This window comes from Carassius auratus, unplaced genomic scaffold (genome assembly GCF_003368295.1).
Source record: "Carassius auratus strain Wakin unplaced genomic scaffold, ASM336829v1 scaf_tig00214501, whole genome shotgun sequence".
NCBI classification, from domain to species: Eukaryota; Metazoa; Chordata; class Actinopteri; order Cypriniformes; family Cyprinidae; genus Carassius; species Carassius auratus.
This window is the reverse complement of record NW_020527681.1, coordinates 296,041-368,129: the sequence shown is the minus strand read 5'-3', so window position 1 is coordinate 368,129 and position 72,089 is coordinate 296,041. Positions and strand designations below refer to the sequence as shown.

The window sequence follows — 72,089 nt, the reverse complement described above, 5'->3', positions numbered from 1 at the left end:
TTTGATATTGTGAAATATATTTAACTGAAAACTGAATGCAAAATAAATCACACAATATTTTCACTTTACAGTTCAGTAACAGTGAGGTTGGAAACAAAGTGGACAACACTATTCATTAAACACTTAATGTATTCAGATGAAAATGTACAATATTAACAAATTATTCACAAGCAGTGTTTTCAGAGCCCCCAGTTACACTGTTTTAATCAGAACACTAACATTACAGTGTAGTAAAACAAGTCAAATCAAATTCAGTACATTTTTATTAAACTAAGCACAATCAAAACCTATCACAAAAGGTCAAAGCATCTCTAGCAGAAGTGACAGTGCAATGTAGCAGATGAACAATTTCTTACCAATGTTTCAAGAACAAGCTGGATCCTTGATGACTCTACAAGGGGAAAGAAGAAAGAGTTTACTGAAAAGTTCTTAAAAAGCAGGATTTCATATTATACCATTTCTTTAAACCATTGATCTCAAACTCAATTCCTGGAGGGCCACAGCTCTGCACAGTTTGCTCCAACCATAATCAAACACACCTGATTCAGCTAATCAAGGTCTTCAGGATTACTAGAAACTTCCAAGCAGGTGTGATTTGGAGCTGGTTGGAGCTAAACTCTGCAGAGCTGTGGCCCTCCAGGAATTGAGTTTGAGACCACTGCTTTAAACCATTGATTCTCAAACTTTTTATAAGTACCACTTCAGAAAATATTTGTTATTAAATATTAAGTTGCACCATAATGACCAACATTACATTTCAGCAGTGTAGTAGGCCAAACTATTCAGCTACAGGTCTATAGTTAAAAAATGAGGCAGTTTTATTCTAATAAGAAAATTAATTGTCAGACACTTTACCATGGTAAATACAGTTTGAACATTAACACTACAACTGTGCTTACATACACAGGTAAATTAAAAAAAAAAGTTTAAATTAAAATTTAATTTTAAATGTAATTATGTAACAAAAGTTACAAAACTGTACTGTACTTTAACTGTAACATACTTAAATGTGCAAAAAAAAAAACTTACTCAAAGATTAAGTTAAAATGTATTAACATTAATTAGTTTAATTTAGTGATTCACCTGCAAAACAACTAGAGGGGGCCTGACACTTTGAGAACCATGGCTTTAAACAATCCTTTTTTATTTCTTTTTTCATTTTCATTAATTCATTAAAATTATATTATTTAAATACCGACATTTGCACTTATATGTTGCAGAAAACACTTTGAAACTATTATAAGAATACAAACATATATAACACACCTAATGCATGGGATTCATATCAGGAAAATATGGGAAAATCTCTAAAAGACAGACATTAACACATAACTCACCAGTAACACATTAGGTGAGCATCTAACTTGATCAGCTGTGATAAAGCAATGCAAAAATAGACACACGGGTATTTATTTATCTGCAGGTTACATGTCCTTTTAACTACCCATTTGTAAACTCTGGTAATACTTTACTATTTTCAAAAGATAATAAAGATAAAGTTAGCGATTTTCTTACCTCATTTTGACAGGATGTTTTCAGGACCTCGCAGAACACCTGACCTTTCTTGTGTTCACAGTTTTTGTTCTCCATTGACAGGTCACGACTCAAATTCGCTCAAAATAAATAAAAAATGTACAGGCAAATATGAAATAATTCGGGACCGACCGAATTATTATAACTGACGGGAGCAGTCAGTTATAACGAGCAGCAGCTCACAGTTAGCCGCCTCAGTCACTCACAGAAAGACGACAACAACGGTCATATTTTTAAATGTAGAAAAGCGCGAACCGATTAATTGTCCAGTTTCCTGAATGACAGCCAGATTAACCAATCATGATAGAAGTAATAAAATAAAACTACCAATGGGAGTTGTTTCAGTGTGATAAAGCAGCGAAATGTATAGTTTTATTGTTGTTAATGATGATAATATTTAACATATACCTTTAGATTTTAGAATAGGTATCATGACTAAAATATTTTTAAATGCTATTAAAATAATAATTAATTTAAATAATTTAATATAAATAATTTAAAAGCTTGTTAACCTTTTTCTACCATTTAGCATTAAACATTTTTAACATTGTTTCATTAAAACAACTGACCTTATTTCAACCATATTTCAATGTTGAAAGTTGGTCATGTGCTGGAAGTTTTTCAACAGTTCATCTTTAAACGTTGAATCAACGTTGTTTCAACGTTGAAACCACAACTGACCTTATTTCAACCATATTTCAACATTGAAAGTTGGTCATGTGCTGGATGTTTTTCAACCGTTCAGCTTTAAACGTTGAATCAACGTTGTTTCAACGTTGAAACCACAACTGACCTTATTTCAACCATATTTCAACGTTGAAGGTCGGTCATGTGCCGGCTGGGGCTGCTCGGCTGTGAACACGAACGTGAACGCGGTGGGTTAAGTTACTTCACCTTCAGTAAAATGCGCGGGCGAGTGCTGATACCTGGAGAGCGCGCGGTCGAAACGCTCCAGCCCAAAATGCCACCGTTTAAATTTGATTGACATAATTCACAATGGATTCGGAGAACAAAGGTTCCCTGAATGTCAAGATTATGGAGCGGAATACACAAGCCTTTCTCATCTCTGACCGGACGGGTGAGAAAAAAACACGTCCTCTATTAAAGAATTTAAGCTGCCTGTATTAATTGGTTTTCTTAATTAGTACAGCATGCGCGGGAATTTATATTCGTGCCTCATAAGATAGCGACGCTCCTCATTCAGCGCTAAATTATTCAGCAGTAGTCCTACTCGGAGCAGAAATGGGACGAAAATGGGACATTTTAGACGATATGCTGACAAAAACAGCAATTAGGGGACGTGTTTTTGTGTGTTTTTTTTTAATGATTAAAAATGCTGCTGTTCTGCTATATTTCTTTAATGATATGTATCGAGACAATAAATAGGATGCTAATAACGTGGAAAATCAAAAACACCTCAGAATGATCGACACAGAAAATGTGCAAATAGCTAAACAGTAATTAACTTTAATTAACTGAATGCAAACACTTTTTGTGTGGTTTAAAATTGTAAACAAAGGAAAATAATTAGAGTTTAAAATTATTTATTATCCTTATCTGTCAGTTTGACAACTTATTCAATTTGACATCATGGGTGTCAACCAGGACTGAATAATTACCTAATTTCTACCTCACTGTCAGTAAGCCATTCATTTACTGTTTGACAGGTTTGGGTCAGAAGAACAAGAGGATAAGACCTACCTGTCAGAAAGAAAAAATTACAAATGACAAAATGAAATGAAGAGCAGTTTTCATCTCAGTGCTGACGTAGCCTACTTCCCCTTGAAACAGGAAGTTGGAGCGGGACATAGGCCAATCAAAAGTCAAGACCACATACTTCACAAAAACTGAACAAATGAATAAAGCGACCAATAAAGACACATCAACAAAGAATTTGATGTCAAGAGAGCATTTTATTGGAGGAAAATTTAGAGTGCAGGATGATGTCATAGATATTTTTGGGCTGTTTTCTCTAAAAAAAAAAAAGATAATAAGAATATCAAGATTTTTATGAAGTGGAGATTTCACTTTTAAAACTTTCTTCTTAATTAACAGTGAAATTTACAAGCAATTTTTAAGAGAATTTCGTGTAGACTAAGAGTGTAGACTAACATACAGCAGTTAAATTATAGTGGACAAGCCACAAAACTTTCTCCAAGACAGCAATTTAGATTAAAATAAATGAAAATGGAGAATTTTCCTCTGAGATGTTTCTTCTGTAGAAAAAGACGCCAGTTTCAGAAGAGATCTCGGTGATGCCTCAAACTGTGCTCAGATTTACCAGCATACCTGCAAAGAAAAGGCAAGGATCTCAATATGAACTTGCTTTCCACACTCATTTTATAATTCTATACATTTACTGCATGACAACAACTGACTATATTTTTGTTGATTTCTTATTACGTTGGTTTCTCCAAAGAAGCAGGTAGTGGTGACATCAGCAATCCTGCATAAATGATGATGTAAAATATCGCCTGTACCGTTGAGAGGGGGACAACAAATCAGGCCGCGGTCCTCCACGGCTGCTGACACATTCTGACACTGATAGATCCATGTGGAGAGCTGCTCTTAATTACCTTTTAGCCCCGCACTGGAGAGAGAGAGAGAGAGAGAGAGAGAGAGGTTTAGAGGAGGCCGCGACAGAAATGAATGCGCAAGACTTCTCCCGATCAATCAGCCACTCCGGCCTCCTCTGGATCATCTGTCACGTCCCGGAGAAAAGGCAGAAAGAGAAAGCTCTTATTCTTCCCCATCTCAAAGAGGAAAGTCACAGAATGAGAATGACAGGTGATAATAAAGAGAAAGACAGTTTGGAGGTGTTTAAGAGGAGATCGTGATGACGACAAAGCTCAAGGTGTGCGCGTGCACACACGCTGATATAGTTAGCAGGCTCTTATTGATCGCTTCTGTTGTGGTTTAATTGCAGTTAAAGGTTTCAAATTGGCCCGTGGATTATTTTCACCAGCGTCAGGATGCATTAAGACATTGATATTACACACACACACACACACACACACACTGGCTTAATGGTTAGAGAGTTTGACTGCTAATAATCCTAAGGTTGTGGGTTTGAGTCTCGGGCCATGACTGAGGTGCCCTTGAGCAATGAATGAATTCATCCAAGTTGAAATCTTGAATATGTGTATGTTTAACTACGTGTTTATATTTACAAACCTTCACTAAGATAATAAGTGGTTGCTAGGACATCTCTATGCAGTTGCTAAGCTGTTCTGAATGTATTTTTAGTGTGTTACTATGTGATTGCTTGCGTTTTCTAACTGGTTACACACTGGCCCAGGTGTAATAGTGTGTTTGGGTTCGTTCAAATCACCTTAAATTTAAAATAAATGCTTACAAACTAGGGTGTATCAATACACCAGGATTATTACAGTTAACCAAAACTTCAATTAAATAAAATAAACGTTAACTGAAATACAATTAAATATGAACATCTTTCTTATTTCAGCTAGTTGCCAAGGCAGCATTTCTTATTTTAGTTTAGTTTAACTTCATGAACCAAAGTAGCAAATCTAAAACTGAAAATAAAAATGAATAACTATGTAGACATATCAAATTAAAACCACTAAAAATGACAAAAACACACTAAATTAAAATGACCAAATTACATAAAAAAATGTACAAATAAAACTGATTCAAAACATTAATAAGAAATATAATATCATCTCAATACTGTAATAATACTGCAAAGTCAGCTATATTAAGATATATGATAAACAAAAATCACTATTCATTAAAATAATAAACGTGGTATTACAGAGTAATGGCAGAATTATGATTATGATGCACATATCCTTGCAGTCTGATGTCCCTGACTATATACATTCAAAAAGTTTTAAATATTGTATATTTTTAAATAATTTGTTTAATTTCCAAATGTGTGACCTTCTTGGTTTACATGATTTGAACTCTAAACTTCTTGTATCCTGATATTTTGTAAAACAGTATGCCATAACAACATATACTGTATATCCATATATTCTGAGGCGGACTATCAAATGTATGTGAATAAAGCAGCATGACGCGTGTTTGACCTCTGTGAATGTGAAGTGTCTCTGAGAGAACATGCGGTGTTTGACATGACGCACGGTGCTCGCGAGCTCTGAAAGCTTTCACCTGCCCGTGACATGACCCTGCATCAAAGCGTGCAGGGGACATCTGCCCGAGGGGCTCACGGCCAGTGTGTGTGATGGACGTTCAGAGCATGTACTCGAACCCCAAGGGATCGGCCACGTTCTTTGCAGCTCGCCAGACTGCGAGGCGCTACCAGCAAAGGAAACAATCTCCTGATGTGGCGTCCAGTTTCCCGTTATCTGATGGAGCGCTGGATGATGTGCTGGGACACAGCAGCCTCTGCTGACACTCTCATGATGACAGGACACAGCGGAAGAGAGACCTGCAGTGAGAGAGAGAGAGAGAGAGAGGAGAGAGAGAGAGAGGGAGGAGAGAGAGAGAGAGAGAGAGAGGGAGAGAGAGGGAGGAGAGAGAGAGAGAGAGAGGGAGAGCGAGAGAGAGTGAAGGAGAGAGAGAGAGTGAGAGTGAGAGAGAGAGAGAGAGAGAGAGAGAGAGGGAGAGAGAGACTTTCTTCTGTGGCCTGGACTGCATTTAACTCAAGTAGAAAGAGAGAATGTCATAAAATCATTATAATGTGTGAGTGTCATTCTACAGTATAGTGTCTCATCAAAACATTTTCATAAATATTTAAATATAAATGTAATATTTAGTAATAAATAATACATTTAGTTATATTAAATTAATTATATATATACTGTATATATAGTTTCATATATATGTGAAAATTATTATTTAATGTATATATGAAACACTATATCACATATAAATATGAAAAATATTAATATAAAAATATATGTAAATAAAATTATATATATATATAAAATTATATATATATATATATATATATATATATATATATATATATATAGTTATACATTATTTAAAATAAATTATGCATTTAATTTTATAAATTAAAATGATTAGAAGAAAAATGTGTTGGCATAATCTTTATATAAACTCTACAAAGAATTTAAAAGTTCAAACACATTTTTACTGCTGGTTTTAGGCTGTTTGCAAAGAGACATTCCATCTGGTATTTACCATTTCTCTCATCTAAAATTCTGGAACATCTACAGCAGATCAAGTCATCTGCTCTCTAACAAGGGACTTTCCCCACTGTTTTAGCTTTTAAAAGTATCAGATGAACCAAAAATATTATGAAATACATTTTCAGATCTCAAATATTCAACCACATCCTGAAAATCTGTGTTTACATAGTGTACATAAAAAGTATCAAAGTACTGGGTCTGTGGACCGTTTAGATCCTTTACTCCTACATTTTGGGGTCATCTTAATGTTTAAAAGTCTGATGTGACCAAGTTCTCACTAAATCTGCACTTTTTTCATTCTCCATACATGGAAAACTCTCCGAAAACATTCTGAAGGCCCCCCTTGAATCTCATCAGCAAGTCATTAACTTTCAAACCTCACAAACACATTCGCGGAGCTCAAATCCTCCCTTCATTAAGTGATGACATCCTATCATGAAAAAACATCTTTAATTAAAACAACCTCCCCGCCTGATCTGCACGTTTGATTCACGCATGATTCTCAGAGGTGCTGTGAGAGCCACAGATGACGGGACTGAAGCCTGTGTGAAGTGCTAGAGCGGGCCACTCTTGGTCTCATCCCTAAAGCCCAAATGTCGAAATCATCGCTGGCTCAATTACGAGTCAGGACGGCTATCTTTCTAATTGACTCTGATAAGAGAATTATCCAAACGCAGCACTTTAATGACTTCTGCTTTAATTAGTGACAGTATAAAAGGCGATTTGGCCTTCCTATTGTGCTCAGATCTTTTGTGCGAGCCATCGCAAGTTTTGGACAGTGGCTGTTTGCATCGTGAAGTGGTGAGAAAGAAGTTTTTACGAGCTCAGGACTGAAGAGTGAGCTGGGAATGAACTAAATGAAGCTAAAACCAAAGTCAAGGCCAATGTCAAAGAGTTAGACGTTCATGCAAGAGACAATGAAAGATTCTCATGTGTTTAGTTAGTCTGGTAAGTGCCCTGCTATTCGTGATCTTTAAATTAAATATTTTTTTATGATGTTCAAACTCAAAATTTATATTGGTAGAGAAGGCCTGAATCAGGTTTTATTTGTTGACATGTCATCCTTCTTTTCTCCGTTATTAAGCTGAAATGGTGTTTTTTATTCTTAAACTATAAATCATCATCGCTAACGACCTGGTTCTGGTCTGTTGACTCAATCTGAGTCCAGACATTGATAAAACCTCTCATAACATCCACTTAGTACTCAGTTTTTACAACCTGAACATTTTCGATCAAAGCCATCTCAAGTTACCACTTGTGTTCCCCAAGGTTCCGTTTTGGGCCCTCTTCTGTTCATTATTTACTTACTGCTTTTAAGAAATATGGAATTCACATTGAAATAGTCACATTTATTCACATTTAAATATTATACAATAACATAATATAGCCTATCTATTTGTCTACATAAAAATTTATATATGTATGTATGTTATATAAATTAGTCAAATATATAATATTAAATATTTCATTATTAAATAATATTTTATACACTTTTATTTTAATAATAGATACATTTCATATAATACAATATGCAACTCTGCATAATCTATTAACATTCATCTTGAGAAATCTACAAAAATACAGTCAGAGAAAAATATGTTAAAAAAATATAAGACAAACAACTCAGTCAGACCTAAACACGTTTCCCCCAGATTTAAATGGGACGTGATTTCCTCGAAGGCACCTCAGTGACCAGCATGTGACCTTTGAAAAGAAGTGAGAAGAATAAATGTTTTCAGTCATGGTGAAAGGTCACATCATCTCATTGAGGTCAGCGAATCCTCAAAACACAGTAACACAGTATCACCTATATGATGTTTGCTTCAACAGCGAAAAGGAATAGAAGGTAAAATAAGTCTCCGAGCCACAACGTTGGAAGTTTCCAGAAAATAATATATTTATAAACATTTAATAATTTCCATGTGCAGGTTTCAGTAAGCTGTGCACTGCCTCCCTCTATTGTTCAACAGAAAAACTGCCCTGGAAACCCATTCAAGCAGTTGAAGTTACTCTGACAGCAGGATTCATTCTCTTTACACTAATACTGTAAAGTACAGTAGCTGTGTTGTCACAGTATAGTAATTGTCTTTTTAGCAGTAACAAATGAGGTCTCTTTAGTCACCTGAGTTGTAAGATGTCTGTGCTCTACATTAAATATTACAGTTTAGGAGGATATAAATAATAAATGCCCCATCCTACAGGTGATATATGTGGCTCCTGGAAATGGCAAATATACGTCTTATCATGCTGAGCCCACTGTTTCCTTATCAATATCAGCAGTGAACCTGCAAACACTCCCATACCTTTCACAAAGAAACAGATCCGTCAGCATAAATTGACACTAGTTGTGTATTTATGGGTGATATATATATATATATATATATATATATATATATATATATATATATATATATATATATATATATATATATATATATATATATATATATATAGTGCTGCATCTAAAGCTACATAAAAATGTTAAATAAATTAATTCACAAATGTATGTACATTTAATTAATTTAATTTTAATTAATAATAATAATAATAATAAGTAAAACTTACGTAAATATAGTTAAATAAATTTAATTATCTATATATAATATAATATAATATATAATAATATATTCACAAATAAATTATATAATATCATAATAGATTAACAAATAAAATATGAAAAATGACTAAAACATTTGTTAAACGAAAAAAAAAAATAGTGACGTGTAGAAATCTAACCCTAACTGTACACTAACTTTATATCAGGAGCATAAGAGAGGTGCTGAACTAAACGAACTTCAAGATAATTCAAGTCAAGCATTTTTGTCAAGCTAGATAAACACGCTGATTCTGCAGCTGACACACTGGCCTTGGCAGTGGTGAAATCTGTGGGATTCACACACCTGTGGGCGTCCGCCATGAGAAAAACACCTGTTTTGTGAACTGTGGGGATATATATATATATATATATGGATGAGTGAAGTGTTCAGAGAGCAGAAAGTCCTGACAGACTGCAATCATGCTGAGGATCCTGTTGTTGAGCGTGCTGGCCGCCCTGGGTGAGACCTTTGTCTGCTTCTCTTGAGAGAATCATTTGTTAACAAGTTAACAAATGCATACAATACTCAGAACTTTAAAATCGAGTCTACTTGGACTCAAACTCCAATAATACTGCAATCTTAGCATGTCTAAGTGTGTTTTTGGTGTCCAGCGCTGGCTGAGCCCGGATATCTGGAGGATCAGGTCCCTGAGGAGAGGGTCGTTGGTGGAACGGTGGCAAAACCCAACTCTTGGCCCTGGCAGGTAAAACATTTTAAGAATAAGGTCTTGGTGATTTTCCACCACTAAATGGAGAAGTTTCGAGTAGTCAAGCTATTTTTATTAATATGGTAGAAGCTTAGTTGCTGTCACACTAACTAATCCAGTCAGCTTTTAGGGTTATTTCTTTGCTAGTTCACGAGGCCAATCTTATTGAAATGAGGCCGTTTCTACTGTTTCCCCCTACAAATCTTCTTATTGTAACAAAGTCATTGTCTGTCTCTCAGATCTCTCTCCAGTACCTGTCGGGTGGCAGCTACTATCACACCTGTGGTGGGACTCTGATCAGGACTAGATGGGTGATGACTGCCGCCCACTGCGTCGACACGTAATGAATCCAGGGTTATCTGTAGCTAGATAGTTGAGAAAAACAAGGATTTTCTCAAGTTCAAACAGAATGTAATAAGTCCAGAAGTGTAGTGTACGCTTGTTTCCTGTGCAGCTCGAGAACTTGGCGTGTGGTTCTGGGCGACCACGACATCTACAACCACGAGGGTCGCGAGCAGTACATGAGCGTCAGCGCCGTCTACATCCACCCCAACTGGAACAGCAACAGTGTGGCTTCTGGGTGAGTAAACATCTGTATTTGACCCTCTAACTTTAGCACTCACTATTCTAATTATATTCTTTAAAAAAAATTAACTACCTTTCTAATCTTTTTGTTTTCTATTTTATTTTCATTTATTATGCAATTGTGTGTGTGTGTGTGTGTGTGTGTGTGTGTGTGTGCGTGTGTGTGTGTGTGTGTATATAGACCTCTAACACTAGCTTGTTCTATTCTTTTTCTATTCTATCTGTTTTCTTTTTATTTATTATATTATTTAAAAGCCCATGCTACTTGTACTGTGTTAACCTAACTGAGACTTGTTATAGCACTTATATATCATTGCTCTTTTTGTTGTTTTTGAATGCTTCCACTGTTTTCATTTGTAAGTCACTTTGGATAAAAGCGTCTGCTAAATGAATAAATGTAAGCTGTAGCGACAATTATACACAATATATATGACTTCTGTATATAATCAATTACAAGCAAAACTAACTAGACTGTATTGATACATAACAACAGTACTATATTGACAATAACACAGTACAGTATCTCACTGCCTCAACAAATCGACTTTAACTCAACATACTAAACTGTATTATATCCTGCTGAAAAAAAGAAAATTAAAATGAACCTAAGATGTTTTTTAATAACTGTCAAGCAACTAGTAATCCATAAGGTGACCAGATTTCTGAGGTGAAAACTGAGGACATTTCAGTTCAGTGTTCAAAGCATCATTGAAATCTCACCTGAGATTATATATTTGTTACAATATATATATATATATATTTTTTTTTTTGTTTTAATTGTCGTGGTTTATTAATATCATTATTAATAATAACAATGTTTGAGGATCAAACTTACCCTAGTTTATTAATAGGTGTACAATTCACCAAAAACCACACTATGAAATATAAATAGCAGATCGAAATAGGATTATAATAAAATTACAAATTTACAAACACATTCAAAATAAACAATGACTATGATTACATATGATAAATAAAACTGTATTTAACAAATATTTGTAACATTTTCTGACTATAAAGATCATTTCACAAATGATACAATGTTTTCAAATGATTTATTTTTTATTTTATGTAAGTTTCAGGAATTTGTATTTATTTGTGCAAAACAATTAAAAAACTTTACCATGCCGTGTTATAAAGTGCACACAAACAGTGTTACTTTGTTTAACATGTATAGTTATGTCACTAACTTGAAACCAGTAATGATGTGTCTTTTATTAATTATTTATTTATTTATTTTCGAAACATTGTAAAATGTGTGGCCTATGTATTTTGATTTAAATACATAGGGCAAAATATCTTTTTAAATGCTTTAAAAATATAAAATTCTTTATATTTATAAAATATATTTTCAAAAAAATTTACAAAACAAAATGTACAAAATATAGATTGATAGTAAATATATTTACTATATACAATACTATATATATATATATATATATATATATATATATATATATATATTTGAGCAAAAAATATTTGTGTTCCTCACACATTAAAAAACAGTACTTTCAACATATCATATAACAACAATCATGCAATAGAACTGAATGAAACACTATTTATGACTATATCAATCTAATACGTAATGTCAACATCACTTTCAACTTTTATACTTAATATTAATGCAACATAAATGTACAATTACAACACCAACACAACTTGCATGATCATCTCAAGTTTTTCTGAAGTTATAGCGCCCCCTAACACGGTAAATGTGTGAACTGTGTCCATTCAATGCATTTCAGATATGATATCGCCCTTCTGCGTCTGTCCTCCGACGCCTCTCTGAACTCATACGTGCAGCTGGGCAGTCTGCCTCCCTCGGGACAGGTTCTGCCCAATAACAACCCCTGTTACATCACCGGCTGGGGCCGCACACAGAGTCAGTTTAGCCTCAAGCACAACAAATCAGCCACGGTGTTGCCTGAAATCAGTTCTGACTCATCTTTCTGTCATTTCTCCAGCCGGTGGGTCTCTCTCGGCTCAGCTGAAACAGGCCTCTCTGCCCGTGGTCGACTACAGTACCTGCTCTCGCAGCGACTGGTGGGGAAGCACCGTGAAGAACACTATGGTTTGCGCTGGAGGCGGAAGCGACTCTGGATGCCAGGTGAAAGAGAACGACTCTCGAACAGATCATAAACTATGAGAAGTCGTTTGGTTCTGCGGAAGAAATCTCTCATTTTGACTCCTGCTGTGTTGTTTTTAGGGTGACTCTGGCGGTCCTCTGAACTGTCAGGTCAGTGGTCAGTACGTTGTTCACGGTGTGACCAGCTTTGTGTCTTCATCGGGTTGTAACGCCTACAAGAAGCCCACAGTCTTCACTCGTGTGTCTGCATACATCAGCTGGATGAACGGCGTAAGTGCAATTCATAAAATCACACTGTCATTATAATAAACTTTACATTAGGAGCTAACAGACTGTAAAGATCATGACTATCTTATAATACTCTGTTTTTCTTGTGCCGTTTTATTCACATCAGATCATTGGATGAGGAGGAAAACCTGAGAGGATGAAAGACGAACATCCTTCATTTACCAAGCTTTAACATCTGCGCCGGCCAAAAATACATACAATAAACTTTATATCTAATCTTGGGCTGCTTTTGAATCATTTTTTAAATTATTTGTGCAATCAAAAACTCTCACCATAAACATTTGAACCCTAAAAGTACATTCAGTTTCAAAATTAAACACAAGAAGAGTCCAAACTCAGCTGGAAATCAGTGAAATCAGATATTAGACACTGAATGGTAAGATAACTGAAATGTGGTTGATATGAAATTGATAACCTGAAATTGCGATGTTTGACTCAGTTATTAATGGACTGGACCAAAAAAAATAAAAATCTGATATTTTAAAATAGGTCTGTACAAATTGCACTTGCAGTTTAAGTCTAAAAGACCTGCCACTTGTTCTGTGTTGTGCATTTTTCATTTTATGGTTAACTTTTCACTTCTCAAATACAAATCACACAGTAATAAATAACAGCACAGCTATGTTTTCATATACTATGTATAAAGTTCAAATATCAACAAACTTTATGTAGTAAAGTAAACTCATGGATAACATAAAATGTTAAAATATGAAAACCTAAAATATGAGCTGAATGAATTGCTAGTGGTATCCAAACAGTATGAACTCTATTCTTTATTATAGTTTCTGTCATTGTACTCATGAGGGGGCATAGGATATTATAATGAAAAGAGAAAACTGACCACAGATCAGTGTCCATTTGCCATTGAACTCATGTTTTCCAGACTCAAGAAAAGACTTAGAGACAGAGATTCAAGTTTTACTGTAAGCTTACGTATCATTTTAAACATATAATAATATATTTGAAAATATAAACATATATAGCCTGTTCTTGTATGGTCAGTTTATGTATAATGAACAAAACAAATACGTGTAAAATGAAGTGAAAGTGAAAGTTGTCACATTTGCCAAGTATGGTAACCCATGCTCGGAATTGGTGCTCTGCATTTAACCCACCCAAGTACACACACACACACACACACACACACACAGCAGTGAGAAGTAAACACATACACACTCACACACCCGTAGCAGTGGGCACCATTTGCATCAGAGCCTGGAGAGCAGTTGAAGGTTCAGTGCCTTGCCCTTGGATCTCACCATAGTCGTGGTATTACACGTGGTACATTCACTCCCCTCACCTACAATCCCCGAGACTCGATCCTGCGACCTTCGGGTTAAAAGTCTGACTCTCTAACCATCAGGCCACAATAGGACTTAAATGGTTAGTTTACCCCATAAATTACTCACCCTCAAGTTATCCTAGGTGTATATGACTTTCTTCTTCAGATGAATGCAGTCAGAGTTATATTAAAACTTGTCTTTGATCTTTCAAGCTGTTTAATGGCACTCTGCGGGAGTTGCAGTGCGTCAGTCCAAAAGAAGTTGAATAAAAAGCACTCATCAATAAAAGAAGTGTCTCACACGGCTCCCGGGGCTGAAAAAAGGCCACCTTTAGCGAATCAATGTGGTTTTGTTAGAAATATAACCATATTTAAAATGTAATAATCAATTTAATCTAGCTTGCGCTAACTGTTAATTACGTATAAGGACAGTGTTGCGCATGCGCCGCTCAGAAGTGACGAGCACAGGAGAAGTTTTTATTCAACTTCTTTTGGACTGGAGCACTGCAACACCCGCTGAGTGCCATTAAACAGCTTGAAAGATCAAAGACAATTTTTAATGTAACTCCGACGGATTCGTCTGAAAGAAGAAAGCCATATAGTATATTGTACCTCTATGATGAATTGAGGGTGAGAAATTTATGGACTAATTAAATTTTTTGGGTGAACTAATCCTTTAAATATAACTTTTCACACATGACCTGACTTATAGCCTATATAATAAACGTATATTCTTTTAGACTAGTACCAGCTCTACACAGGTTTTGATCAAAATGTTGTTATGGGACTATTTGTTCATTTAAAATGTTCGTTTGAAATGTAGACATTTTAAATCCAGAATTTCTGCTTTTGACATTAAATGTATGTAAACACATTTAAAAACTAAGTATGTTTGAAAACAATAAGGGCTTTTGTTTTTATGAGCAGTAACAATGGCAAGATGGTTAATACTCATAATTAGACACAAATACAGGCGGTACAGTTGCTCTACACGACTTCACCACTAAACAAGGAACTGCACCTCTGTCATCTAGAAACAGGTTTAGAGTTCGGTTCAAATAAGTGTTTGCTCTTTTAGACTTGTGGAGGGTTATTTGAGCAGTCTGTGAGCTCTTGAACAAAATGCTTCAAACAATATATTTTTCCATTCTGTCTTTATTTTATCTAACTGGTAAGTTCTAAATGTTTTTTTTTTAGCTACAGTTTTATTGAAACAGCCTCAGTTGTGACTGTGAAAGTGTTCCAATGTTTGTTCACAGGTGCGTTTGGTGTTGAGATCGCTCAAACCCAGACCATATCAGTGATGGAGGGAGATTCTGTCACTCTACTCACAGATGTTACTGAACTGCAGAGAGATAATGTGCTATTGTGGACGTTTGGACCTCAAGACACTCACATCGCTAAAATCAACAGAGTCCACAATGAGACGTTTCACAATGGTGCTGACGGGAGATTCAGAGACAGACTCGAGCTGGACTCTCAGACTGGATCTCTGACCATCACAAACGTCAGCACAGAACTCACTGGACTTTATAAAGTAGAAATAGTCACTGAAAATAAGGTCTCGTGCAAGGATTTCATTGTTAAAGTCTATGGTAAGCACAGTATTATTATTATGCATATACCTGTCTCTTTTCATTATTCTTATTTTAAATATAATATTATAAAATTACCATGAATACATATAATAACATAATATTAATTTAGGACATGAGGATATATGGGGGTAAGTTGGGCCACAAGTTAAGCCTATGAAACCAAGGATTTGGCATTAAGACATGATTTTCTGTAAAGCTGTTTTGAATAAGATTAAAATGACTTAATTACAAGATTATCACTTGTTTTCTTAATTATGATGTGATATTTTATTAAAAAATGTGGTGAGTTACTTTGAACATTTCTTCGTCCTTGTGGTCCGTGACAGTGTTTTCACTTGGTTTGTTACTGTGGTATAATCTACATTCCCAAAACCATCTGTGGTTGGTTGCTTTTCATGTTGGTCAGGCTCTTTGCTATATTTTAATTCTCAGCCCAGAATGAACACTTCAAGTTAAAGGCGTTTAGTAGATTTATATCCATCAGGTAAGAGAAATAAAATCCTTTCGATGAGGAAGTTGAGGATGCAAAAGTCATCACTTCTGTTTTCAGACAAATAGGGATTGAAATATAGGAACTACCCAATACTGTATCCTGTTTCTCCAAGAAAAATACTTTTTTGGCACCTTGGCACCTTCTGTATGTTCTATGTTCATTTGCAACTTTATTTCTCAAATTGCCACTTCATACTGTTTCTCAAAAGTAAAACGTATTTGCATTTGCAACTTAACTGATTTTTATTTCTATAAACTGTGGTAATAAACCACTGGCCAACAAAGAAGCTCTTACTGTTTTTCTTGTGTTCTTCAGCTCATCTCCCTATTCCTGTGATCACCAAATACTGTCCACAAAATCCTCCATCATCAGTCTCCAGATGTGAGCTGCTGTGTTCAGCGTTGAATGTGAGTCGTGTGAATCTCTCCTGGTACAAAGAAAACAGTTTATTGTCCAGCATCAGTGTGTCTGATCTCAGCAGCAGCATCTCTTTACATCTGGAGGTGGAATATCAAGATAAAAACAGCTACAACTGTGTGCTCAACAATCCCATCAGCAACCAGACTCAACATCTGGACATCACTCAACTCTGTCAGATACTACATTCAGATGGTGAGATAAGAGATTTAATTCAAGGATTAACTATCCCTTCAAAGGGGTCATATGATGCAATTTCAAATTTGCCTTTCTCTTTGGAGTGTTATGAGCTGTTAGCGAATAGATAAGATCTTTAAAGTTGCAAAGACTAAAGTTTCAAACCCGAAGAGATAATCTTTATGAAAGTTAAAAGTCAACCACGCCCTCCTAAACCGACTAGTTTAAACACATGTCTACGTCACTGTGTGGGAAGATTTGCAGACGACCAGGTAAAATGGTGAAACAGAGACAAGACGACCAGGTAAAATGGGGAAACAAAGACAAAACAACCAGGTAAAATGGGGAAACAGAGACAAGAGAAGTACAACACAAAACAAGGAGTCCAGGAGGGAGGTGGACCGGCGGAGGATCAGGGGGAGGGATGGAGGGCCAGGTCCTTAGAGGGAAACAGAAAGAACGAAACAGACAAGAAACCCAGGAGGGAAGTGGACTAGCGGAGGATCAGGGGGAGGGATGGAGGGCCAGGTCCATAGGAGGAACAGAGACAGAAGAACAAAAAAAAAAAACACAAAAACACAAGTCGGGTTCTCAGAGAGTTCAATTACGTGACGAGACTCTGGAAGTTCCGCAGAGGCGAGGAGAGAATCTGGTAGATCAGCCGAGCCTAGGGGAGACTCTAGTACTTCAGCAGAGACATCGAATGGTTCTGTTAGTTCAACAGATAAATGACGAGACTCTGGTAATCCCATGGTGTTTCTACTGGGTTCCAGAAGATCAATGCTGAATTGACTCTGCTCATGAAGATTATTGGTGACTTGCATTTGTTCATGAAAATCATTGGTGACTTGCATTTGTTCATGAAGATCAATGGTGACTTGCCTTTGTTCATGAAGATCAATGTTGACTTGAGTTTGTTCATGAAGATCACTGGTCACTTGACTCTGTCCTTGAAGATCACCGGTGACTTGACTCTGTCCTTGAAGATCACCGGTGACTTGACTCTGTCCTTGAAGATCACCGGTGACTTGACTCTGTCCTTGAAGATCACCGGTGACTTGACTTGACTCTGGAAGGTCAATGGTGACTAGCCTTGACTCTGGAAGGTCCACGGTGACTAGCCCTGACTCGGGGAGGTCAATGGTGACTAGTCCTTACTCTGGAAGGTCAACGGTGACTAGCCCTGACTCTGGAAGGTCAAAGGTGACTAACCCTGACTCTGGAAGGTCAACGGTGACAAACGTTGACTCTGGAGGGTCCATGAGCACCTGACTCGACTCTGGAAGGTCAACAGGAACTAGCCCTGACTCTGGAAGGTCAACGGTGACTGACCCTGACTCTGGAAGGTCCACGAGCACCTGACTCAACTCTAGAGGGTCAACGGAAACCTGACTCAACTCTGGAGGGTCAACGGGAACCTGACTTAACTCTGGAGGGTCAACAGGAATATGACTCGACTCTGGAGAGTCAACCATAACCTGACTCAACTCTGGAGGGTCAACGAGAACCTGACTCAACTCAGGAAAGCCCACTGTAGATGCCATCCTCTGCAGTGGCTGCGGGCTGGCGGCCACCTTGTGCAGTGGCGCTGGGTTGGTGGCCATCTTGTACTGTGGTGCTGGCTCAGCAGATGTGACATGAACAGTCTCTGGATCAGCTGATGTGACGTGAACACTCCTGGGAATCTCCAGGATTTTTGACATCATGGAGAAATAATCCAAAAATGTTTCAGCGGCCATCTTGGGAGTTGGCGCTGAGCTGGCGTCCATCTTGCATCGTGGCACTGGGCTGGTGACCACTTAGTGCTGTGGCGCTGGACCTGCGGCCATTATGGGCGGTGGTGCTGGGCCGGCGGCCATTCTGCCCAGAGGCTCTGGGCTGGTGGCCATCTTGTGCTGTGGCGCTGGGCTGGCGTCCATCTTGCCTCATGGTGCTGGGCTGGCTTCCATCTTGCCTCATGGTGCTGGGTTGGTGGCCATCCTGTGCAATGGCGCTGGGTCGGCGACCATTCTGCGCAGCGGCGCTGGGCTGGCGGCCATTTTGTGCAGCGGCACTGGGCTGGCGGCCATCATGTGCAGCGGCGCAGGCTAGGCAGACTTGCGCCTCCTCTCCCCTCTCCGTTCACAATGGTGAAACGGCGCCTCCCATCCGTTCCACCCGAACCCAGGGATGATGGGGGGCCATAGTGGAGAGTGATGCCGGGCCTCCTCTCGACCACTCACTCCTGAGCGACCTCCCCTGGTCCAACAAAACACGACCAGGTGGGTACCCTCAAAACCATTCCTATCCCCGCTCGGTGGCTGGGGAGGAAACATGAACAGACATACCGCTGGATCTCAGAGATGGAGTCCTTCTGTGATGATCGTGTACCAGAGAGACACAGGGAGAGAGAGAGATCCAATTGCAGATGTCTTTATTAAGGGATAATCCAAATCGTAGTCAACACAAGCCACGGTCAAAACCAAAAAGACAGTCCAAAATAAACAAACCAAGGAAAAGGACAGGAAAGGGAACTTGCAAAACGAGCTGTCTCGGAGGACGAGCAGACCAGGAAGAATCTCGGGAGACGAGAATGCTGGATACACGAAGAGTAAGGACTCCATACAAACAACAGGAAAAGACTGGTATTTATAGGGAGGCTAATGACGATAAAGTGACTGCACCTGGTGCAATTAACAGGAGTGCAATTACTGTGATGACAGGACAAGAATAGAGGAATTCTAGTGCTTACGGTGAAGTGCCTAAGGTGAAGTGAGCCCACTAGTGGACACCCAGGGAAACAGAGACTAGACAGCGTGACAGTTATTTAACGTGACCTGTAAAAAGACAGTACTGGTCATTATAATCCGTAATTATGTCCCCACTGGAATCAACAAATGCCTCGTTTGTAATGGGTTTTATTGGTTTTGTCTCATCACTGGTTACGTAATCATAGTATGTTAAGCAGTGGCGGCTCCAGACAATTTTGATTGGGGGGGCAATGGGGGGTCCTGGTCTTTTCAAGGGGGGTCTCATGAAAACCAACAAAAAATACAGTAGACATGGCTAATAACTGCATATTACTGCTACTAAACAACAAAAACACCTTTGCAATGTAAACAAATGACAGGCTACATTTGTTATTCATATCCTTCACACTGCACTTTCATGTCATTTTTACTGACATTAATATTTTTACATTTATTTCCAGATAGATATTTTTGAGTTTACAGGCTAAAGTGATCTTGCTGTTGTAAACACTGTTCCTATTGTAGAAAAATATTTGCATCACATTTAAAATATAATTATATTTTAATTCATTCCTGAATTGTTTTTATTTTTATAATGATAATTCAGAGAATGAGAAAATCTGAATAAGCCTTACCAGTGTTGTGATAATTATTTTTACGTGTTAAAAATAAATAAGTTCTGTAATATAATAAAAGTTTATTCAAATAATCATCGTTCTTGTAAAATAATAATAAGTAAATAAACATCAAAATCACCTCGCTGAGAATGAAAAACCACTTACCAGCTGCCACGATGTTGAAAATATCCTCTAGCAATTAAAAAATGCGCGTGCAGCATGAGGAATCTTCCCGGTTGGATGAGGTCGTAGTCAGGTCATCATGTTGGTCATTTTATTTACGGCTAAATTATTATTAATAAATTGTACTAATATTATGATTGGGCGTGGGCAGGCATTCACAAATGTTTATGTTATTACAAAAAAAATTTGAGGAAATTTTGCTTTGACAAAAGGGCACTAAAGGGGCAAAGGAGCAGGTGCTCAAGTGAACCGGTTCTTTCGGACAATTCGATCAAATAAACCAACTGAAAAAAAAAAAATGGTTCACCGGTTCTTTTGCGCTCGATGTAATGCCGTCATTGGCGATGATTGCCCTTCATTCAAGCCTTTGGTTTACCCGCGCTTAATAACATTAGCACAGAATCAGTTCAGAATCAATCACCAAAAGAATCAGTTCGGTTCAGATGCGCTCTGTGTCAGTCTGCTTCACGCTGAATCACGCATGCGCAGTTATCATCAGCTCATCGGTTCTCGAATCAGAAACGGTTCTCGGTTCAGTGTATGAATAAATATCGAAATAATCATTTATTATTGTTCTGCGTAGTTTGAAGAGAAACATTTTTGGATCTTTATCCCGAATATATATATTTTTAATCAGGAAGAGGCTGGGGGGTCAAATGGGGGGTCAAGGCATTTTTTGGCAGGGTCTTGAGACCCCCCAAGACCCCCCCTGGCGCCGCCGGTGATGTTAAGGGGTGTAACATTTCCGTCACAAGCTTGAGGCAAATAGCCAATCATAATGCACTGGATAGCTGGCTAATCAGAGCACACCTCGCTTTTCAGAACGATGAGCTTTGTAAAAATCGACACGTTTCATACAGGTGGGGCAGAGAGGAGAAACAATAATGTACATTATGTGTAACCTTAAACTGAATAAACACATTTCATTAGATTAAATACACAAAATAATGTTATTTTTATCAACATCATATGACCCGTTTAAATGCGATTGTTATTCCTTTTTTGAGCACTTTAATCCTGTTCTGTACATGCATTCTTGAGTGACAACCAAATTCAACCACCAAATTAACTCCCAAAATAGTGGCAACTGCCCTGGTATTTACAGAACCCAACTGAATAAAAAATGGTAATACCTACCAGCTGCCTCAGCCATCATAAAGCAGGTGGTTATGATACAAAAAAGTATATAAAAAGTTACCAAGCTTAGTGTCAAATGTTTTGGTTTTGACAGATCATAGATTTCCGCAGTTATGTTCTAAACTACAATTTATGGGATTCACTCATTTTGGCGCCTTCTTTGCAGCTAACATCCAAACACAAAAAGTGTGGGAACGGGAAGAAACGCTCAAAAGAGAACTAATAGCCATACGATTACCATGTTAAAACTGAGTTTAGTACTGATTAAATATCAAAAAATAAACGATTCGATTTTTCTCTCAATCCATAGACTACGTCCACCATTATGGTTTTATAGAAGCTGTGATCCGATTGGCTCTCTCTGCTCTGGTGGGCGTGGCTGCTGTTGCTGTACTGCTTTATGATGTCAGATCCAGATGAGTTTGACGGGAGGACAGAAAGACAAGCAAAACAACTGGAAACGTCACTTGCACTTTTTTATTATATTGTTTTGTTTTATTTTGTTTTGTCATTGGCAGAATTTCCTGTTTCTATGTTGTGACCAAACCTAATCTTGAAAGACATTTCTAATCATGTAAATAATCATCAGATCAAAAGAGCTGTGCCATTGGCCATGTATTGATTTCATTATGCAGACATTTAGCTGTTTAGGAAGGAAACCGCATAGCTTTGAATATAGAAAAAAGTGAGGAGCTTGCAGCTTATGGGTTCATTTAAAATGACTGAATCTGCATAAAGAAATGAATCTTTTATAGCTAATGGATCTGATCACAAAGTAGTGAGATTAAGTTACTATTGATCAGATGATGATGGGTGTATCTGAAAGTCTTGAAATAGTTTTTCGTGAACTCTCAGAATGAAACTTACTGTCTCACTGCTCACAGGAACAGATCTTGTAGCTGTGACTGAGTGTGATTCAGATTCATTAGCTGTATAAGAGAAGCGAAAGCTTAAAAAGGAGACGATCGGTCAGTTTTTATATGAGTCAGAAGGGCAAACCCTTCATTAGGTATATAGTTTTCTCTTATAAAGATGTTCTGATTGATTATTATGATGCAATTTCATAAAAGGAGTTAGTCTTCTAAAAAAATCATCAAAAAAATTATCTAAAAAAAAGTAAAAAAAAAAATAAATAAATAAGTAAAGATTTAATATAGAATGACCTTTTATGTATTTTATGTAAAATAAAAGCTACAAAGATTTGTGATTTATTTGTCTTATTTTTATGCTATGATATTTATTCAACTCAACTATGCAAGTGTTTGTTTGTTTGTTTCATGCAGTGAGAAGAATGAAGGTTAATCTTTTAAATGTGCTGTGAGTCAACATGAAACCTGTTGTGGTCGGGGTTACTGTAGATGTGGAAACAAATATGGTTTATTCTTATTTATAGACAAACAGTTGGTGCTTCTGAGCGTGTCTGTTACTGAATGTATGTGCTAATTATGTTAATTGTTAAAGGGCTTGTTTTCCATTCGCTGCTCATGTGAAACTCAAACCTAAATTTGGAGATACAGAAGCAACTGTGTTCAATTTCTTGTGTAGAGAATATTTCAGCTAAAAGGTGCATTTGTTTTTGACTTTGAAATATAAACACAACGATTTTATTTTGTTTTTTATTTATTTTTTATATATATTTTTTTTAATCAAGAAAAAAGGATAATAGGTGACCATGTCTTTTTTTTATGGTGTTTGCATTAGGCAAATTTGCAGTGTTACAGCACAAACATTGTTTAATGACGCCTTTAATATGAAAGCATGTACCCGTGTGTGTGTGTGTGTGTGTTTGTGTGTGTGTGTGTGTGTGTGTGTGTGGAGGGGGGAGTAGGGTATTCCTGCACAATCAGAGTCTAAGGTTTACCTGGAACTTACTGTAGTAGTACGAAAACTTGCAAGCTTAATCATTGTTTTACCTTATTAGTTAAGTATAAAATACCTTTCATAATTCAACTGCCTGGTTGTACTACAAATTAGCCTGTCATTTTGCCATTGTTCTCATGAATGAGTCGTTTGGCAGTTTTAAAAGTCTGTAACAATTTAGCCTAATCTGCAGGCCTACGACACACACAGTCCATGGTTATCACGTGTTAGTTTCTGTAATGTTCTGCATGGCCAATATGAATTTATGGAATTGGTTCGGATCATTGTAGGACATATGATGAAAAAAAAATGCACTAGGCATATTTTAATTGAGATGATCTCAAAATATTCTATATATAATAGGCTCTCTCTTTTTCAAGATGCATATACTGTAACAATCCAATGTTCAGTAGTGGTATTATAGTATATTTACATTAATGTTTTTCATAGGCCATCATAAATGCCCTGGCTGTCCTCCAGAATGTCTCCTCACAGCAGGCTGAGCAGGTCTTCCTTTCTGGTCCAGTTTATCATTGCAGGTCAGAGACGCCTTCAACAGAAGAGAGAGTCACCATCAAACAAAGACTAATCAGAATCTCAGGAAGGTAGAGATGTTTCTGGACCACTGGTGACATTATATCATAGTCATATATCATTAGCTATATTCTCTTGTGTTCTGTCGTATAATTGTATGATAAGTTGCGGGCTCAAACTCTCTCTTCTCACCTGTATTCTATCTGAAAATAATAATAATAATTTTGGAAGATTTATGTCTGCTCATAGAGTGTTTTGGGTTACATGATGCAGCTGACAACACAGTGTTAAACAGTACTAGTAAGATGTTGACCACTGGAGTGAAAAAGCATTAGGCGTGAAAATGCAAAGTTAAGAAAAAGCTGTCCATAGTCACACGTGTGAACCGTAGACATGTCATTTCTTCAGTTTATACTCCACTCTGCTCTGAGTTTGATCCTTCTCTCTCATCACACTTGTTTCGGCACATCATGGTAATCAGAATCCCATGTGATCTGATCATCCATCATAAGACGATTCGGTCAAATCCTCTGTCAATATTATTAAGTGGTTTGTGTGTTTGTTCAGGAAATGATCAGGTGTCTTTATTTAGCTTGATTTCTCCACATGAACTCTACGGATTTCTAATGAATTCTTTAATGTTTCTAATGTATTTCTTTGCGATGTTAATGGGGCTTGAAATACGCTTTCTTTTTCGTGAAACCGAATCATAAATATTTTATTAGATTTTACCAGTAACTGATTCTTGGATGCCGTTGGTGTGATGTTGTTCAGAAACTCGTGAATCTCCAAATGCAGAGCACACTGCTGTAGCGCCACCTTGTGCCTGAATGAGCAAACACAAGCTGCTTTTAATCATCACTTTCATTGTGATGTGTTGGCTATGTGGAAATATTGATAATTGCTCTGCTTCTTTGAATGTTATAGTAAATTCATTAATCAGACAAAGACGGTGGTAAAAGCAGGACGCAGGAAACAAAGTAATGGTAAAATGAGTTTATTGAATAATCTTAATTACTCAATGCTTAGTCTAACTTCATCTGAGCAGCACAAATCCAACAAGTGTTATTACACAAAAACAAACACACACACGTTACCATTTCAAAGATGACCTCTAGATAATTAATACCACCACATCCCATACTGTATAGTTGTACATTTGATTACAAAACGTTGATTAAAATGCAAGCAAGCCTTCATTATCACAAACACGTGTTTCAAACAGTACTGATGGATTTGATAATACAGCTTGCCAAACTGTGAAGTTTTGTAATACTAGCACTATAGGTGATTTGAAAATGTCACAACACGTTCTGATGCTCTAAACACAACAATGTTACACATAGGCTTCAGTGTTAAGTAGTTGAGTAAATGTTATTAGTTACTGTACTTGTTACACTGAGTATTAAAGATATTAGCAACATTTACTATCTACTTGACTACATTTTTGAATAAATATGCGCAATGTACTCTTTACACCAAAACATTTGTGATCTGTAAAGCAATTGTTACATGCTTTTTATGCAGTTTAATTCTGCTACAAAATAATCGATATTGCCATCTACAGGCCATTGAAGGTACTGTATCTTCAAGCGTGTATCGCCACTGAATATTAATAAATAAATAAATAAATAAATAAATAAATAAATAAATAAATAAATAAAGCATAATTGAGACTTTTTATCTCAAAGTTTGACTTTTTTTCTTGCAATTGTGAGTTTACATTCCAGAATCAGAATTGCAAGATATAAACTTGCAATTGTCAGAAATAAAGTCAGAATTGTGATCAATTCCCTCCCAAGTGTGTTTATAGCAAACATTTTTGACTCTTCTCACAATTGTGACTTATAAAGCCAAATTCTGCGAGGAAAAAAAAACATTTTTTATATCTAAAAATTGTGAGTTTATATCACACAATTCTGAGAAAAAAAGTCAGAATTGCAAGAAATAAAGTGAATATTGAAGTGAAATAAAGTGAAATGGACTTCCATATGAACGTGAGTGCATTAGCGGATGCTTGTGAATCACATGTGTTTCATATACAGTATAAGATGAGGATGTGTCTGCAGACGATGATGAAGCCGAAACCAGCACCCAATGCGAGTAGGCTTCAATGATTTCATTTTATTTAACAATATTTTGTTAATCTATTCTATTTAAGATAACTTTTTATTAAATATTGGTTTACTTATGTCCATTTTGAGCACATGAGCTTGTTTTTCCACTGGCTCTAATGTGTTGATGTTTAAGCCTACATTAATTATGAATAAAATACTGTTTTTTTTTTGTTGTTGTTGTTGTTTTTTGTGAAGTCTCGCTCTATTACATTTTGTCATTTTCACTTTAACTATATATCATTTCTTGATGCACGTTCATGGTTAATCAAGGCATAACTAAGCATTTCTTAAGGTCTGATCCGATCTTGCTTCGTTTTTGACAGCAGCAGTGCAAGCACAGACAGACGGGCCACCTGTAAATGTGACAACGAAGCTTAAAAATATACATAAAAAAATACTTCATTTCAAAACAGACATCGCTGGTTTTTTTTTTCTTTCTATTTTTCCTATATTAGTGTTATTTCATCTTTACTGTGTAATTCATCATGTATGTTTGCACTATGTGTGTACTTTATTCTACTCTGGAAGCTAATGTTGCCAAGTCAAATTCCTTGTGTGTGTGTTAACATGTTTGGTAATAAAGCTCCTTCTGATTCTGATTCTTAAAGGATCAGTAAGGGAGTCATTAATGGCTTATTTTAATTCCCCCTCTCAAAAACATTTTTTTTTCTTTGAAAAAACAGGTTTCCCAGAATCTTGAGAAACACAGATATATCAAATAAAAGCAGAGATATGTTTTTGTGTTTTAATGTCAGTGAATGACTCTAGTGGGCTTGTCTTATCTCATCAAACTGAACTCATTCCCTCCTGCTCATCCTCTCTACACACGCTCTTCACTCATCAAAGGCGTTGATTCGTTCACAGACTTTTTAGTGGATTCTGAAACAAAAAGCAGAGACAATTAGAAAAATTTTAAAAAGAGAAAAAAACAATGATGCTACATATAAACTATATATGTATATGCATATGTGGGTGTTTCTGCAACTATGGGCACTTTTGAACCAGTAGAGTCTGTAATACATATAAAAAGAAAACAAAATTGCATGGATTCATTAAAATTTTAATCTGGAACGTGATTATTTATTATGTTTTATAACTTAACAAAGTGTACTTACCGCAATGTTACAACAATGTTCATTATATACATTTTCCTTTTTTCATTTGTATGCATAATAACATTTTAACATATTTCAATAAATTTTTCACATTTTGTGCAGTTTTGTAAATATTGATTTAAAAAATAATAATATGCAAAATAGAGGATTTCACGGTTTTCTCTATGACGTAAAATTTTGCAATTGAAAAATTAACTTTATGAAAGCAAAGTTACTTTTTTATTGGAAATGTTTAGTTTGAAGTCACCATTATGGTGAACAGTGTTTGCTTTAGTTGACCACTTTCAACAAATGCAACAGTGTTTCATAAAGAAAATAATATATATATATATATATATATATATATATATATATATATATATATATATATATATATATATATATATATATATATATTTGCATTGACAAAGTAGATCAGCTGAAATTGTCTGCACTGACAACATTCAAAAGCTACAGTTTAAATCATGTAATACTGCAATGGTGAGGTTGAGGCAAATCATTTTTAACTAATCAAAATAAGCTGTGATAGAAATATCACTAATGCATTAAAGCTGTGGTAGGGAAGTTTTGACGCTCTAGCGGTTAATAAACAGAACTGCTTGCGTCTTGCGGAAGAACATCGTAGCCGGAACTACTTCTCTCTGTTTATGTCTATGAAGAATCACAAAGGTACTGGGTTACTCCGCCGCGGTATCCCCGAAGCAATCTAAAATAGTCCGAATATAAACACTTATTATAGGTGCACTCTAGTGATTCAGGACAAGCTAAAAACACGGTTTGGAAAATGGATTCATGGTGTACTCGCTTATTATGTTCATTTTTCTACATTTTGAACACAAACAAAGTTACAGACCGCAGCTCTGATTGGTTGTTTTTTACCGGGAGCGCATGCCTTTCTGAAAATGGCAATAGGACCACTGGGAGGAGCCAGAGGAGCTTGATTTTATTCAAAGATTATCTGTCTCATATTCTACTGTCAGGACATAATGACAGGTTTAATAAATATGTAAAAAATATTTTTTTTACAAAAGTTCCCTACAGCACCTTTAATGCTGACACGAACATAATATCTGAAACAACATGTTTTGTGCAACAATTTCAAATGGAAATATACTATTAAACTATGAAAATATGCTGCTACTATAATCAATGTTGTTCTACTCACCGGTGACAGACACATTAATTCTCTTGATTATGGTCTGTTCGCTGTTGATGATCTGTAGTTTATACTGCCCAGAGTCTTTGGTGTCCATGTTTATGATGGTCACAGATCCAGTCTCATCCTCATCATCTCTTTCCAGTCTGTCTCTGAATTTCTCACCAATATAACATGCTCCTGAATCAAATTTAACAATGAGACGCTTTTCAGCTCCAAATGTCCAAAGTATAAGATTGCCCTCTGTTTTAGCATCAGTCTCGAGAGGGAAAGATTCTCCTTTCTCCACTGACTCTGACTTCACTTCATGTCGCAGCAGCACATAGAAACAGAGAAATTCAGAAGATAAAAATGAATGAATTTAGTTTGCAATGTCAATAAGAGATATATTTACAATTTTTTTAAACTAGTTTGACATGTACCCAGAACTTTTCAATTATGTGTCATTTTGTTAGCTGATGCAAAGCAGAACCCATTGTATGTGACTTGAATGAAATATCTGTTATTGAATATTATGCTGTTATAAACAAATTTCAAATATTTAAGTTCAAACTGTTTGACAGTTACACATTGTTTAATTTAAAATGAACTTTGAACACCTTTATAAAATATCCTTTTTACAGTAAAAGATGAAAACTAAAAAAAGTAGAGCAGAGGACTATTAGCTGAACTCACACATTATAAGGTATAATGTGCTGTATTATTTACATGTTTAAACCATGGTACAATACATTTATAGCAAAAAGAGTTCTGAATTTCAAACCACAAACTATGATTCTTGATCATGCTTTTTCTCATAATATTCAACACACACACAATAATACTGCAACTCAATAATACTATGACTTTATTCTCATAACATTATAACTTTATTCATGAAATTGATTTTTTAATTATAGCATGGTACTAATTAAAGTCATTCATATATGTAAGTAATTAAATGGGGGGGGGGGGGTGAAATGCTCGTTTTCACTCAATATCCTGTTAATCTTGAGTACCTATAGAGTAGTACTGCATCCTTCATAACTCCAAAAAATCTTTAGTTTTATTATATTCATAAGAGAAAGATAGTCTGTACCAATTTTTCCCGGAAAAACATGACCGACTGGAGGCGTGACGTGTGGGCGGAGCTAAAGAATCACGAGCGCCAGTAGGCTTTTGCGTTGAGAACGTTTGGAAGCTGTGACATTACCGTGAGGAAAAAAAACATCATCCAAAACAAACCATGGCTAACAGTCAGATTCAGCCGTTTATTTATGATCCAGAATCAGATCCCTAGGCTGAAACTGAACGAGAGCAGCAGCAGCAACGACTCGCTCCGAGCGGGGCTCGAACCCGGGTCTCCGATGGGAGGCGGACGCACTAACAAGGAGGCAGAGATATTTTAAGCAGTTTTACTCACCGCCTGTGGTTCCAAGACACAATCGTGACCCTTTTTCGTTGGGATTGCATCATCCTTAAGAAATAAACGATGTGCAAATCCGGCATCAAACTGGGCCTTGTTTGTAAAACAAGCGTCTTTGAAATGCAGGGAACAAACAAAAACACTTGCACAACTCCGTTGATGCTCTGTAAAAAATAAACTCCATCCACTTAATGCTGTTTTTTTTTTTTTTGGTAATCTGTGCAGGGTTGTCTTGCCCTGGCAACCAAAAACACACTCCTTTAGTGACATTTCGCAACGCTCTCGCTCTGATCAGTGAAGTCTGTTGTGCTCTCAGTGCTCTGCTATATGGGAGCACGTGCTCTTCCGGGAGAAGTGCCCTCAGGACCCATATAAGGAAATTCCGCTCCATCTAACGTCACACAGAGCCATACTCGAAAAAAACTTTCCAAAACTTGTGACAAACCGGAAGGAGTATTTTTGGAACAGAAATACTCCTTCAAACGTACAACTTAATTTTTGAAACTTTGTCCATGTTTAGCATGGGAATCCAACTCTTTAACAGTGTAAAAAACTCAGTATGCATGAAATAGGATTTCACCCCCCCTTTAAGTAAAATTACCTACCAGTCACAGGAACCAAAATGGTCTTGCTTTTTGTTCTTTTACGGCTGCTGATCTTGAGTTTATAGTGTCCAGAGTGAATGGTCTTGATGTCACTGATGGTGAGATTTCCAGTATCATCCAGACTCAGTTTGCTTCTGAATCGCCCATCAGCACCATTGTAAACATGTTTCTCAGTCTTCACTGTATCGAATTTAGCAATGAGATCCTCTTCATTTACATAACACCACTGTATCACATCATCTTTATGTAGTTGAGTACTAGTGTGTAGAGTGACATCCATTCCCTCTAGCACGGGATTTTTCTTCTCTTCACCCATCAAAGCATCACATAGAAACAGAACAGAAATGTGTTCATGAGATCAAGTGACTGTGCAGGTGGACATCTCAGTCATATACATATACATATACTCAGCTGCATAAGATGCTGCATAAAGATGCCTTGAAAATTAATCAGTTCAATCAGAATCAGGATGGCTCTATATAAAGTAATGCTAACACAACATTTGCAGTCCATTTCAGAATTCCGGTGAAGGTTCAGAACTTCAGTTTATCATCAAATAGCAATTTCAGTTTATATATATATATAATTCCGTTTACAGTATGGTTACTGAAAGAGTTTTTTTTTTTTTTTTTTTTAAATTCCAAAACTATTTGAAGAGTAATTTGGTGTAAAGTTCTGATTTTATATATTTTTTCATACTGAAGTTTATATTGCAGAAAAACTAAATATTATGTTTACTATAGCACATTTGGACGATACTAGTAAAGTTCTCTATTTTTTTTTTTTCGCAGTACTCTTAATTTATAATTCATTTTATGTCATAAATCTATGCAGTTTCAGTGTGAATGATTGGTGGCAGAATTGGCGGTGATGCCTTACTAGGGAACCAAATATGTCAGTGTTGGCCCTGCTGTAATACGTACCTATTTGCAGTTTATCAAACTGTCGGCGATGGTAAATCACCACGGCAGCTAAAATTGCAGCCACCAGCAGAACAGCGCCAACTATTGCTGCTATTTCACCAAAAGACAGAGTCAAATCTGAAACAGCTAAAGAGAGACAGCCAGACAGTTAGTGTGAACACATGTGTACAGTTTTTATCTGAAGCTGATTTGAAGCTGATTATTTTTATTTTTATAAATCATATTATTTGAGAAGACTTCATTTTCCACTAATAATAATGATTTTCTGAAATATAGTTCATTGTTTACGTTATCTGTAGTGAATTATTTCCTTTAAGTTTAAGAGTTGCGATCTGCATGATGTCACACACCTGGACTCATTTAGTGTTTTTTGCCCGTGACCCAGTTTGTGTCTTCGGTGTTTAGTTTGATTAGTTCCCAGGTGTGTCTATTATCTTCCTCATGTGTTCCATGTCCCTGTTAATTTAGTTATTCCATCCACCTGTGTTTCCCCATTATCCTCTGTACATAAGCCTTTACCTTTCAGTTCTATTTTGTCGGGTCTCCTCACTCCTCACTTGTGACTAAATCACTCACTTACGTGTGTCTATCGCTGTGCTCCATGTATGGTATATATTAAAAGCCTTATTCCGTTTATCCTCGACTCCGTGTTCCTTCAGGCAGCGTAAACCGTGACAGAAGACCCGACCCAAAAAAGAAAGTTTAAAACTGCGTGTTTTTCCCTCCGTTTTGCTTTCGTTTTTTCACAGTCTTTTCTTTTCTTAGTTTCTATGGATCCCCTCTATCGTCCCGAATTCCTCATCCTCCTGCTGAAGCAGGAAGGACGTTCTCTCGAGGACCATACCAGACAGTTTCTTCTATTAGCTAATGCCACCAGCTACCCGGACGACGCGCTCTGCACCTTCTACAACACCAGCCTGAACTCCAAATGCAGAGCGTTGTCGTCCGAAGATGGTCCTCGAGAGGATTTCGCCGCATTCGTGGAGTGGACTCTGGCGAGAAATGGCTCATCTTTCACCATCTGCCCCATAGAGGACCTCGCCAGCCCCACTCCCGACCCAGAGACCAGCCAGCCACCATCACGCCGCACGGAGCCAGAGCCCACCGCAGCCGCAGAGCCCGAGCCATCCACTGACAGGGAACAGGATCTCGAGAGCGCGACTGACCAGGTGTGTGAGCCGGCAACACCGTGCATCGTGGGAGTCCTCGTGGAGATCGAGGGCGTGGAGGAAAGCCCTGCCCACACTCCTGCGACTGAGGGTGAGCTGTATACAGTCTCTGAAGGTCATATGGAGCAAGTTCTGGATCTGATGGACTGGTCTATGGAGGTAATCCCTAATTTTCCTGTTTCCCCGCTGGTTCCGTCCAGCCCTGATTCCCCTGTATACCCTCTCAGTCTCCCACTCCTACCTCCTCCAGTCTTTTCCTCTGCTCCATTTCCGCTGGTTCCATCCAGCCATGAATTTTCTGTTTCTCCGCTGGTTCCGCCCAGCCCTGAGTTTTCTGTTTCTCCGCTGGTTCCGCCCAGCCCTGAGTTTTCTGTTTCTCCGCTGGTTCCGCCCAGTCCTGAATTTTCTGTTTCTCCGCTGGTTCCGCCCAGCCCTGAGTTTTCTGTTTCTCCGCTGGTTCCGCCCAGCCCTGAGTTTTCTGTTTCTCCGCTGGTTCCGCCCAGCCCTGAATTTTCTGTTTCTCCGCTGGTTCCGCCCAGCCCTGAGTTTCCTGTTTCTCCGCTGGTTCCGCCCAGCCCTGAGTTTTCTGTGTCTCCGCTGGTTCCGCCCAGCACTGAGTTTCCTGTTTCTCCGCTGGTTCCGCCCAGCCCTGAATCTTCTGTCTCTCCGCTGGTTCCGCCCAGCTCTGAATCTTCTGTGTCTCCGCTGGTTCTGCCCAGCCCTGAATCTTCTGTGTCTCCGCTGGTTCCGCCCAGCCCTGAATCTTCTGTGTGTCCGCTGGTTCCGCCCAGCTCTGAATCTTCTGTATCTCCTGTGTTCCCTCCCGGCCTCCCTCTCCCACCTCCTCCAGGACCTGCTGGTCCCTCTGCTCCACTTTCGCTGGTTCCGTCCAGTCCTGATCCTCCTGTCCTTCCTCCCATCCTTCTCCTCTCTCCTCCTCCTAGACCAGCCAGTTCCTCGTCATCCCTGCTGGTGCCAGTCAGTCCTGCAGCTCACCCTCAGTCCGCGCCATAGGGGCGCGATGGTTCGCCGCTGGACTGCCAGTCTCCAGCTCCGCCTTGGCGCGTTAAGGCCCTGTCTCCGCCTCCAGCCTCCGAGCCCTGGACTCCTCCTCGGTCCTTCGACCCAGCGGCTCCGCCTTGGCTCTTAGCTCCCTCGTCTCCACCGTGGCCTGTCATCCCACCTGCTCCACCGGGCTCCCTCGGCCCTCCGGCTCCACCTTGGTCGGTCGTCGACCATCCGCCGCCTCGGGACTCCACTCCTCCGGTTCCACCTCGTCTTTCCATCCCTCCGGCTCTGTCAGGCTCCTCCTTCCCTCCGGTTCCACCTCCATCCTCGGTCGCTCCGGCTCCACAGCGGTCTGCCAGGACCCTGCCTCCGCCTTGGTCGCCTGAGCCTTCTGCTCCACCTTGGCCCTCCGGATCCTCGACGTCCCCCTGGCTCTGCGGCTGTGCTGCTCCATCTTGGGCTCCTCACCCACCGGTGCAGTCTCCGCCTGTCGGCCCCCTGGTGTCGTCGACCCCTCCTTCACCATGGCTCCTCCCACCGTCGACTCCACCTTGGATCTCCGTCCTGGCTGGTCTCTGGTGGACCATCTGGCTCCTCCTGCTCCTGTCTCCTCCCTGGCTCCTTCCTCCGTCGTCTCCTCCCTGGCTCCTTCTGTGGTCCCTGTCTGCTGGCCCCCTCCCGGGAGTCCGTCCTCCACCGGAACCTCCTCCCAAGTTCCCACCCACGCATCCCTCTGTTGTTTCTACGGTGCGAGGACGCACCTACCGGGAGGGGGGGGGGGGTACTGTCACACACCTGGACTCATTTAGTGTTTTTTGCCCGTGACCCAGTTTGTGTCTTCGGTGTTTAGTTTGATTAGTTCCCAGGTGTGTCTATTATCTTCCTCATGTGTTCCATGTCCCTGTTAATTTAGTTATTCCATCCACCTGTGTTTCCCCATTATCCTCTGTACATAAGCCTTTACCTTTCAGTTCTATTTTGTCGGGTCTCCTCACTCCTCACTTGTGACTAAATCACTCACTTACGTGTGTCTATCGCTGTGCTCCATGTATGGTATATATTAAAAGCCTTATTCCGTTTATCCTCGACTCCGTGTTCCTTCAGGCAGCGTAAACCGTGACACATGATGTTTTGTAGTGCAGTATTTACTGTACAGCATGTAGCCTGCGGTCGTAGCATAACTGCTTATTCACTGTTACAGTACTTCAGCATTACAGTCACACCGCGTGCTCTTGCTCAGGTGCTGTGTTTATGTGCAAGAGAAAGTGCATGATAAAGTAAGTTACTTCAATGTATATTGTTAATTACCTATATTACTACAGTGCACCGCAATCATGTTAACTTTGACAGTGATGTTTTGCGAACTTTCTTAGTGTGATTTGATCCTGTTTAACGAGTGGCTTAACCCTCTAGCATCGCAGCATGCATTGTTCATGTTTACAACTTTATTACATAAGTGTAACATTTTCATGGTGATAATACCTTTCAGCAACTATTATTACTGTTACGGATTGCTGGTATGGATGAGAGGTGAATGAAAGTGCACGAGGAGGATGATATACAAAAAGGTACTTTTAATGATCGAGGGAGAATAAGGGAACATCCAACATAATACATTAACTTAACTGAAGATACTACAATAATCAAAAGACAGAGTATTTAAACACGAGGGAGAAATCAGGTGAATGGAGACAGGTGGGGATTAATCAATTAACCCAACAAGAAAAGGAAGATGACCAAATAAACGAACTGAAAGTCCATGTATGTAACAGTTCGCCCCCTCCCGGAACGGTGCGTCCTCGCAACGCAAGAGGAATACCAGCAGAGGGACGGTGGGGGTTCTGGAGGCGGACGTGAGGCAGGCAAGGGGCAGGCAATGGAGAGGACCCATGATGGAGTAGGAGGGAGGAGCCAGTGAGGAGCCCGGAGCAGGAAGAGCCAGATGGTGCTCCAGAGACCAGCCAGGATGAAGACCCACAGGGGAGTCGACGGCGGGAGGAGCCGATGAAACCAGGGGGCCGACAGATGGAGACTGCGCCGGTGGGTGAGGAGCCCATGATGGAGCAGAGCAGCCGCAAAGCCAGGGTGACGCCGAGGGTCTGGAGGTCCAAGGCAGCGCTGAAGGCACCGGCGACTGAGGTGGAGGCGGGGCTCCGGAAGCCTGCTGCATAGTGGGGAAGGAAGAGCCTGACAGAGCCGGAGGGATGGAATGATGAGGAAAAGCCAAAGGAATGGAGTCCTGAGGTTGGTGGATGGTCAACGACTGACCAAGGTGGAGCTTTAGGGACGAAGGAGCCCGGTGGAGCAGATGGGATGACAGGCCCGGGTGAAGACGAGGGAGCAGGGTGCCAATGCGGAGCCGCAGGGTCAAAGGACCGATGAGGAGTCCAGGGCTCAGAGGCTGGAGGCGGAGACAGGGAATCCACATGCCAAGGCAGAGCTGGAGACTGGAAGTCCCACGGCGAACCATCACGGCCAGAGGGCATCGACTAAGGGTGAGCTGCGGGACTGACTGGCACCAGCAGAGATGAGGTCGAGGAACTGGCTGGTCTAGGAGGAGATGAGAGAGGGAGGCCGGGAGGAAACACAGGAGGAACAGGGCTGGCTAGAGCCAGCAGAGAAACAGGAGATTCAGGGCTGGACTGAACCAGCGGAAGTGGAGCAGAGGAACAGACTGGTCTAGGAGGAGGTGGTAGTGGGAGGCTGGGATGGAATACAGGAGGATCAGGGCTGGGCAGAACCAGTGGAGAAACAGAAAATTCAGGGCTGGACGGAACCAGCGGAGAAACAGAAAATGCAGGGCTGGACGAAACCAGCGGAGAAACTGAAAATTCATGGCTGTACGGAACCACTGGAGAAACAGAAAATTCAGGGCTGGATGGAACCAGCGGTGAAACAGAAAATTCAGGGCTTGACGGAACCACTGGAGAAACAGAAAATTCAGGGCTGGACGGAACCAGTGGAGAAAAAGAAAATTCAGGGCTTGACGGAACCAGTGGAGAAACAGAAAATTCAGGGCTGGACGGAACCAGCGGAGAAACAGAAAATGCAGGGCTGGACGGAACCAGCGGAGACACAGAAAATTCAGGGCTGGACGGAACCAGCGGAGACACAGAAAATTCAGGGCTGGATGGAACCAGCGGAGAAACAGAAAATTCAGGCCTGGGCGGAACCAGCGGAAATGGAAGAGAGGAACTGACTGGTCTAGGAGGAGGTGTGAGTGAGAAGCTGGGAGGGAATACAGGAGGATCAGGGCTGGACGAAACCACCGGAGACACAGGAAATTCAGGGCTGGGCAGAACCAGCGGAGAAACAGGAAATTCAGGGCTGGGCGGAACCAGCAGAGAGACAGGAGATTCAGGGTTTACCTCCATAAACCAGTCTATAAGGTCCTCCATATAATTCCCAGAAACCGAATGCAGCTCACCCTCAGTCGCAGAAGTGTGTGCAGGGCTTTCCTCCACGCCCTCGATCTCCACTAATACTCCCACGATGCACGGTGTTGCCGGCTCGCATACCTGGTCAGTCGCGCTCTCGAGTCCTTGCTCTCCGATAATGACAGGCTCAGGCTCTGCAGCTGCAGTGGGCTCTAGCTCCGTGCGGCGGGATGGCGGCTACCGGGTCTCTGGTTCGGGAGTGGGGCTGGAGATATCCTCTTCAGCGGTGCAGATGGTAAACGAAGATCCATTTATCTCCAGCACCCACTCCACAAAGGCGGCGAAATCCTCTCTGGGACCGTTCGCTGGCAGGCGTGCCTTACATCGCCCGCTCAGGCCGGTGTAATAGAAGTTAGAGAGCGAGAGGTCGGGGAAGTGGGTAAGGCACGCCAGATCTAGAAAGTCCCTGGTATGGTCCTCCAGCGAACTGTCCAGTTGGTCCAGGCATAAGAGTCGGACTGCTGGGATAGCCATTCCGGGAGAGGGAGGAAAACAAAACGAAAGAAAAACGCTGCTAAATAAACTGTTTGGTCCGTGATTCTGTTACGGATTTCTGGTATGTGAATGAAGGCGCACGAGGAAGATGATATACAAAAGGTACTTTTAATGATCGACAGAGAATAAGGGCACATCCAACATAATACATTAACTTAACTTAAGATACAACAATAATCACGGACCAGGAGGAACTCAAAAGACAGAGTATTTAAACACAAGGGAGAAATCAGGTGAATGGAGACAGGTGGGGATTAAACAATTAACCAAACAAGAAAATGAAGATGACCAAATAAGGGAACTGAAAGTCCATGTATGTAACAATTACTTACTTCTGTATTAATGATACAGTCTCATTTCTATATACAGTATAGACCAAACGTTTGGACACACCTTCTCATTCAATGACTATGAAAATTGTAGGGTCACACTGAAGGCATCAAGGGCTATTTGACCACGAAGGAGAGTGATGGGGTGCTGCGCTAGATGACCTGGCCTCCACAGTCACCGGACCTGAACCCAATCGAGATGGTTTAGGGGTGAGCTGGACCGCAGACAGAAGCCAAAAGGGCCAACAAGTGCTAAGCATCTCTCGGGGAACTCCTTCAAGACTGTTGGAAGACCATTTCAGGTGACTACCTCTTGAAGCTCATCAAGAGAATGTCAAGAGTGTGCAAAGCAGTAATCAAAGCAAAAGGTGGCTACTTTGAAGAACCTAGAATATTAAATTTTTAGTTGTTTCACACTTTTTTGTTATGTGTATGATTCCATATATAATTACACATGTGTTAATTCATAGTTTTGATGCCTTCAGTGTGAATCTGCAATTTTCATAGTCATGAAAATAAAGAAAACTCTTTGAATGAGAAGGTGTGTCCAAACTTTTGGTCTGTACTGTATATATCTTATATTTCATTGTTTTAGTAATCTTACTAAGCAGATTATTCACACAGATGTATTGCTAATACATTTCTCAGTTTATATTTCTATATATCAGTGCACTTGACAAAGTTGTTTATTATAGAGTATGTAATATGTTGAGTTATTAGTTATATTTGAACAATGAATATTTATATCTGTTGTTTTATTTATTTCAGAAACTACCTCAAATACACTAACATGTGTATAGGGTCAAATCTTGTGCAATAAACGGTTAAACTTAATATGATGACTCTGACTCCCTGACAAGAATTCTGCAGCAGTCAATAACTATTAACCAGCATTAAGTGGGGCAATCCCCAACATTATCTAATATTGATCTAATCACTGATCTAATTATACTATGTGTCATTACATTGAAGGATTATAATAACTCACCACTGACAGAAAGAAGGAACCGCTGTGAGCTCTCACGGCCTCTGATCTCTACTTCATAAAGCCCGGCGTGTTCAGTTCTGGAGTTTGTGATGGTCAGAGATCCAGTCTGATCCAGCAGCAGTCGATCTTTGAATCTTTCATCAGCATCGTTTAATGAAGTCTCTTTAGTCTCTACATCAACTTTAGCCAGGAGGATGCCTTTATCTCCAAACCTCCACAGGAGCAGATCATCTGTGTGTATTTCAGCATCATGTTGTAGAGTGACAGGGTCTCCTTCCATCACTGACACTGACTTCACTCCATCCGTCTCAACAACTGCCTCTGGAAAATATTAGTTATGATTTACCTAAGTCTCTTAAAGACAAGTCATGTCATCTTTGAAATGAGATGGCGATGGCCCGCTCTGCAAACGCTCTTCAGGAGTCTATGGGTGACATCACGGACACTACGTCCATGTTTTTATACAGTCTATGCTCAAAACGCTGATTGTTTCTATAGCAACTGGGACTTCTAACAGCAGCTACAGTGACCCGCTGACTTTAACGATTAACGATTGGCTCTTTCATTCAGAACGCAGGGCTTCCTGCGATTGAGCAGCCTTATTGAGTGTTGCATTTTTTCCCATTCAGAACTCCTGGGTATTTAGTCTTTGATTTTACTTACAGTATAATACATGAACTGTAAGTTGCAATAATTTAAAAGCAATTTTTTTTTTTTTTTCAAAAACATTGTGATATCTCTTATGGTGTCTGAGATGGTTTATTATATAACAATAGAATTATATCATTATTAACACATAGTGCTCATCCTTATCATTGTTACATAGAAAAACTTGATACTCACCAAAGACAGCAACATTAAATATCTTTATCGTAGTATTTTCTCTAGAGATTGTTCGTTTATATTGTCCAGAGTGTCTGATTCTGGTGTTTCTGATGGTGAGAGTTCCAGTCTTTTGGTCCACTTGCAATCTGCCTCTGAATTTAGGCTCATCAGTGACAAAAAATGAGGTAAAATCATTCTTTCTCGTTATTTGAGATAAGACGAATCCTTTAGGTCCCCACGTCCACAGAATGGTATCATCATTCTGTATTTCAGTGAGATCTGTGTGTAGAGTGACGGAATCTCCCTCCATAACTGACATCACCCCGTCTGTTTCTGCGCCAGACGACACACCTACAGCATGCAATCAGTTTTACAGATCAGACTCTACAGCAATGCCGTCCAAATGAGGCAGTGAAAATAAAAAAAAAACAATTTCAAGAAATAATAGGAATTTCTGCAAATACACTGTTAATTGATGTTTACTTTACAGCAAGCGAATGGTCCACATGTGACATACAACCATTCGCCACATTATTTACAAATGTTGGTATAATTATTAGACGCGTCTACAGCCTCATTTTCCATGTATTAACCTAGAACATCGATACTGAAATGAAACCGAAAGAACAGAAATCCATCACTTACCGCCCAGGACCAATAAAAGTAGAAATATAGGTGTCATATTCTGCTCGTTGTTGTGAAACTGTGAGTCTGGATTAATGAAGACGATCTCTGGAGATTTAAATTATTCTGTTCCGCTGAATCTCCGTTATGTTTCTGAACAGCGGCGTGCGCCGCGCGTCCAGACAGACGCCGATCGGTCTGCGCAGACCCCTGTCACACACACACACCGAAAGCTGGTTGTTTGCTCTAAAAACGCATAAGCATTTTCAAAAACTGGGTGCAATAAGTGATTATGTCACTATTGCTCAAGGATTGCACCGTGGTATCTCCAAAAAGGGGAGGTCACATGCCAGTGTAATGTGTAGTGTCAGCTAAACGGTGCAGAGACAGACTCAAGAGCACACGTTTTTCTTAGGTCGTTAGTCCGTTTATATGTAATGTAAAACTTATTCTATGTCAACAGCTTGGCATGACATCTATAATGTCATTCGCTCTCAGAGAGTCGCTGGCGATGTGAAGCTGTTCTTTAGACAGCTTTATTATTGAATGACAAATGAATATGATCAGAACTCTTCTGTTCTGTGTGTGCTTGTGGCGTCTGGTTGGTAAGTTATACGCGTTTGTATTACTTCCTTTCATGTTTTCTGTTTTAATTGGATTTACGGTGGATTTCATAATAAAAAGTTTTCGAAACAGTTTATTATCACTTTTTCTTTTATTTACAAACGTAATTTGTATTACTAGTTTTGGGCTGCAGGTTGATCTTGATTTGATTGGCATGAAAGTGAGTGCTGAAGAAAAATCTCTTCCCACTGAAATCCTGAAGTCATGGCTTACTTGCATTCATATTACAGATTTAGTTTGGCCATTAATAACCAACATAATGTTTTTGTGGAGCATTCAGTCTGTTACAAAAATATGTTTCTGTTTGTCCTGTAGATGTGACGGATGAAGTGAAGTCGATATCAGTGATGGAGGGAGATTCTGTCACTCTACACACCGATGTTACTGAAGTACACAAGTATTTGTTCATACAGTGGATGTTCGGAAACACGCGAATAGCTGAAGTCGGCAGGCTCACACAAACACACTCGACATATGATGGTCCTGATGGGAGATTCAGAGACAGACTGAAGCTGGATCATCAGACTGGATCTCTGACCATCACAAACACCAGAACCACACACTCTGGACTTTATAAAGTAACAGCTATCAGCAGTGAGACCAGCTACATGAGTTTCAATGTCACAGTCTATGGTGAGTTGAGAATGTGTACATTTCCAATTCTAAAAGAAAATAAATTACTGTAATGTTATTATACAGTAACTTTCTGCCATCCAGCTCCCAGTAAATTACTGTAATATTTACAGCAACCCTTTTACAGTGTATTAATGTCATGGTGATACTTTTTTATTTTCTGTTCTTTTCAATGTTCCTTATATTAACATTTATGGTATTAACTGTATTAAAGGAATAGTTTGCCCAAAAATGAACATTTCATCACAATTTACTTACCCACAAGTTGTTCCAAAGCTACATGAGTTTCTTTCTTCGTCTTGGAACAGCTTGAGAGTGTGAAAATGAGGAAATAATTTTCATTTTGGGATGAACGATCCCCTTAACAAACTAACATCTGTCCTTTTCAGAGACTCCACAAAGTTCTATAACAACAGGAAGTTCAACGAGCACAAATTTTGAGACGTCCAATTTAACCATCAACCAGACTGAAGACGTCAATATTACTGAACTCCTTCGGCCAAGTTCAGGTACGCCACTCGTGATCTTAGAACTCTGTTAAATGTGTTCAGTTAATGTGACATCAGTTTTTATAAAACCTTTACAATTTTTTGATTCTGGAATCCAGTGTTAGCTCATAGAGGCTTAATGTCAGATTTGAGGCCACGTTTCTGCAATTGTGACCACAATGCTAATGCAGCACATATTCACAGGTGTTGCTTCATGTTACTGCAGATGGGCGTGAAATAGTCATTCACTTTCGCAACATTTTCATTTACATTTTATGTATGCATTCGCTTTTATCCTTACACTGCATTCAAGGTGTACATTTGGTGAACTTATGCACTCCTTGACAAAGAATGACTTGTTTGTGCTCGGGAGGGTGAAGTGCATTTGCTTTTTTATTTTCTTTTGTTTTCTTTTATTTTCTATTCGCTGGAACAAAGGCAAACCACAGATGAGCGTCACAGGCGTGAAGCGGGTGTCCAAGAGCAGTGTGTGGGTTTGGTGCCCCATATTGCTCAAAAAGATATTAATGCTCAAAGTAAAACAAGATCTTAAAGAAGAAATGAAATAATCACATAGGTTTCTAAAAGAGCTGATATATTTAAGATGTCACCAAAGCACTTATTAGAGTCTAGATTGCTTACAGTAAACAATCCTAGTTAATGTCATTTGGCTAATAAAATCTGGATCAAACACACAGTAAATCTTGTGGATGTACTGCTTTCACAATGAATGCTTGAGGTCCTAATAATAATAACTCTTAAAACCGGCTCATATGAGTCTATTTCAAAGACAGCTAAATGCATTTTTCTAACTCAACGTTTTTCTTGTTTCAGGCCACGTCCACTGCTGTGGTTTTACTGAAACTGTGATACGATTGGTTGTTTCTGCTTTGGTAAGCGTGGCTGCTGTTGGTTTTCTGGTTTACGACATCAGATCTACAAGAAGTCAGCTGAACAGGAAGCAAGGGGCTAGACATTACCATCAAAGCCATCGAGTAAAACCAGACCAACATCAGTTGAGCAAAAGAATGAGTTCCAGATATGTTTGCTGAAGGTTGCTGGTATAATCCCAAAAATATACTGATACATCCAGTTATGTTATCATTAACTGATCTTTAAAATGAAAGAAAATTCCACCAAATGGATCCTCTGGAGTGAAAGGGTGACGTCAGATTGAGAGTACAAACAGCAAGAAACACATCCATCATTAATATGTTTTGACTTATAACTAATGCTAGTCCTATAATTTCATTTTCACCAGTGAAATGTCTTCTCTTCCGAATCAGGAGAGAAATATGCTCAGATCAAGCTCCATTTACAGGTCAAAACAGTCTGAAACAATTCTAAAGAATGGGTGGATTTTGATGTAAGAGGACAACAGGAGATGTTTTTCACTGGAGGAGGCATTTGTGGATTATGCAATTGTGAATTATGGCCAGCAAAACCAGCATAAATGATGGGTTCGTTTCTGAAAATCACAGTTTTTCACATCAAAAGATGTTAATTGATAGACTGGAGTCGTGTTGTTTGGACTATCATTCTGACGGCACCCATACACTGCAGAGGATCCATTGGTGAGCAAGTGATGTGATGCTAAATCCCTCCAAAACTGTTCTGTTGAAGAAACAAACCCCCATCTCAGATTGGTAAATTTTAAGCAAATGTTCATTTTTGAGTGAACTATTGATTTAAATATAGGCTGTAAACATAATTTCCTCAGAGGGCCTCAGAACCATGAAACAACATACAGAACTGCCAAATTTATGATTGCAACATATAATAACTGCTGTTAATAGTGTTCATCGTCTGTTTGATTGCATCTTTAATTGATTTTTCTGTACATTTCTGCCATATGTATATTAACTGACAGTCAACACTGATAAGCTACTAATAAATAGTAAATTAATTGTAAAGTTGCTTTGCAATGATTTGTATTGTGAAAATCGCTATACAAATAAACATGAATGAATGAATAATTACCCTAAACAAAATATTTAGCAACACAAATGGTAGATCTCATAGTCCGTTGTTTCTGTTGTAACCATGTAATGACCCTCACAGAGGAAATCCTGTGCATTTTTGGAAATTTTGTTTTTAAATAAAGATTTGGTGAAGAGTTTGTGTTTAATTCTTAATGTTTAATGGAACTTCAACTTCGACTCCTGGACTTAATTGAGCATATTGAATACTTTATGAGCATATTGTAATTTCTTCTACACCTCTTTAGAGACACTAATGTTAAAAAAAAAGTGTGCTATGGAAATTAAATCCCTTTTACAACAATAATGATTATATACTTCCAAAGTGGGAAGTAGTGTAAATGAGACTAAGCCAAATTCCATATCTATGGGAAACCATACCATACTTCTCCATATGATGGTGGCCCTCCAGGTTTCCATACCAAACTCCTCTATGGATGAGTCTGCCCAGATCATTCTGCTTTCAAGGATGCTCAATTTTAAAGCAAAACTTTGCACAAGTTTGCCCAGGAGACAGGTTTTTATCAATGCATCTGAAAGATGCTTACTTTCATACCTTTTCCTTACTTTCTTACTTTATGTATTTTAGAATTTTTAAATATATATAATAAGGTTGTGATGAGAAGTTGAAACATGAAGAAAAATGGACTTGAAACTGAACCGAAAAAGAAGGTAGTGCAAACAATCCTTGGTGTTTCATTGGGTTTATCAGAAAATTTTCAGTAAGAACTGCCATTTGTTCAATCAGATAAAGACCATAATTTTCTTCTTAAGAGAAAAATATTTGAAAGCTTGAAAACTGTAGTGAAGATGCCTGATTCGTCGTAGCTTAGCAGAGAGCGCTTAGTGTTTTTCTGACAGATATAACGAGAAGGAGATCAAGACAGTGTTACCATGTTGAACTGATGTGCTATATTTAAATGATATAGTTGTATGTTCCTGTTCAAATAGTAGTGTTTGTATTTAATTAGTGGTTCTATTGTCAAAGTGAGCGTATGAGAGCGGACAAGGTTCATTTCTCTCAACTCTTCTTCTGCTGCTCATTCACTAATAAAAGGTGTTTCTTCATTCCCTCCTTTTCCTGTTGATTCTGAAAGCAAACACAGAGGCAATGACAGAAACTGAAAAAAGATCTGGAGATTAAGTCAAGTCGTTCCTAAGATCTAATCATAAGGATTGTCAGTTATTTACCATCAAATTACCATTAGAAATAACATTGTCTTTAGCACTTCTGACTCGTTTTATAAGTTAAATCTTTTTTGAGCACTTGCTCTTTTCTCTCAAAAATAAACATTATATTTGTGAACTCATTCATCTTTCAACACGCAAACTTAAATGTGAAGTTCACATTGATCTTTTGACACATTCAAAGATTTAAAACCTGCCCATGTTTCTCAGGACAAGCACATTTTCATTCACTTACATTCGTTTCTGATTATCTGGCAGTTTGTATTCAGAAGATTTTGTTGGATATATGAACCGATCAAAGTTTAAAATGGTGTTTGAGCAAGACAGTGCTAGGAAAAAAATTCCATTATTTTTAAATGTGTTAAAACGATCAATTTACACACTGGAGGACAAGATCGTGGAGTGGCATTTGTTTAACTGAATGACAAAATACAGAAAATAAAAGTAGACTTTTATCTGATTAATTGAAGAAATAATCAACAGTTTGTATCTAACCAAATGAAAGAACATCAAATCTGTTCCATGATTCATAAAAGCACCATAAACTGTAGCACAGAGTACAGAGACTACAGTCAAACACTGTGCTGTTGCCTCTGAAACCGCACTGGGGGACGTCAACAAACAGCTGAGTGGGTCATACTGTAATCCTTATCCTTATTTTATTTTTTTATTAAAATTTTTATGGATTTTCATTTTCTGGACATCTTTTTTAATGGTTCTATTAAATGTATTAATCAAAAGCATGTATAATTAATAAAAATTATGAAACATACGATTCAGCATCAATTTATTGAAAGTTGAACCAATATTACATGTTTAGGGAACAATTGAATGTTCTGCTTCGTTTCTCAGCTTATGTTTTATTGTTACCAATTTCTGTGTTTTAGCATGTCTAATTACTTTAATGCATAAAAAACTATTTTTACTTATTCTTAATAACAGCTTTATGTTTTTGTATTATATATATATATATATATATATATATATATATATATATATATATATATATTTTTTTTTTTTTTTTTTTTTTTTTTTTTTTTTTTTTTTGGTTATCAAATGAAGGAATAAAACACTAGTTTAATGTATCTCTTAATTAATGAAATTTATTTTTGACAAACAAAGGGCATTCACTATTAAAATTAAAACAAGGATAAATAGTGTGATTATTAACCCTTGTGCATTGTTCAAATTCACTACCCTTTCGAGTTGTTCGGGATCAAAACATCCACTCAATTAAACTGCTGTAAAAATGTATCAGATTCATATTTTTTTTCAATTTTTTTTTTTTTTGCATAAATCTGTCAATCAATCTCAGTCCAGATCAAAACTACCAAATGTACAGAGACATTTTTATCAGTCATAACTAGTGGAGAAACATAGAGCAGATGCTGGATAAAGATGACGCTCTCTAGAGTGCATGTGTCGACCGCCTGCATGCATGCATGCTATCAAATAGAGTATACTTTGAAAGTCTATGCGTTCGACTGTATGCTAGCATATGCATAAAAACTGTATGCTAGCATACGCATTAAAATGCACACACCACTGCTCCGGGTGTGTGTCCACGGTGTGAGTGTGTGTGTTCACTGCTGTGTGTGCACTTCGGATGGGTTAAATGCAGAGCACGAGTTCTGAGTATGGGTCACCATACTTGGCTGAAAGTCACGTCAAAAGCTGAAGCATACTTTAGGGTTAAGAGGATGGTAGGACTTGAAACACAGTTTCCACTCAACGGCATAGAAGATTTAATTTCAGTTTGATCAGATTTATGTGGACAAATAGGCTGTTTTGACCTGGTAGTATCTTTCATAACCTTCATCTCTTATTTCATCGCATTATATCACTTTTGCAGGAGCGCCAAGTGACCCGTGTTACAAACCCGTGTTACATTAAAATATTAAGTTAAAAGACAAATACTTACCATGAACTCCAGTATGTTCAGCAGTAGTGTTACAGACTACGAATTACAGGCTCTTGCCATGCATGTCTAGGGCTCTCCTATCAGCACCACGTGGCTCACCAATCGCCTGACTTATGGCAGTGTCTTTAACAACAATACACCGCTCACTTTCACCTTTCTCCATCTTTTCTTTTGTGGCATCAGCACCTGGAAACACAACATGATGCAACAAAATACTAATTACAGTTAACACACTGTGACGTTCTATATATGTGCGCCTGTTATGTGTATACATTTCAGAGTGCCAGTAAAATCACTTAAAGGACAAACTTCTGTAAGATGCAGAACTGCAACATGAAGCCAGAGAAACTGCAATAAAGATGATAATCAAAACTGTACACTAGCTGTCAAAATGCTCATGTTTACCCTATTGCCCACACCTACATAAAAGTCTTTAAAGAAATTGAATAATCAAATGTGTAACTAAAACAATGTATGAATCAAATATGGTCAAGACCAGTGACAAATGTTCTCTTTGCCTTTTATTTTATTATCATTAATAATACAGCATCAGCAGATTTATTAGAATGCTGTCCATTTAAAGGAAAACACCACCATTTTTTTCATATTCCACTATGTTCTTCCCTCAACTTACCTCTCATGTCTCAGTGTGTGCACTCAATCGCTGTAGCACGCAGCGTCACTATGCTAGCGTTTAGCTTAGCATCATTCATTCCTTAGGATCCAAACAGGGATGAATTTAGAAGCTAACAAACACTTCCATGTTTTCCCTATTTGGTGAGACCAAATAAAATGTGTCGATTTTCTAAGCGGATAAAAGATTATAACTATAATGTATGGCGGAAGAGAACATCGGAGCACTTCGACCTCGGCACAGTAATTTCATCACTCCTAAGCTAAATGCTAGCATAGTGGTGCCGCGCGCTACAGTGATTGAGTGGATGCAATGAGATGAGAGACTCTTTCAGCCAGATGGATTCAATGACCCGGTTAAAAAATAAAAAAGACGCAAATGAGAATTAGCAGAAACAGACTTTCATGAACAATCAAAGAAATATCAATCAAACATTCTATTAAATTAAGGATGATCAAACAGTTAACATAAGTTGAAGTATAAATCAACTTACTTTATTCACACTATATAGGCACACAACCCCACAACTTGAAGAAAGCAAGTGCATTTAATACGAACACTCATCAACGGCACCTGCTGGAATTAGGCGGAGCGTAGCACCTTTATTCTCTCAGAGAATTTACCATGGCTTTTTTAACATAAACCATTGCCATGCACAGGGGGGTGGGCCAGTGGCTGCCCTCATTGGCTGAGGTGCCCCTATTAAACACCCCAACCCACACCCCCCACCGAATCAGCACTGGATCAGAGAGCTATCATTGCGTTGGAAATGTAAAGCCTTTTTGCCATGCCAGTAAAGCTTCTGGAATCTGATTTGGTCAATCGCATATGGTACTTACAACACTTTCCAAATTTTGGAATATTTCCCTGGTTGTGCTTTGGTTGAGTCATTTCTTTCATGTGACTGGTTAAGTTATTATAAGTAGCTTGTATTAGGAACAAAATTTTTCCCTGTGTCCAGATTTGACTGCAATAATGATGTAAAAACTGACACTTCAAATCAACCTTTAAATGTCAACTTTAAAAAAAGGAGTCTTTAATAGTCTAAATATTGTATTTATCCAAATATGTAATCTAATTCAAGTAAGCAGTTATGTTTGAAAACCAGGGAATACACAGCCCTGTTTATATATCTAAATATAGTGATATATAACATTGTAATGGGTACACCATGGTGCATAATTTAGAGTAAATATTCAGTACACATAAACATTTAGTCTCGAAAAATCCCCTTAAAATACCAAACGACAAAAATATTATATACATGACAGCAACTCAATCATGAGAATCCTCGGTGATCCTCTGCAAACTTCATTAGTTAGTTGATATGGGTCATAGGTGTATGATTTTTCTATGTTTCTGCGCGCACTTTGGGTGAATGTCAGCGCATCTTAACTGACTTTAAACTTAGTTTTTTTTTTGATAATTACTAACCGTTGCAAATTTTAACATATTTATACACCTCTTAAATGTCCATGTGAGTTGAGCACTGCATTGAGTTCTTCAGTGCATATTGCTCTATTTAACATCAAGCACATCCCACTGTTTATTTTCTCATTCATGCATGTTTCTCTTTCTTATGTGTATTTAACCCTTAAGTAGTACTTACATATTTCCTGTTCAGAGATTTCCTTTTTATTTGTCAAAGCTGCACATAGAAGCAAAGAAATGGGGAGATGTCAGAAACCCTGAGAAGATACTGTGTGATTCTTCATGTGCTTCTAATAATCACTTCATCATCTACATGACATTCTTAACAAAAGACATCCACAGCACTTATTGGTTAATGTTCATTTATATACATTTTAATATCTTAAGTGATGTGTTACATTTGTATATTAGGGTAAAGTTAACTCTTCTAGCACTTTTTTCTCTGTGTAATACTTACACATTTGCTTCAGTCGTTCAGAGATCTTGCCTTCATGTCACAGCAGCACACAGAAACAGAAATGAGAAGATAAGTGAATGAACAGATTAAGTTCTCTGACCTTTTTATTTGTTTAAACATTATAACAGACCAAGGGTTTTATATACTACTTATAAAACTGTATATAGTTTTGTAAGATTAAATAGAAGAACAACAAAACACACTTATTTAATATATGTATATATATATATATATATATATATATAAACACTGATATGAAAAACTATATTGTACATTTAAACTCTGCTGTAGCACAAAAGAAAATTGTTCTCTTTCTGCATCAGTTTTATTACTTACGCAGTTCTTTTTCACATTCCTCCGCTTCATGTCACAGCAGCAAATAGAAACAGAGAAATGAGGAGATTAGAAGTGAATGAACAGGTTAACATGACAGAAACGCTGAGAACACGTCAAACTTTAATATTCTTCTCAGGTGTTTTTTGGCACTTAAAAGTTTCACGAACCTTGACACAAAACAGTCGTCAACTGTTAGACATTGGAAAAAGCTCATAAATGTGTGTGGAGGAAGGCTCTATAGCGCCACCTTTTGACTGATTACATTTATACATTACGGTTACCAAACTTGGTACACATATTGCTCTCAGGCCAGACAACTTTCTTTCTATTTTACAGTCATTAGCTATGACCAACAGTCTCCCTCTCAAGACTCCTGTCTCATCAATTAAAATGCAGTTAAACTCATTCTAGCATCCACTCAGTCAAAAGAAACAAAGCTGTGGCTGAAGCTGCTGCATTTTGGGAAGTTTTAGCAGTGTTACTGGAACAGGAAAGGGAAGCAGCAGGGCCAAAATGGAAATAGAAATAATTATAATCACTGACTCTACACTGGGCACAGAGTACAGCACTTTAATTTCTGACATACTCCACACACTTGAGTCTGCTGACAACAGGGTTTGTTTGGGTCTCTGTACAGACTTCAGAAAGATCTCAGCGTCAGGAACACGTGGATGGTTTATTTCAATGGCATCCCAGATCGCACTGAAGGATTCTATGCTTGTTCTGAACATTTTGTTTTGTAAATGAGGCAGTATAATAGAGAGCTTGCAAGAAACATTTGTTGAAAGATGAAGCAGCAGCTACATCACAAACCAAGAGTTAACAGTTTCATACATTTTATCAGTAAATGATGGTTTTATATGGAAGTTTTAAAACACTGACTGCTTACTGACACAGTCAAACATAGATATAAATGCAACTGTTCATGTAAATTCATGTCATGCAGCTTAATCCTGGACAATTACACACTTTATTAATTATCACATCAAATCAAACGAAAAGATATAGATGTATAACATGTACAAAAACGTATAAAAATGTATAAATAGACTATATTATAAAAACGATATTGTACTTTTATACTCTAGAGTAGCACAATAAAGCTCATTTCCTTCAGCTGTAATACTTACACATCTGCTTCAGTTGTTCAGAGTTCTTCACTTCATGTCACAGCAGCACATAGAAAAAATAAATGTACAGTTCTTCATGAGCTTATTATAAACACTTCATCATCTGCATTACTTTGTCGTAATGATCAGTAACAATTACAGTAATGTTGTATATATTAAATGTTGTATGGGATTCATTCATCAGTATATTAATATCATGCAGTTCAATATCGGACAATCACACACTTCACTGATAAGTGATAACTGCATTAAATCAAACAAGGAGAATGAATGTAAAAAAAAGAAAAATAACTGACAATGAAAAATCTAATCAATAAAGCTCACTGCTCTCTCTCTCTCTCTGTATCAGCTGTTATACTTACACATTTGCTTTAGTAGTTCAGAGATCCTCACTTCATGTCACAGCAGCACACAGAAACAGAAATGAGATGATTTTAGGGAGATGAACAGATGAACATAGCAGAAACACTGAGAAGATACTTCATCATCTGCATTAATTTTTATTAGTAATCAGTAACAATTACAGCAGGTTTTCTCAACTCTAGCTCCAACCCTGATCAAACATGCATGCCTGTAGCTTTCTAGTAGTCCTGAAGACTTTGATTCACTTGTTCAGGTGTGTTTAATTAGAGTTGGAGCAAAACTCTACAGGAAACTGAGGGACAGAGTTGAAAACCATTGAATTACAGTATTGTTGTATGTGTGAACATTAGTTAAAGCCTTTAATGTCAATTAATGTGAATAATAATTTCCACAGCATTCGCAGTGTCATGTAATTTTATATTTAAAACATTTATATTACAGTGATACTGATGATGAAAAATCATATTATACATTTAAACTACTTTAGCACAATGCTTATTTTTCTCTAGCTGTACAAGCTGCAATGCTTACTTGTTTGATGATGTTCAGATATCTCAGCTTCTTGTGTCACAGCAGCACATAGAATAAAGAAATGAGACAAATTATTTTGCAGATGAACATGAAGATACTGTGATTCTTTAAAAATGACTTTTTATTAACGATATGTTACAGCTTACAGTAATGTAGTAGGTTAAAGTCACCATCTTTGGCATCTATCTGGCAAATCTATGCTCCCTTACCCACAAAAAGGATGAACTACTTCTCCACTGCCAAACAAATAAGGACTTTTTAAACTTTGCTACTCATCATACATCATTTTCTGTGAGGATATGTGCATTTATACCAGGACTCGTTTAATCCACAACAATGACAAACCATGGTTCACAGCTAAATGTACAGCTTCATCAGGCCAAAGTCGATGCCCAACTGGATAGGGATATTATCGTATGTAATTAGGCCAAAATAAAACTGATAAAGGAGATAAGAGTTGCTAAGAGGAGCTTCTCCAAACAAGTTATAAAACCAGTTGTTATAAACTACAAGTCCCCAAACTCTGTAGGTTATCTACAACTAGAGAACGGCCGATATATCAAATTACCTATATTTAAGCATTTTACCATAATCAGATATCGGTTTTGTAATATCGGATTCACCGATAAACACTGAAATGTTATTTTCTCTGTTGTAAATTTGCTCCATCATTAGTCTCATGAAGATGCTTTCATATTGCTGTTCACTCAGAGGGTTGATGTGGTTGATGCTCAGGAAATGCTCAAGCACGGCCGACGCATTTAACTTTGAACAAGATTAACTTATTTAAAACCCCCTAAATTGCATTAATATTTACTATATAACCATTGTTTTGCTTATAAGCATCTAAATAAATACAACTATATGGAAATTAATTATTATAGTTGCGAGCGATCACAATTTCATAATCTTGAAGGACAAAACATTAATAATTTTGATATAACACTCCAGTTGAGAAATGCAATAAAATACAATGTTTTGTTTTTTATATTCCAATATTCCAGAGAATTTTATTCAGTGAATTATTATTGACTCCGTAGCTACTAAAACAGTAGTTTAAAATTAAGTTGATATGACTCCTGTCCTTTATTTATTTTCTCCATTTGGAAACATTAGACAATCTACATTTATTTTGTTTATTGTTAATATTAGTGTTTTTTCTGTTGACGCGTTTTATAAATAAAATGTTTTTTATTGTTGTAATATAAAGATTCAATTTAACATGAAAGACTAATTTTCACCATTTAAAAAAAAGAGGAAAAACCAAAGTGAAGTATGTTCTTTTGAGCCTGTCCTCCAACAAAAAATTACTATAGACGTCGTTTGTGCAAGCACCTTATTACGACCTATATTTACGTTTTAAAGTTAGGTGCCCTCTAGCAGGCGTAAAAATAATGACAGTATTGCGTTGCGTCTGTCGTCATGAAATGACGTATAACGTCATTAACAATCAAAACGCACGTTTATTTAAATGCAATGTGTTGGCTTTTTACACCGATCTCACAGTATTTCCTACATATTTTACTAGGTGGCTTATTAGTCGAATGTCCAAACCTAACCCCACCCCTAAACCTAACCCTCACAGAAATCATGCTAAATTAGGATTTATTGAGCATATACATTTTCGTGCACGTCCATTCCCTGGGATCGAACCCATGATAGCATGATTACATATCAAGGTATAACGCAATAATCTACCAACTGAGCTACACGAAACACAAATCAGAGTGCAAATAAAAGAGTACAAAACATTAACATGAAAATGACCTTTTGGCGATAGGGGCGCAATTGTAGTAATGGGTCGTATTTCAGGGATTTGGACAAAACGACCTATACAAGCGTATTGGTTGGAGGACAGGTTGGTTCTTTCTTCACTCAATCATTTATTTACTTTATAACAGTTAATAAATATTGGTTCTGTATATCGGTTATCTGGCACAAAATGCAAATAATTGGCATCAAAGAAATCAATATCGGTCGATCCCTATCAAAAGCTGACTAACTATTGTGAGTAATGTAATATAACTAACTGTGTTTGCACAACTGAACTCTTGCTGCATCTGTTTTAATACTTACGCAGTTCTTTTTCACAGTCCTCCGCTTCGTGTCACAGTGGCACAGAGAAACAGAGAAATTAGGAGATTAGAAGTGAATGAACAGATGAATAAGACACTGAGAAGATGCTGTGATTCTTCATGTGCATCTAACAATCACTTCATCATCTGAATGACTTTTTAATGATCAATAACAATTACAGTATTGTTGTTTGTGTGAACATTAGTTAAATGTGTCAATGTGTCAATGTGTATTAGCAACAAGCAATACAGCAAACTTATAATATGGATTCATTTTTTAACATTATTTAACTACTTTGGTTAATATAAACCATGAAAAATATGCCATTTTAACTTCAACATTCACTAACATATAGTTAAAATCAAAAGTTATACCTGTAAATATTATTTAATGGATCTGATCGAACATGAAGTAATAATGAACAGTTTATAATTAACTAACATTAAGGACATTAGGTACTAACCAACTAAAACGAATGTTTTGCTTATTGTTAGTTAATGTTAGTAAATGCATTACAAAACTTTAACTAAAAGGACTTAAATGATGTCACCAATAATACTAATCAAATAATTTACTAGTAAAAAATCATTTATTTATTTTGAACCTCAGTTAAAGGGGGGGTGAAATGCTCATTTTCACTCAATATCCTGTTAATCTTGAGTACCTATAGAGTAGTACTGCATCCTTCATAACTCCAAAAAGTCTTTAGTTTTATTATATTCATAAGAGAAAGATAGTCTGTACCGATTTTTTCCGGAAAAACACGACTGACTGGAGGCGTGGTGTGTGGGCGGAGCTAAAGAATCACGAGCGCCAGTAGGCTTTTGAGTTGAGAGTGTTTGGAAGCTGACATTACCTTGAGGAAAAAAACATCATCCAAAACAAACCATGGCTAACAGTCAGATTCAGCCGTTTATTTATGATCCAGAATCAGATCCCGAGGCTGAAACTGAACGAGAGCAGCAGCAGCAACGACTCGCTCCGAGCGGGGCTCGAACCCGGGTCTCTGATGTGAGGCGGACGCACTAACAAGGAGGCAGAGATATTTTAAGCAGTTTTACTCACCGCCTGCGGTTCCAACACACGATCGTGACCCTTTTTCGTTGGGATTGCATCATCCTTGAGAAATAAACGATACGCAAATCCGTCGTCAAACTGGGCCTTGTTTGTAAAAACAAGCATTTTCGAAATGCAGGGAACAAACAATTGCACAACTCCGTTGATTTTCTGTAAAAATAAACTCCATCCACTGGTCCCTTAATGCTGTTTTTTCTTTGGTAATCTCTGCAGGGTTTTCTTGCCCTGGCAACCAAAAACACACTTCTTTTGTGACATTTCGCGACGCTCTCACTCTGATCAGTGAATCGCTCTGATCAGTGAAAAGTCTGTGCTCAGCCTCCATCTAACGTCACACAGAGCCATACTTGAAAAAAACTTTCCGAAACTTGTGACAAACCGGAAGGAGTATTTTTGGAACAGAAATACTCCTTCAAACGTACAACTTAATTTTTGAAACTTTGTCCATGTTTAGCATGGGAATCCAACTCTTTAACAGTGTAAAAAACTCAGTATGCATGAAATAGCATTTCACCCCCCTTTAAGTGATGCGTCACACCATTGATGTTTTTATATTAAATTCAACTTACTCATTTCTTTTAGTTGTTCAGAGATTTCAGCTTCATGTCACAGCAACACATAGAAGCAAATGAAGAGATCGTAAGTGAATGAACAGATGAATCTGCATGACTTTTTATTAATAATCAGTAATGCTGCCTCTGAGCTGCAATAATAGGTCCTGCAAATATATATAAATACTGTTTGATACTTTTCTCAACTAACACAATACTGACTTTGAAATTGTCTCTTTGGGGATAATTTCTCAGCCAAATTTCCTGTTTTTAATTTGTGATATATATAGCCAGAACCTGGGCTCGAACCCAATCAAACAGAGAAACCTGAAAATGTCTGTCAGCTCCCAACCAACCTGACAGAGCTTTAGAGGTGAAGAGAAGAAAGGCAGATAATTGCCAAATGTAGATGTGCAACGCTTGTGCCATCACACCCAAAAACACTCATGGCTGTAAAGGTAAAAGTATTGAGTTAAGGTTATGGATACTTATGCAATGTGTTAATTTTGGTGGCTGGATTGGAAATATGGATTTGATATATGAATTCAGCCATTTTCTAGATTTCAGTTCTATATATTTTATATATTGCTGCATGTTATGATGTTTTACTTTTATTTCTCTACTTGTTCTTGGTTTCCCTGTTTTTAGTTTTCATTTTTATTGATGTTCTATTTTATTGCTTGTTTGATGTTTTTAGCTATTCAGTTGTAAAGAACATTGGTCAACTCTGGTAGTAGTAAATTGTGCTATATAAATAAAATTACCAATTATCAAATCACAAGAACAGTATTTTGCATGAATAAACTAGACTACAGCAAGCCTCCTGTCCAATCCTTTTAAAATTTTGTCAATTTTATCACAAAATCTAACTATGGATGTCATTCTGATGCTCTTTAATGTAGCATGAGAGATCTCCTCAGTTCAAGCTGCAGTGAGAGGTTCATGTCAACCTAAGAATATATCATCTCTTTCTTTATTACTAGTTATAACACAAAACAAACATGGATTTCCATTTAAGGAGGGCGTGGTTGACTTTTAACTTGTATAAATAATATTATTTGAGACTTTAGTTTTGCTCCTTCACAGATCTTCTTTATGCACCAAGAGCTTGTAACACTCCAAAGAGAAAGGAAAAATGTGACCCCTTTAAATCAGGAGAGCAGACCACAAATGTACAGTATAAAAATAATAACAATAATAATAATAAGCAGAAAAAGAATGAAGTGGAGTGATTTATTCTTTAAATTGTAAAAGGCTTGCTTGGAAAAATGTGACTGAAATGCAAAAATGAAAGCTGAAATAAAATATATATTAATTGTTCTCTGCGGAGCCAAACCTTCTCCATTCAGTGGATATTGCTGCTTCTGGTTTGTGAATTGTAATGCTCAGAATGTCTACAAAATATAATGTTATTCAAAAACATCACATCCGTAACCCATGTCTCCTGATGTTTCAGCTTTAATACTTACACATTCGCTTTAGTTTGTCAGAGATCTCCACTTCATGTCACAGCAGCACATAGAAACAGAAAAACAAGGAGATTAGAAGTAGAATCACTGATGATGAAAACTTATCTTATATATTTCAACTACTGTAGCACAATACAGTTAGTTTTTCTCTGGCTGTGTCAGCTGTAATACTTACATGTTTCATTTTGGCGTTCAGAGATGTTGGCTTCATGTCACAGCAGCACACAGAAAGAGAAATTATGAGATTAGAAGTGAATGAACAGATGAACATGACATGCAAATCTCTATATGACTTGTGAACTTAATCTTACTGGTTTGAACGCTTTATGTGCATTTTGAGTGGTATTTAACATTTGCATCTACTGCCTTGCAACAAAAATCTCTTTCTTGCTGTATCATCTGTAATACTTACACTTTTGATTTTTTAGTTCAGAGGTCCTGCTCCAATAAAATAAAACACCAGCAGCTGCAACTATTACCAGCAGAACAACAACAACAACAACAATCCCTACTACAGCAGCCGGACACAGACCTGGAACTGAAATGATACAACGAGAAACAGTCATTTGTGTGAATGTGTGTCTGATTGATAACAAACACTATTTTAAGTTTAGAGTTCTGAAAGTTATTTGTACACTGAAGCTTTTCTATTTTAAAGGAAGTTGGATTCACCGACAGCTGATAAACCATCATAACTTCTTTAAAAGACTTGAGTTACTCACCACTGAGAGTAACAAAGTATTTCTGGTATAAGGTCTGTTTGTTGCTGCTGATTTTCGCATTATAGAGTCCAGCGTTTGTGGTTCTGGTGTTTGTGATGCTAAGAGATCCAGTCTGATTGTCTAGCTTCAGTCTGTCTCTGAATCTCTCGTCAGTTTCATCATATAATTGTGAGCTCTTGGCCTCCATATCATGTTTAGCTATGAGTTTTCCTTTATCTCCAAACCTCCACACTATCAGTTCATCTCCGTAAAGTGGAGGAACCTGAAGATCCACAGGATCTCCCTCCGTCACTGACATGAGCTTCATATTAGCCTCACCAGCATCAATAACAGATGGAGACTCTACAAGAAACAGATTCACAGATAGATGATAAACATACTGAACACTGGCACTAGAATATTGATTATTTCATCTTATGGTAACTACATAAAGCATGTACAGATTATTACAATTATGTCAGATTGACAGTTACAACTGGTTGACTGATTTGGCTGGTCGTGAGGCATCTTATTATTTCATATCACAACACAGCAACATTTCATTGTTTGTAGAACTGCACTTGTCTGTATTCAAATAACAATTCATTTTTCTATACAACAGGCAATACATATCTGTGTTCTGTTTCAAATGTAAGTCACTCAGGATGAACTTCTTTCTAAAACCGCAGACTAAAAATACACTCGCACTCTGCATCAAGCTGCGGTTCTGGATATCAGTCAGACTCATTCACAGCTGTGATATTCAGAACAACAGCATGACTGTGATACTGCGAAACTAAATCTCTGTCAGATTGTTTAACACATTATGAGTAATATTTCTAGGTTGTACTTTGAATCCGTTTTGTTCATTTGAATACACACACACACACACACAGGTGCATCTCAATAAATAAGAATATTGTGGAAAAGTTCATTTATTTCAGTAAATCAACTCAAATTGTGAAACTCATGTTATTTAATAAATTCAATTCACACACTGAAGTAGTTTAAGTGTTTGGTTCTTTTAATTTTGATGACATTGGTTCACATTTAACAAAAACCCACCAATTCACAATCTAAACAAATTAGAATACTTCTCAAGACCAATAATAAAAAAAAAAAATTATGAATTGTTGGCCTTCTGGAAAGTGTTCATGTACTGTAGGGGTAAAGGCTCCTTTTTCTTTAATTACTGCCTCAATTCGGCGTGGCATGGAGGTGACTTTGCTGGCCAGTCAAGCACACCAACAACATGGTCATTTAACCAAATTTTGGTGCTTTTGGCAGTGTGGGCAAGTGCCAAATCCTGCTGGAAAATGAAATCAGCATCTTCAAAAAGCTGCTCAGCAGAAGGAAGCATGAAGTGCTCCAGAATTTGACCATTGGGCAACAATCCAATTCTTCTCCTTAGTCCAGGTAAGACACCTCTGACGTTGTCTGTGATTCAGCAAATTCCTCGACACGTCTGTGTGTGGAGGCTCTTGAAGCCTTGACCACAGCCTCAGTACATTCCTTGTGAAGTTCACTCAAATTCTTGAATTGAGTTTGCTTGACAATCCTCATAAGGCTGCGGTTCTCTCGGTTGGTGGTGCATCTTTTTCTTCCTCACTTTTTCGTTCCACTCAACTTTATGTTAACATGCTTGGATACAGCACTCTGTGAACAGCCAGCTTCTTTAGCAATGAATGTTTGTGTCTTACCCTCCTTGTGAAGGGTGTCAATGATTGTCTTCTGGACAACTGTCAGATCAGCAGTCTTCCCCATGATTGTGTAGCCTAGTGAACCAAACTGAGAGAACATTTTGAAGACTCAAAAAACCTTTGCAGGTGTTTTGAGTTGATTAGCTGATTGGCATGTCACCATATTCTAATTTGTTGAGATAGTGAATTGGTGGGTTTTTGTTAAATGTGAGCCAAAATCATCACAATTAAAAGAACCAAAGAATTAAGCTTCTTCAATGTGTGCACTAAATTTTACTGAATTCACGACTTTCACAATTAGAGCTGAATTACTCAAATAAATGAACTTTTCCACAACATTCTAATGCATTGAGATCCAGCTGTATATACAGGTGTATCTATATATAAAAGGAATTTGAAAACATCTAATTATTCAAAAATATGTATTCTCACCATAGACAGTAAGACGGAACTTAATATATAAGGTTCCAGTGTTGTGGCTGATTTCTGCTTCATAGAGTCCAGTGTGTTTGGTTCTAGTGTTATTGATGGTGAGAGACCCCGACTGATCCAGCTGCAATCTGTCTTTGAAAATCTCATTATTGTTATATAAGATTTCATCTTCGTCAATTTGAGCAATGGTGGAACCTTTATCACCAAACCTCCACAATAGCAGGACGATTCCCTTTATTTGAGTGAGATCAGGGTTTAGAGTCACAGAATCTCCCTCCATCACTGACACTGACTTCACTTCATCTGTTTCAGCACAAAACACTCCTGCAGAACAAACAGAAGATATTAATATCATAACACAACTGGTAGTGATGCTGAAGATTTATTCATGATCATTTAGTCTCGTCTCATTAACACTGTGGTCTTTGTCAGTTCATCTCCCATTCTGCCGACACCAATTAGCAACCTGGGCCACTTATGCTGATATGTTTTGAGGTAATTGAGGGGGCTTTCACACTGGCAGTTTAGTGCGGAACGGGGCACAGTTTTCATGAAAAATCCCGAACTGTGGCACGGTTCATGTGAATGTGCAAGCAACACGGACTCGTGTGCGCACTTGTTCAGGAAGTAAAATATCCCGCGCTTTCGTAACACTGTTGATATCATTGTTTCCTCAACACACGAGAACCATGAGTGGCAGGGGAACGTTGATATGTGCTGAATTACACCATGCAATGAACATAAACGCAATTGTCATTCACCATGAAGTGCATAATAGCACCTAAATAACAAAAAAATTACAACTATGCTCAGTCGTGTTGTGTTCTCCATGCATTTTCCGTGTGCGCTTGCAATGATGTAAGGTGCCTGCAAACGCACCTGGGTTTTGATACAACTATTGAGTGTGAAAGCAGACCAATGCTTTGGGCGTCACCGGGAACAATTGCGCTCGGGCTCGGACAGCAGCAAACGAGCCCAGTCTAGGGCTGCACGATTAATCGCATGCGATTGTCAGTAAAGCTGGTTCTGTGATTAGCAGTACATGTCCATCACCTGCTTTCAAATGGAGCGGCACTTAACATACAGAGCCGTGGTTCGCTGACAAGCTACACAATATCGCGTTCATAACTGAATGCAACTCATCTGCAATTATGAACGCGATATTGCTTAGCTTGTTATTGTATGATAATGTTGAAAACAGCTGAGTATAATTTTTTCAGGTTTCTTTGATGAATAGAGAGTTCAAAAGAGCAGCATTTAGCTGAAATTGTAAAATGATGTCTTTATCATCACTTTTGATCAATTTAAAGAATCCTTGCTAAATACAAGTATTAATTTCTATCATTTATTTAACTATATATATATATATATATATACACTGACTAAGCTTTTGCATGATATAGTTTATAATGTTGCAAAAGCTTTTTATTTCACACAAATGCTGATCTGTGAATCCTTCTATTCATCAAAGATCACAGGAATACATTACATTTAAAATATATTCAAACAGAAAACAGTTATTTTAAAAAGTACAAATATTTCACAATATTACTGCTTATGCTGTACTTTGGATGAAATAAAGGTAGGCTTCGTGAGCATTAGAGACTTCTTTCAAAACATTAAACATCTTACTGTTCAAAAACTGTATAGACTAGTAGGTTATATAGATTACAGAAATGTTATATGTAATGTTATCTATGTGTGTGTGTGCGTGTGTGTGTGTGATTTCTGTCCCCCTCACTTCTGAAAAGATGGCTACGCCCCTGGCTTAACTGACAAGACACACATGACAATCGCATGCGATTAATCGTGCAGTCCTTCATACACATCTTCGGGCCTGGTGTTTCACAGCCTGCTTGTTCCCCTTTTTTGGCCGTATTGTTTACCATAACCACAGTTTTACTACGATGCCACTAAGGTTAGTATTGGCCCATCAAAAACCATTGTTAATTTGTGGTCACCATGCATTATCTATAACCAAGGTTTTGTTTTTTGTTTTATCTGTAGTAAAAACGTTTTTTTTTTTTTTTTTTTCTTGAGGGTTCGTTGCCCCATCGTAAAATGCGGAAACCGAAACCGAAACTTTAAAGAAAAAAAGAGAATTGCGCACTTACCACACATCATTAGCAAACACAGGACGGTTTTAATAGTGCTCTTCATAATTTAGAATGGACTTTTGATGGATAGTGTTATTATCATTAATGCTCATTTGTTTCTGATCTACATCCACTCGAGTGACAGCGACAATTGTTTTCAAACCTCACTAGAGAGCAACAGAGTGACTAATGTACAAATAAATATGTTTATAAACTGTTAAAAAAAGAAGCATGAAGTTATTCCTATAGAGCAGCAGACTGAGCACACGATTCAAAAAAGAGAAAATGAAATAGTTTTCTTCTTCTTCTTCTTTGCGGTTTAAGGCGTTCATTACCGCCATCTCCCGTTTTTTTTCCTGCAGTGTTACTCCAGTTTATTTCAAGTAGGTATCGCTGCAGCCCGGAGACCTCCAAGTGGGAGGAGCTTTTGCCGCAAGTGGGCTAGACTTCACGGAGAGCTCCAAGTGGGAGGAACTTTTGCCGCTAGTGGGCGGGACTTTTACAAATGGGCGGGATTTAAACGGAAATTTCACATTGCGTCATTGTCGGGGTGCGCGCGAATGAGGATGGCATAAAGTAGCGATACTAATGAAAAACAGATTTATTGTTTTTCATTTTAGTTTAAATTTAATTAACAAGAGGTTATATAATTTTGTGACAACTGCAAACATTCAAGTATATTAAATTATATTAATTTTATAATTATATCAGTATCAAGAAAATGAATGAGTAATTTAGAGCAATAAAATGTTTACTGTACGTGAATGTTTTTCTTTATTGCAAGTTTGAAATCTGAGGGAGAATTATATTGTTTAGATTGTTACAACCCCCTTGGCTCTAGGTGAAACAACATTACAAAAGGCCACACGTGGAAGTAGGCTACATTTTACAAATAAACATTTAATTTAAAAAAAAGAAAAAAAATCTAAATAGTAATAAAAGAGTTAATAATAATAATAAAAAAACATTCCAAGACTTAAGAGGAAAATAATATTGGTACCAAAGTCCAATTTAAGACACTCATTTCCCCATCTCCTTTTTATCACCAACTCAATCACAGGTAACGCTCCAAACCATTAAAAATTCAAGTTTTATTTGTTATATGACATGCAAAAAGCAGTGAAATGTAGGTCTGGCATACTTTTTTTAGACTGTGCAAAAAAATAAAAAATAAGAGAAAATTAAATACAAATAATGAAACAACAGGAAAAAAATAAAGTTTTTTTTTTTGGAGATAATTAAATACAAATAATGAAATATACACAATATACTGTATTAAACTTCTACACAGATGATTTGTAGAGATGCTACACAGAAACTGCTACACAGATGATGTGCAGAGATGTAAACAATGTGCAGTGAGGATGAAATGCCTAGTTAGGTTGTCAAAAAAGTGCAGTGTGCAGAGAGTTATTGGGTAGCCCTAAACAACCAGTCTATAAAGTGCAGTGTGTTTAATGTCCATGTTTAGTAGTCTGATAACATGAGGGAAGAAACTCCTCCTGAGCCTCTCCGTCTTTGCCATCAGACTGCAGAAGGGTCTGCCTGACTGTAGCAGATGGGTTGGTGGGGTCTTTAAGGATCTTAACAGCCCTAGATTTACATCTCCTGGTTTGGATGTCTTGCAGAGAGGGGAGAGATGTTCTGGACATGTGCTCAGCTACTCTTCGCAGGGCATTTGAAGGTATTTGAAGATGCTCACTCTCTCCACTGTGGTCCCGTTAATGATGATTGGGGTAGATCCGCTGCTGCCTCAAATAGAAAAGAGTTATTGTAAAATATTATTACAATTTACAATATGAATGTTTCTACTGCATTTCTGAACAAATAAATGTAGGGCTGGTGAGCATCAGACTTCAAAACCCTAACAAAATCTGTCCAGCCCCAAACAGTCCTGTAGAACAGATATTTAAGGAATCTGAGGTTTTAACCTGCTTGATTTTCATCAGCACTGGAACACTTTGCTGCTGCTTTCACTCCAATGCTATGGATTATATTTTTACTGGAATGAAGTGTCATTAGTCACTAAACATTCAGTCCAATGACATCCTAAAATAATTCACTGTTGACAAGTTAACATTAATGCACATTCATGTGAGACGTCCACAGAATGTAATGTCATTTACATTCCAACATTTGTCATTTAGGACAGTGTCTGACCATACCCCTGGAGCAATTTTAGGGACAAGCGCTGTTGCAAATGTCCACCTTTAAAGTATGAACATAATTTATCCACACAAAGACCCACATACACACACACATTAGTCAAAAATCTTCAGAAAAAATAAATTACACATCTTGATGCATAGAAAGAACAAAAAAAAGTTTACAGGAAAGTGATCCTTTGGGTTTGCAGAGAGAGGTGGTAACCAGATCACTGAAATGTAACTTTTGGCCACCAAGACTTGAGCTTTCTGTAACACAAAGTTTACACATAATGTTTTTGTTTGTTTGTGTTTCCTACAATGACAAAATTAATTCTACACCTGTTGATATGTAATGCATGGTAGTGGACACTGCAGTTATCCTCATATATCCACTCTGTTATGATTATTATATTGAAAAATGAATTTGGTAATTAAACCATATGTTTCAGTTGCATTACATTGTTTGGATTAACGTTACACGTAAAAATAGATAACATTTAAAAATTGTTTTGAAACAATGACCAGCTTTGTTAAAGTCAAGCATTATCAGTTAGGAGTTTTAACTAAGACTCATTCTTATGGAACACTGTACTAAATCTATTAATAGTTATTGATCGCTTAAATATCAGTGCAGTTATAATACATAGGCCTACATATTTTACGTAACGTTAGTAACAATTCCTGCTTAGTCTTCAGTGTCCGTAATCTGCAGCGTAAATCCTATATGTATTGCAGAAATATTTAGCACAAAAGGGTAACAGACACAATAAAGATGTAATTTATCTGTGCTGCTAATGCTGTCTTAACGTCCTTTCGGAATAATGGTAAATATGAGTTTTGAAGGTAAAAAAAATTGCACATGAATGTCCTCCCATTTTCAAACTTGAATGCAATGAGCTTGTAATCATGATTTAACTACGTCAAGACTAAAACATCAACCGCCAAGATACTGCACTTTTTCGCAACTTGTAATACGTTGTACAAGTCTAGACTTACCCCTTCAAACTCCTCTTTCTTGACGCTGAAAAGCCTTGGGAAGTAGACGCCGTCTTTTTTTTTTTTATTAACCCCATGACATTAAATAAACCAATCAAAAGGCTCTGGAGGTTTGTACAGCCCACTTGGAGCTGAAGTCCCACCCATTTGGAGCTGACCCGCCCATTTGGAGCTGGCTCCGACCTCCGTTTATACCTATCTCGTTTATTTGCCTCCACCATATGTTCCTCATCACATCACATCTGTTCTAATTAACAAACGAGAGATATTTCTTCTGCCTTCCCCACTCACACCACATCACAAAACATCTTTATAGGCTACCTGTCCCTGACAGCTCAACTTTTCCTAGTTCTTTCATCATTTTACCTATTTGTTCTTCATTCTAATTGCAACTCATTATGGTTTCTAAAACCTGACATGAACTCACACACCAGAAAAATCTGATTTCGGTGGATAGTGTTATTATCCTTAATGCTCATTTGTTTCTGATCTACATCCACGTGAGTGACAGTGACGATTGTTATCAAACCTCACTAGAGGGCAAGAGTGATTAATGTACAAGAATGTGTATATACTGATAAAAAAAATAGACCTGATATAGAGCAGCAGACTGACAATGGTTTTACTGTTCTTCTTCTTTGCAGTTTAAAAGCATTGCAATAATGCATTCTTTATTTTTCTCCATCATATGTTCCTCATCTCATTACATCCATTCTAATTGACACATTACAAATATTTATTCTGCCTTGTCCACTCACACCACTTCACAACACATCTTTATAGACTACCTGTCCCTGACAGCCTAACTTTTCTTAGTTCTTCAATTAATTTAACCTTTTTCTGGTCATCGTTATTTTTTCCTTCCTTGTCCCTAAGTTCCTCACAGCACTGCCTTATTTTGAATGGCATTCAAATGTCTTCCTTTTGTTTCAAGGTCCCATTGATGTTGCCATTCTCTAATGTCTTCTTTCTTTATTTTCAATTCAGATTTTGACATCTTAATATTGACTTCAATGTAAGTTGAACTTTGAAGTCAATATTAATTGACTTTTTTCACTTTCACTTTCACTTTTTCACTTTCACTTTCAGTTTCAGTGTTGTTTTTGTAATCACTTGTTTAGTAAAATTTTCCACCGTCTCAACATAAAGTCTGGAGTCAAAAACAGTCGAATCCCACTACATTTCCTTTACTTTTGCATATGTTGTCAATACTGCATTTTACAGGTCCTGACGGCTATTGGACATACCTGTCCTGAGACTGTACATTGCTTCCAATTAAAGCTTTATTTATTTTTCCTCTTAAATCCATATACCTATACTATACAACTTAATCCTTAACTATCCTCTCCTTAATATATTGTATTCTTTTTCCACATTAAAATATATTGTTACGAGGCTACTGTCTTTATTTATTCGCGTTTCCTTATTTCATTTACACTGTATCCACATCACTTCCTCTCATAAATCCTCTTTGGTTTCGGCCACCATACCTCGTTTTTCAATAATACACATAGATTCTCTTTTACCTTTCTTTGCATTAATGTTGCTTTCTATCTTTCCAAAGTTTTCTTAATGGGACACTAGGAGGTCTTTTGCACTCTTACTTGTTTTTATATGTTTTTAACTATGATCCCACTGGCAGGATATTTAGGAATATTCACACATACTTTATAGACATAAAATAAGATAGCAGAGGTTTTACAAATGAAAGTAACACACGTTTAAACCAATGAGCATTAAGCTGTGTCATCAGCGAGTCATTTCCCAACGTGTCTTAAACTTCAGACCAGCAGCACTCTCATCTTCAGCTCTTTTGTTGAGATTACAAGACGTTCATAGTTTATTATGACTAGTGATGGGAACCCAAAGCTATCTGAAGCTTTTCCGGAAAACGGTTCATTTATGGGCATTACGACATCTAGTGTTCAGACTTGTTTCTCCACCAAACACGTGACCAAACAAAGCTTCCGGGACATTAAAAAAGGGGAATCAGTCTGAGATCAATGTCTAATCCGATTCAATATAATCTAAATTAGGCTAATTTGTTCCAGTGAGACCATAACTTGTGTCATTCACATAGGTTATTGATTAATAATATTAATAATAGCCTACAAGTATGCAATCACGTGTTTGAAAAATATTATGGTTGAGCTGTTCTAGGTCTCTGAGACCATAGAAAATTATTAAATACAATAGAGGTGTGACGTGCATTCAGTTTGTCTGCCGTTGACATTACAATTTACTCAAAACTATTATACTGAATCGCAAATAACACACACACAGTGCCCGAGTTTGTCCATGTTCACTCCGTCTCGAATCGCGCGCACGGAATGCTCGTGAGAAACTCTTTCCCGTTGCTCGGTACGCTTTCAACTGAGACACTGTCTGTATGACAGTCATGTTACTTGATTTGGCAGATTTTTACATAGAGAGGGCGACAGCACACTGCGTTAAAATAAATGACATAAGCGGTTTTCATATCCACTGGCCGAATTCAAAAACGAAACTAAAATTTAACAATCTTTGAGAGCAAGGGGGCCCCCTGGTGTTCCGGAGACCATACTCTGCGTAATGGGAGGATCGGCTCTGCACACACACACCAAGTCAAATACAATTAAAGGAAGCGCCAGATTTTTTTCAAACCAGCGGTCCCTTCCGATACACGTGCGTTCAAGATCAAACGTCATTAATCACGTGGTGTTGTTGGATCATCAGAGCCCCGGTATCAACTGTCCTATTGTAACGAAATTATTGTCCTATTATTGTCCTAAATTACTTTTCATCTTTTGTAAGAATTTTAATGGCTTAACTCATATGTTGGCTATATTATAATTTGTCCACATAAGAATAATTAATTAATGAATTAATTAATTTACTTATTATGTTAATTTATTTACAATGACTTAAACTCCAAATCTGGTGAATCTGTAAATTTTCTTTAGATAGTGTATTTGCCCATCAGGTGTGTTTGGTGCTGATGAAGTGAAGTCAGTGTCGGTGATGGAGGGAGTTTCTGTCATGGATCTGTACATGACAGAATCTGATGATTTGTACAGCTGTGTGGTGAACAATCCCATTAGCAACCTGACTCAACATCTCAACAGCACTGAACTCTGTCACACATGTGCAGGTGTGGCTCTATATTTCCCTTTAATTATAAACTGTGGCGGACTGCCGTAATCTGACCATAATTAACTGATAAATATTTTTTTTTTACTTTTCATAATTACATAAAACATTGATGCTTAAACTCTTGCAAGTGAAGTAATTAAAATGCAAGTATTGTAATACACTTACTGTGAAATATTACTTTTTTATTTATATTTAATATATAGTAGTATTAAAGTAATACTGCATGTGTAAGGGATTATAATAATAACAAAAACATTTAAATTACAATTTAAAGTCCAGGTACAAGTCAATGCAAAGGCATTTACTGTGTTCAGTTTAGTCTCTGAAAATGGTTTTGTAATGAAGGATGGTGTTACAATGGAGGTTGAGGATACAAATGCTTTACTCTTAAACATGGTCAGACAGGCAGGGTCCAGTAGCAGCAAACAACATGATCCCAGGCAAGGACAAAGAGTAATAATAATAAATCATCATATTTTCATGATTTCTAAAGATCATGTGACACTGAAGACTGAAGGAATGATGCTGAAAATACAGCTGCACATCACAGAAATAGATTATATTTTAAAGGATATTAAAATAGAAACCATTATTTTATATATTTTATTTTGATAATTTAGAATTATTACTGAAATACAACCTTTTTTTGTTTCAAACAGATCAATGAACAATAATAAATGAAGTACCTGGAGCTGACAATGAAGTAAATGTATAATAATTGGCAAATATTATTAATTTAGCGCTGTAAACGCGCGTGTGAGGGGCGGAGACGCGCCGCAGAGCGTCAGACGCGCGTGAGGACCAAACAGCAGAACGGTAGGAAACTTCACTCCTCTTATTATTTCTCTTTTACTATAGCGATTTATTTTTAGACACGTGATCTGAGTCTTTCATAGATTTGTAGAGTTATTAGAGTATAGAGTTATTAGAGAAATTGAGTTTTTTTTTTTTTTTACATTCTTTAGTCGAAGTTTTCAGATCGGCAATTCGGAGCCTGTTCGCGACTCGGTTGATTCAGATCGGCAATTCGGAGCCTGTTCGCGACTCCGTTGATTCAGATCGGCACTTCGGAGCCTGTTCGCGACTCGGTTGATTCAGATCGGCACTTCGGAGCCTGTTCGCTTCAGATCGGCACTTCGGAGCCTGTTCGCGACTCGGTTGATTCAGAACGGCACTTCGGAGCCTGTTCGCGACTCGGTTGATTCAGATCGGCACTTCGGAGCCTGTTCGCGACTCGGTTGATTCAGATCGGGACTTCGGATCATGTTCGCGACTCGGTTGATTCAGATCGGCACTTCGGAGCCTGTTCGCGACTCGGTTGATTCAGATCGGCACTTCGGAACCTGTTCGCGACTCGGTTGATTCAGATCGGCACTTCGGAGCCTGTTCGCGACTCGGTTGATTCAGATCGGCACTTCGGAGCCTGTTCGCGACTCGGTTGATTCAGATCGGCACTTCGGAACCTGTTCGCGACTCGGTTGATTCAGATCGGCACTTCGGAGCCTGTTCGCGACTCGGTTGATTCAGATCGGCACTTCGGAGCCTGTTCGCGACTCGGTTGATTCAGATCGGCACTTCGGAGCCTGTTCGCGACTCGGTTGATTCAGATCGGCACTTCGGAGCCTGTTCGCGACTCGGTAGATTCAGATCGCCACTTCGGAGCCTGGTCGCGACTCGGTTGATTCAGATCGGGACATCGGAGCATGTTTGAGATTTTTTTTAATTCAGATCTGGACATCGAAGCAGGAAGTGTTTGTCAAACAGTTAATTGGTCATAAATTAATATTTGGGCTTGAGGCTTTTTTTTTTTTTTACTTGTCGATTCAGCATGTACATGGACCCACACACAAAGGTGGACACACTCAAGACTTAATCATCAGTAGAGCTCTAAACTTTTCATCCATTGTTATTAAGGACGTTATTCATAACCGTACTGAAAATAAGTAAATATTGTTAGCTGATGCTAACTGTCTAGCTAACAAGCTTGCTGGTGCTAACTTGAGGTCATTTTTATAAATAATGTCCAAATATTTTTATTCAACCAAAAGAAAGGATGTGATGTTCAGAACATGGTAACTACAGTAATTATCAAAGAGGGGAAGAGATGCACCCCGTTTGGCCAGTGGTGTTTTTACACCCCAGACAAGGTTTGAGAAGGAAAAAAATCATTATGAAAATATATTTATATTTTCCTTAAAATCTTCAGGCCTTATTATCATGTCATATATAACTGTGATGTTCTGTAAAACAACAAACTTTAAAATACTTTGTTCTTACTGGTGAAAATCAGATGGTCATCTCTGTTTTCTCTCAGGTACATCACAGTGTAAGCTTCACAGTTAACATTACTCTCATCAGTGTAATCCATATCAACAACAAAAATATATCTTGACTCCAAATAGTGGTTATTTTGGGGAAAATCCCAGGTATTTTGAGCAGTAGGATTATAAAAAAAAAAAAAAAAAAAAAAAAAAAAAAAAATGTGCTAATATAAAATTAAATTAGCCTATATAAAATTGCAAACATCTATCTTTCAGTACTTTTTTTACTTAAGTACATAAAAAATGTAGTACTTTTGTACTTTCACTTGAGTAAAATTGAAAAAGGAGTACTTTTACTTTTACTGGAGTAATATTTTATTATACGTATCTGTACTTTTACTCAAGTACTGGGTTTGTGTACTTCGTCCACCACTGGCGAAGAGATTTGCTTAATAATGTTGTCGTGCAAATTTTATCTTACCAAACATTTCTAATTTGCAATATTATTAAGACGTTTGTTTGTGAAATCTGCGAGATCTCTCATGCGCACTGCGGAGGCTGTCTGTCAGTCACACACACACACACTGTTTTTTTCCCCTTTGTCTGTAGGTTATGAGAACATGCAAACTCTACACACCCAAAACAGCATCTTCATTACTTCTTGTTGTGAGGTGACAATGCAGCTCAGTGTTACTGAGTTACATTATGTGAGTCTAGGAGAGCATAAGTCTAAGTGGACGTCCATGACATGCGGAGTCCCACAAGGCTCAATTCTTTCACCGCTCTTGTTTAGCCTGTATATGCTTCCACTAAGTCAAATAATGAGAAAGAACCAAATTGCCTATCACAGCTATGCTGATGATACCCAGATTTACCTAGCCTTATCTCCAAATGACTACAGCCCCATTGACTCCCTCTGTCAATGCATTGATGAAATTAATAGTTGGATGTGCCAGAACTTCTTCAGTTAAATAAGGAAAAAACTGAGGTCATTGCATTTGGAAACAAAGATGAAGTGTTCAAGGTGAATGCATACCTTGACTCTAGGGGTCAAACAACTAAAAATCAAGTCAGGAATCTTGGTGTGATTCTGGAGACAGACCTTAGTTTCAGTAGTCATGTCAAAGCAGTAACTAAATCAGCATAATATCATTTAAAAAACATCGCAAGAATTAGATGTTTTGTTTCCAGTCAAGACTTGGAGAAACTTGTTCATGTCTTTATCACCAGCAGGGTGGACTATTGTAATGGGCTCCTCACTGCCCTTCCCAAAAAGACCATTAGACAGCTGCAGCTCTTCCAGAAAGTGAAGTGACATTCAGCCAAGTATGGTGACCCATACTCAGAACGCTGCTGCCAGGATTCTGACTAAAAGCAGAAAATCTGAGCATATCACACCAGTCCTCAGGTCCTTACACTGGCTTCCGGTTAGATTTAGGATTGATTTTAAAGTACTTTTACTCGTATATAAGTCACTAAATGACCTAGGACCGAAATATATTGCAGATATGTTCACTGAATATAAACCTAACAGAGCACTCAGATCATAAGGATCAAGTCAGTTAGAAATACCA

General features: G+C 37.8%; 4 protein-coding genes across 5 annotated transcripts; 2 read left to right on the top strand and 2 right to left on the bottom strand.

Annotated features, from left to right (window-relative positions):
• The first annotated feature begins 9,620 nt into the window (after positions 1-9,620).
• Positions 9,621-13,155, top strand: LOC113092165 (elastase-1-like). Its single transcript, XM_026257780.1, has 8 exons — positions 9,621-9,730; positions 9,883-9,974; positions 10,217-10,317; positions 10,432-10,557; positions 12,311-12,447; positions 12,530-12,672; positions 12,772-12,921; positions 13,046-13,155. Exons 1-8 carry the CDS (start codon positions 9,691-9,693, stop codon positions 13,055-13,057), a joined length of 801 nt encoding a protein of 266 aa, XP_026113565.1. The 5' UTR covers positions 9,621-9,690; the 3' UTR covers positions 13,058-13,155.
• Positions 13,156-26,435: 13,280 nt separating this feature from the next.
• On the bottom strand, positions 26,436-30,680 carry LOC113092174 (uncharacterized). Its single transcript, XM_026257789.1, has 3 exons — positions 30,365-30,680; positions 28,364-28,657; positions 26,436-26,962 (listed from the first exon to the last, which is right to left on the bottom strand). The coding sequence occupies exons 1-3, from the start codon at positions 30,678-30,680 to the stop codon at positions 26,904-26,906; spliced, it is 669 nt and encodes a 222-aa protein (XP_026113574.1). The 3' UTR covers positions 26,436-26,903.
• Positions 30,681-40,594: 9,914 nt separating this feature from the next.
• Positions 40,595-43,715, top strand: LOC113092162 (uncharacterized). The gene is made up of 4 exons (XM_026257775.1): positions 40,595-40,767; positions 41,102-41,419; positions 41,809-41,928; positions 42,742-43,715. The coding sequence occupies exons 1-4, from the start codon at positions 40,716-40,718 to the stop codon at positions 42,957-42,959; spliced, it is 708 nt and encodes a 235-aa protein (XP_026113560.1). The 5' UTR covers positions 40,595-40,715; the 3' UTR covers positions 42,960-43,715.
• An 859-nt stretch (positions 43,716-44,574) lies between these two features.
• Positions 44,575-62,329, bottom strand: LOC113092160 (uncharacterized). 2 transcript variants are annotated; one of them, XM_026257772.1, is made up of 16 exons: positions 61,998-62,329; positions 59,884-60,207; positions 57,773-58,114; positions 57,463-57,588; positions 57,226-57,255; positions 57,051-57,080; positions 55,600-55,629; positions 53,954-53,977; positions 51,878-51,907; positions 51,346-51,375; positions 50,984-51,013; positions 49,854-49,877; positions 49,518-49,547; positions 49,239-49,277; positions 46,996-47,181; positions 44,575-44,976 (listed from the first exon to the last, which is right to left on the bottom strand). In XM_026257772.1, exons 1-15 carry the CDS (start codon positions 62,041-62,043, stop codon positions 47,039-47,041), a joined length of 1,278 nt encoding a protein of 425 aa, XP_026113557.1. In that variant the 5' UTR covers positions 62,044-62,329; the 3' UTR covers positions 44,575-44,976; positions 46,996-47,038. The 2 variants fall into 2 exon arrangements, with proteins under 2 accessions (XP_026113557.1, XP_026113558.1); XM_026257773.1 differs by having other exon boundaries at positions 51,878-51,904.
• Between the last annotated feature and the right edge of the window lie 9,760 nt (positions 62,330-72,089).

Bases quoted from the DNA above. Each gene is read 5' to 3' on its own strand.
- LOC113092165 (XM_026257780.1), top strand. From the start codon at position 9,691: ATGCTGAGGATCCTGTTGTTGAGCGTGCTGGCCGCCCTGG. The intron at 9,975-10,216 runs GTAAAACATTTT...TCTGTCTCTCAG, and splicing joins CCAACTCTTGGCCCTGGCAG to ATCTCTCTCCAGTACCTGTC. The intron at 10,318-10,431 runs GTAATGAATCCA...TTTCCTGTGCAG, and splicing joins GCCGCCCACTGCGTCGACAC to CTCGAGAACTTGGCGTGTGG.
- LOC113092174 (XM_026257789.1), bottom strand. From the start codon at position 30,680: ATGGGTGAAGAGAAGAAAAATCCCGTGCTAGAGGGAATGGATGTCACT. The intron at 28,658-30,364 runs GTAGGTAATTTT...TGCGACATGAAG, and splicing joins CATTTTGGTTCCTGTGACTG to TGAAGTCAGAGTCAGTGGAG. The intron at 26,963-28,363 runs GTGAGTAGAACA...TTTTTGTTTCAG, and splicing joins AATTAATGTGTCTGTCACCG to AATCCACTAAAAAGTCTGTG.
- LOC113092162 (XM_026257775.1), top strand. From the start codon at position 40,716: ATGAATATGATCAGAACTCTTCTGTTCTGTGTGTGCTTGTGGCGTCTG. The intron at 41,420-41,808 runs GTGAGTTGAGAA...TGTCCTTTTCAG, and splicing joins TTTCAATGTCACAGTCTATG to AGACTCCACAAAGTTCTATA. The intron at 41,929-42,741 runs GTACGCCACTCG...TTCTTGTTTCAG, and splicing joins ACTCCTTCGGCCAAGTTCAG to GCCACGTCCACTGCTGTGGT.
- LOC113092160 (XM_026257772.1), bottom strand. From the start codon at position 62,043: ATGAAGAGCACTATTAAAACCGTCCTGTGTTTGCTAATGATGTGTG. The intron at 51,376-51,877 runs GTAAGCATTGCA...TGTGACATGAAG, and splicing joins ATCTGAACATCATCAAACAA to TGAGGATCTCTGAACTACTA. The intron at 51,014-51,345 runs GTAAGTATAACA...TGTGACATGAAG, and splicing joins TGAACTACTAAAGCAAATGT to TGAAGAACTCTGAACAACTG.